This window comes from Eucyclogobius newberryi, unplaced genomic scaffold, assembly GCF_026437365.1.
Source record: "Eucyclogobius newberryi isolate DKJ021-1_F unplaced genomic scaffold, fEucNew1.0.hap1 SCAF_37, whole genome shotgun sequence".
Classification (NCBI taxonomy): Eukaryota; Metazoa; Chordata; class Actinopteri; order Gobiiformes; family Gobiidae; genus Eucyclogobius; species Eucyclogobius newberryi.
Genome location: NW_027316023.1, coordinates 568127 through 638193, shown reverse-complemented (window position 1 = coordinate 638193; position 70067 = coordinate 568127). Strand labels below are relative to the sequence as shown.

General features: G+C 42.3%; 12 protein-coding genes across 12 annotated transcripts in view; 10 read left to right on the top strand and 2 right to left on the bottom strand.

Annotated features, from left to right (window-relative positions):
• LOC140376593 (uncharacterized) overlaps positions 1-10267 on the top strand; it is a 25993-nt gene extending 15726 nt beyond the window's left edge. Inside the window, exon 2 of the mRNA XM_072462072.1 lies at positions 9788-10267. Within this exon, the coding sequence (XP_072318173.1) occupies positions 9788-10208 (421 nt within the window). The 3' untranslated portion in view covers positions 10209-10267. The remainder of the gene's footprint in view (positions 1-9787) is intronic.
• On the bottom strand, positions 1113-2715 carry LOC140376632 (uncharacterized). The gene is made up of 4 exons (XM_072462118.1): positions 2470-2715; positions 1980-2399; positions 1721-1875; positions 1113-1609 (listed from the first exon to the last, which is right to left on the bottom strand). The coding sequence occupies exons 2-4, from the start codon at positions 2397-2399 to the stop codon at positions 1345-1347; spliced, it is 840 nt and encodes a 279-aa protein (XP_072318219.1). The 5' UTR covers positions 2470-2715; the 3' UTR covers positions 1113-1344.
• On the top strand, positions 3051-3395 carry LOC140376618 (histone H4). Its single transcript, XM_072462103.1, has one exon. It carries the CDS (start codon positions 3059-3061, stop codon positions 3368-3370), a length of 312 nt encoding a protein of 103 aa, XP_072318204.1. The 5' UTR covers positions 3051-3058; the 3' UTR covers positions 3371-3395.
• On the top strand, positions 6234-6957 carry LOC140376588 (histone H1-like). The gene has a single exon (XM_072462067.1). The coding sequence runs from the start codon at positions 6328-6330 to the stop codon at positions 6940-6942; it is 615 nt and encodes a 204-aa protein (XP_072318168.1). The 5' UTR covers positions 6234-6327; the 3' UTR covers positions 6943-6957.
• Positions 8259-8706, top strand: LOC140376603 (histone H3). Its single transcript, XM_072462085.1, has one exon. The coding sequence runs from the start codon at positions 8280-8282 to the stop codon at positions 8688-8690; it is 411 nt and encodes a 136-aa protein (XP_072318186.1). The 5' UTR covers positions 8259-8279; the 3' UTR covers positions 8691-8706.
• Positions 10268-12772: 2505 nt separating the features above from the next.
• On the top strand, positions 12773-13215 carry LOC140376590 (histone H2B 1/2). Its single transcript, XM_072462068.1, has one exon. The coding sequence runs from the start codon at positions 12773-12775 to the stop codon at positions 13145-13147; it is 375 nt and encodes a 124-aa protein (XP_072318169.1). The 3' UTR covers positions 13148-13215.
• A 647-nt stretch (positions 13216-13862) lies between these two features.
• On the top strand, positions 13863-14195 carry LOC140376619 (histone H4). The gene has a single exon (XM_072462104.1). It carries the CDS (start codon positions 13867-13869, stop codon positions 14176-14178), a length of 312 nt encoding a protein of 103 aa, XP_072318205.1. The 5' UTR covers positions 13863-13866; the 3' UTR covers positions 14179-14195.
• A 24801-nt stretch (positions 14196-38996) lies between these two features.
• Positions 38997-42135, bottom strand: LOC140376622 (uncharacterized). The gene is made up of 6 exons (XM_072462108.1): positions 41321-42135; positions 40923-41206; positions 40499-40833; positions 39864-40283; positions 39605-39759; positions 38997-39493 (listed from the first exon to the last, which is right to left on the bottom strand). Exons 1-6 carry the CDS (start codon positions 41938-41940, stop codon positions 39229-39231), a joined length of 2079 nt encoding a protein of 692 aa, XP_072318209.1. The 5' UTR covers positions 41941-42135; the 3' UTR covers positions 38997-39228.
• An 8015-nt stretch (positions 42136-50150) lies between these two features.
• Positions 50151-50846, top strand: LOC140376554 (histone H1-like). Its single transcript, XM_072462031.1, has one exon. The coding sequence runs from the start codon at positions 50210-50212 to the stop codon at positions 50822-50824; it is 615 nt and encodes a 204-aa protein (XP_072318132.1). The 5' UTR covers positions 50151-50209; the 3' UTR covers positions 50825-50846.
• Positions 50847-52140: 1294 nt separating this feature from the next.
• LOC140376556 (histone H3) lies at positions 52141-52588 on the top strand. The gene has a single exon (XM_072462034.1). The coding sequence runs from the start codon at positions 52162-52164 to the stop codon at positions 52570-52572; it is 411 nt and encodes a 136-aa protein (XP_072318135.1). The 5' UTR covers positions 52141-52161; the 3' UTR covers positions 52573-52588.
• A 1206-nt stretch (positions 52589-53794) lies between these two features.
• On the top strand, positions 53795-54262 carry LOC140376558 (histone H2A-like). The gene has a single exon (XM_072462036.1). The coding sequence runs from the start codon at positions 53826-53828 to the stop codon at positions 54201-54203; it is 378 nt and encodes a 125-aa protein (XP_072318137.1). The 5' UTR covers positions 53795-53825; the 3' UTR covers positions 54204-54262.
• A 2084-nt stretch (positions 54263-56346) lies between these two features.
• Positions 56347-56915, top strand: LOC140376561 (histone H2B 1/2). Its single transcript, XM_072462039.1, has one exon. The coding sequence runs from the start codon at positions 56364-56366 to the stop codon at positions 56736-56738; it is 375 nt and encodes a 124-aa protein (XP_072318140.1). The 5' UTR covers positions 56347-56363; the 3' UTR covers positions 56739-56915.
• Positions 56916-70067: the final 13152 nt, after the last annotated feature.

Genomic DNA, 70067 nt, shown 5'->3' with positions numbered 1-70067 from the left:
CCTTTATTGGAGGGAAAAAGGGATATTTTTTGTCGACTTTGAATTTGCTGAATTCACTCACACATATAATTTAGAATATGTTTACAGCAGAAGAGACAGTTTAGGTCTAAAACATGAGATCTGGATCGTGCTCCTCAAAAACATCTTCACCTTCTGTCTGCGCCTCCTTGTGGTTTGAATCAGAAATGTCTGTTCTATTGTTGTTTCGCTGCAGTAAGTTAGATTCAGATTTGACTGTAGATTGAGACATTTTGTTGTTTGAAGATAAAATTCCATCTAAATAATGTCAGCCTTTGCGATTTGATAATTGTGCCGAATCAAATGGTGATTGTCATATTTTGTGGTCTTATTGAGGACATTTGCAGAGGGTCTGGTGGATGTCGCCCTCTTGTGGCAGAACAGAGTAAGTTTCACACACGCTGCAGACTTGAATGTATAAGATTGATAATGATGAAGGTAAACTTTTAAAAGTGATCTCAGAGGATTTGACTGACGTTTTTTTAGAGAACTGTTTAATTGATCAAAATAGCTAGAATTATTTTTTTTTCAATTCAAATTACTAAGTCTAGAATAAATAGAATATACAGGACTCTAAATATACTGCTCAGAATGGGCCACGTACACGTAACACAAAGCTTCTTATTCTATTTCTTCATCTTTATTTGAGGGGTCCCTTGGGATTACTTTAAATTAATAACTTGATCGATCACAGATTATTCATATTCTGGACATGATCGAGGCCGTCTCTAATGGACAGGAATACTGTCCATGTTCAGTTTTTCTGCAACATGTTCCAAGCAAAAGGCTCTGTGCAGGTGAAAGGACCAGGGCAGCAGTGATAGAGCCAGTGATTCTCTGGGTGATAAAGTACAAATACAGAGGCATTCATCCAAGCACAGTCACTACCAAAGACTCAAACTCCTAGTGGCCAGAGAAGTTTGTTCCACCTCTGAAGACCGTGAGTACATTATAGGTTTGAACAGTTAGTCAGTGTAAACTGTGACTACTGTCATTAGTCACACTGACATCTGGTATCTGTAGTTCTTCCCTCTACAGGTGTCACTGAAGACTCAAGAATTGTAGTGTTGTTAATATTGATGTAGTGTTATTTTCATTAGGACTTGAATCAGAATTACAAGGTACTTTATTAAAATGGAAATGCTTTGATTGAATAACATGCATTAATACACAGTGCAGTTTTAAGTCAGTAGACTTTGGAGGCAACACAATAAGTCAGAACTAGAGTAAAGTGAATTTAGTCCAGGCTGTTGGAGGGAGAGGCTGTGCATAAGGGCTAACATAGCAAGCAAGAGGTTGTGAAGGAGAGTCCAATTACATCAGAGATCACATCCGCATCCTCTTCCGCATATTCTTCTCTGTAGTGACTCTTGGAGCTGGGCATGTGATGTCTTTAGCCTGGTCAGCACAGAAAGGCCTGATTTTTTCATGCAGATAGGTCTGCCTGTCAAAGTTCAGTCCAGGTGGGACCAGGACAGGAAGACAGTCAACCGGAGGCAGATCAGCTGAATTGCGCAGTAGCTGAAATTCCACAGGTTCTGCTTCACAGTGACTTTTTGCAAGCACCACACCTGGTCTCTCGGCATCAAAGCTGTAAACAATTAACAGGACATTTAAGAAATAGCAAACTATTTATCATAAAACACCATCATTAACCAATTAATTTTATATGAACACAATATGAGAGTTTCAATATAAACACCTGAAGTGCTGATAACTCTTGATCTTTGGAAGCCGTCTGAAGAAGGGACTCAGATGCTTCTGCCAGTCCAAGTTCTTGACAAACACTTTGCCATCCGCCGTTCCAACAAGCTGTGGGATATTGAGGTGAGACTCAGGAGAGCTGTTTTCCACTACCTGATGACAAGAGCGACAAATGTAAAAAAAATGAGAACAGAAGAAAAATAAGTTTTGCCAGGCTAATGTTTACACATTATAGTAGTCAAATAATATAAACTAACCTGAGCGATGTCTTCCAGAGTGTCGACCCTGGTCTTCATGTATGCTCGCTTGATAAGTCCAAAGCCACAATCAGGGGAGAATTTGGTGTGTCCAGCAATGGGGAAGTGGATGTCCATTGTGTGGTGAAGCTTGTGTCCAACACGCCAGGCAGCATACCACAACATGAAACTGTTTTTGTTTTGGCCACTGCAGTTGTCACAATGAAGATCCACGTATTTTTCTCCAACACCAAAGTTGTTGAAGAAATGATGCATGTAGCTTATGACTTCATTGCTTCCCTTACTTGACGACATGCCTTCATCGATCAGGAAATTGACCTGCTTCTGCATCCCTTCACAGGAGACACCAAAAAGGCCACATTGTCGTGGAGACAGGAAATACATTGGCCCCGGCTGCAGAGGGTTTGAGGGAAAGTGCATCTGTAGAAGACAGAGAGAGATTAGATTAAGACATGTGACATTTGATTAAGACATTTGTGTTTATTCATACAGTAACTGTCTAATATAGTTGTGATTCTGCATTTGCACTATTATTCTGCGACTCGGTTCAATGCTTCTACAGTAGTGCTAAAGCCAGAGCGTGAGCCAGAATAAGTAGCCATGTGTATCGCTTTGTGCAGCTGATTGGTCGAAAAATAACAAAAGCGCTGCAGCAGTTCATATGGAAATTAGGTAACACGTTTATAATGAGGCGTACACTGTGATAGTAATACGCGCGCCGAAAAACACGACCAAAAACAACAGCACACTTCCGGTTACCCACAATGCCCCGCTCTCTCTTAAAGGGTCAGCCAGGCCGGTAACACAGTTCAGCATATTAATATTAATGTGGAGTATATTTATGCTGTGAACAGTGCATACTTAGATAAATACAGCTTTATTGTCATAAAAGTCATAAAAGCATTGTCGAAAAAAGCAAAAGTATTGTTTGTTCCGGGACATCTCCCCTTCGCCCGTTCCTATTGGTGGAAGAACTGCCCCGCCACAGACTGTCTTCACCTACGTCCGGAAAAGCAGTTTAAATTCCATGGAGCGGCCACTGGTGCCACATCCGACTCTTCTACTACGAAACAGTAAACATGAGTGGACGCGGCAAAGGAGGAAAAGGACTCGGTAAAGGAGGCGCCAAGCGCCACCGCAAAGTTCTCCGTGACAACATCCAGGGCATCACCAAGCCCGCTATCCGCCGTCTGGCTCGCCGCGGCGGCGTGAAGCGTATCTCCGGTCTGATCTACGAGGAGACCCGCGGAGTGCTCAAGGTTTTCCTGGAGAACGTGATCCGTGACGCCGTCACCTACACCGAGCACGCCAAGAGGAAGACCGTGACCGCCATGGACGTGGTGTACGCCCTGAAGAGACAGGGCCGCACTCTGTACGGCTTCGGAGGTTAAACGACACTTGACTGAACACGACAACAACAACAACGGCTCTTTTAAGAGCCACACACATGTGCAGAAGAGCAACTTCTAGACTTTCGCGTTTCCACCCGCAGAATTGTCACATCAATGTAAACGAATCTCTTAAAGCAAATCTAGAAATAATCGTGTCATTAAACCATTCTCTAAATCACGCGCGAGTCGTTTCTCACTTGACAAAAACTGAGTGTTTTGTGCTTAACAAAGCTACTTTACTGAATTCACTAAAACCGTCAGCAGACGATCTGGTTGATGTCGCCATCTTGTGTATGATGAAGGTAAACTTTGTAAGTCATCTCAGTTCTCTAACATCAAATGCAATGGTATTTATTTTTATCTTTATTTTTTCAGTGCTTTTCAAACTTCCTATGAGTGATCTGTTCTCTTCCTCTGTATCGTCCTGCGTTGCATCAATGAAATTTCCCCATGTGGGACAATAACGGAATATCTTATCTCATCTTAAATCTTCTGCTTATTAATGGATCTAAGAGCCACACACAGAACATGAAGAGAAACCTTCTGGTCCGAATGAGACACTAATCCTGCTTTACAGGGGAAACATAGTATATAATTCTTTATAAATTTAATGTCTTAAGTAAAATATTGCATTACCTCCAACAAGTCTATAATATGAATATTGTTGCTTATCTGCAGTTTATTTATGAAAATGCTTCAAATTCAAAACTGAAGCGTCTGGATCAGAGGAAAACAAAGACCTCAGGAACTGTAAATGACACAATACAACATTATTTAATAAATGGGAAAACGGACAAATAACTTTGCAATTAAGAATAATTATATTTTATTTTTGTTTTCAAAACTAATTTGTTATGTTCAATCTGTACATTTCATCAAAATCAGAAACATGTGGGTGTGTCCCTCATTCGTCCAGGAGTGTTCCATTGTAGTTCTGACTCTGATACGTTTCGACTCATCCGAGTCTAGATGACTACAACTGAATATTTTTCTACATTAATTAATTTAGACATGAAACTTTAAGAACTCCTTGGGTGGGGAACCTCAAACTCTGGAAAAAGATGGTGGGCAGGGACAAACTTATATATGGTGATTTTACTCATTAACATAAACTGGATTTACAGAGGCTTAACTTCTGAAATGCTATACAAACTAATAATAGAGGCAATTTATGGTGCTGAAAAATTCATCTATAAACGTTGTAACTGTCAGTAAATAGTTAATGCATTTTTGTTTCATAGATGGGATTGATTATCACGCACATGCAGGAAAGGCAGAACCAGTGCCACGCTGAAGGCAGCACAAGCAATAGCCCAGCCCAATGATCAAGGAACCTTTTGTATGAAAAAATGATGTGATTGCGAATTTGTGTCATGTTAACTATATCAAGTCATAAACAGCATGAAATGCACTTATATGGTACCAGCAAGTAAAAGACCTGAGCTGTTTGTATTATACTGTGTTTAACAATGATTATGGGGAGTGTCTAAATGTACTGTTTTTGTTCTGTCTGTAATTTTCACGGCGTTTTACTATCAAAAAGGCTAATAAATATCTCGAGATCCATGTGCAGCGTTGTTTCTGAGGAGCTACAAACGTAATCAAGCGTCTAAATACGTTTCCTGACCTTAGGCTGATGGCAGTGAACACATAAAGTTGTTGCTGCTTTTTTTAATATTGAGGAACTTAGTTTTTTAAAGTTTATATTCACTTTCAAGCGTCATCTAAGTTTTTCTTATGCCTTTGTCTTTTTGATGATAAACCAGAATTGGACAATTATAAAAGCCACGTTGGCTTCATTTGGATCATCATCAAAAACACCTTCAATCAATATTTAATACTTCTGTTTAAAAGGCCTCGATTGTTACAGCTGTCCTTAGACAATGGAGCGGTATATATTTTTAACACTTTTTGTTTTTTTTTATTTTGACAATTTGACACCAGGAAATGATCATTAACATATGATCACTTATGGTCGTATCATAACTGTTTGTAAAATATATGATCCTATTATATTATAGCACAATCTCCACTTATTTGTGTTGGTTTGGGTTTTAATCCAAAACTGAACATCTCACTTTACATCTTAATACTTAATTTGTCATGCACCGTTGGTAACTCATGTATAAAATGTGCCCGGGCATGGACGTATACTTTGACTGTCATCTGTTTTTAAGGCAAACGTTCCATTACTTAATGTATAACTGAGCCATCAGTGATTTACCTACAATATTGTGCTTGTACTTACAATGCCTGTGTACATCAAATACATTATATCCTTCTAACACAAATTCAGCAATTAACCAAGTCGCCATGGTTTGAAATGTACATGTTGATTTCTGATATTCCTTAATTTGTTCCAAAACCTTTCTCCACACAGTTTCCACACATCACACTCGTGTAAACACATATAGTTATGTACATGAACAGAATTATACTATTGCCCCAGCGCAGACTGACACAGAAAGGCTCCTCAGCTTTGTGTTTACTACCGCCACAAACTCGGTTAATTACAACTAAACACTGAAGCCACACTACAAGTTTAGTTTGTGTATTTACTCCTTGACATCTCTTTTGTTTGTCTAAATACAAATAGTTTCTTATGTATCAAAGTTTAGTCCACTTTAAAGCTAAATGTAGGAAAAAGTCGATGCCGAGTGTCTCGCTGGTGTGGACATGGCCAGGGTTTGATGGCTCGTTCTTAAAAACACAAGACTCTGTCAGTCTATGACTGCATTAGACAACTAGATGTGACTTTGTTCTAAAGATTCGTGTCAAATAGTTTGCAAAAAATTAGTCACGTTACTGTATTTTTAACTCTAAACTGCGAAGAGAAAACACAAAGCGGAGCCGGCGCCGCTCAGCAGAGAGGGTTGAGTCTCTACGGTTCTCATGTCCGTTATAAGGATCCTCCGCGCGCGCCCCGGCTCCAGACACAGATCTAACCGACACGAATCATGGCAGAGACCGCTCCCGCAGCAGCCCCGGCTCCGGCCAAAGCCAAGGCCCCCAAGAAGAAGGCCGCGGCCAAGAAGAAGGACGCGGGCCCCAGCCTCACGAAGCTGATCACCGACGCCATCGCCGAGTCCAAGGAGCGCAAGGGCACTTCCGTGGCCGCGGTGAAGAAGGCGCTGGCGGCAAAGGGCGTCGATGTGGCGAAAGCCAACAAGCGCATCAACACCACTCTGAAGAAGATGGTGGCCTCAGGCACCGTGAGCCAGACCAAGGGCACGGGGGCCTCCGGCTCCTTCAAACTGGCCACGAAGGAGACCAAGCCCAAGACCGCAGCGAAGAAGAAGAGCCCCGTTAAAGCCAAGAAGCCCGCGGCGGCGGCGAAGAAGGCAGCTTCCCCCAAGAAGAAGGTGGTGAAGAAGGCGCCCGCCAAGAAGGCCAAGTCCCCGGCCAAGAAAGCGGCGAAGAAGCCCGCCAAGAGCCCCAAGAAAGTGGCAGCCAAGAAGCCCGCCAAGAGCCCCAAGAAAGCTGCGCCCAAGAAGGCCGCCAAGGCAGTGAAGAAGAGCCCCGCGAAGAAGGCCCCCGCAAAGAAGGCCCCGGCAAGGAAGGCCAAGAAGTAAAGTCACAGCGACCACCACGACCCTCAAAAGGCTCTTTTAAGAGCCACCACTCTCTCTAAAGAGCAGCTCTTCCCTTGAATATCAATGTTGCAGAATCACAATCACAGTAATCATGAAACACATTATGTTTATTACTGGGAGAGTCAGTTTGGTTTCAGGAAAGAACGACCTACATCTTTAGCACTTCCACAGAAAACAGAACATATCACCACAGCAATTGAAAATAAACAGCGCTCTAGCAGTTTATATCGACCTCAAAAAGAACTTCCAAACCATAGACCATATTCATTGAAGACAATTACAGGGATTGCAGGGGGCGCCACAATGACAATATCTGTGGCTCGGGTAAAACTTTGGGACTCATTGGATTGTCACTCAAAAACATCACCTAAGCTCTCTATATTTATCAGTTTAAAGCAACAACAAAATCATATTAATTTGAAAAGGGAAAAAAAATGACTGAACCATTGAAGTGTGGCATGTCGTAAATGTGAAACGTTAAACAAGTTGTCTTAAACAAAATGTGTTCAAAACCATCTTGTTTTGTTGTTGTTTTTATATATTTGTTTTCTTCTCTGCTCCTTTTTGATTGTGCTGGTCATTTCTGTGAACGTAAATAGCACAACATTGACACAAAACGGTTCTTCTGTGAGACTCACCCACAGAAGAACAGAATTATAATACAATACTATAGTACTTTACAAGGCAGTGCAATAGGCACGTTGTCTTGCTTTATTTCATCAGTTTCACGTTTTTATACATTTATAAAAATAGTATATATTTTGTATTTTTTATTATTATGTTTTCAATATTCTCTGTCCATGAAACAGCTGTAAATAAGAGTGTCACTATTGTTATTATATAGTATGAGAGCTTTTTTTATAAGAGCTTTTCGAGTTGTTTTCATCCGTTATTTTTCACTTCTGTACCTACTTTGTGTTGCAACAGTGGAATTTCCACATTGTGGGACAAATAAAGGCTTGTGATCTTATATCACTACAATATATTATTCTATGTGATCCTGAAACATGGACGCATTGTGACGTTTTTGACGAACAAAGTGTTTAATATGTTTGATGAGGACAACTCAAAATGAACTGTTACAGTTTCAAAAGCCTTGAAGAAACTCAAACTAAAATCTGATCACGTTATTTATGAAGTTATAGAATGAAAGGGACAGAACACGGGGCGCGTGGGACAGAGGCGTGGTTAATGTTTGAATTCAGAGCGCGAGCCCAGCTCAGCCAATCGGCTTCGCCCTGGTTGTATAAAGCCCGCTGCCGCTGGCTGAGAGAGCAAAGAGTTTCAGGTTTGACACTGACCCAAGAGCAGAGAAAATGGCCAGAACGAAGCAGACAGCGCGTAAATCCACCGGAGGAAAGGCTCCCAGGAAGCAGCTCGCCACCAAGGCGGCCCGCAAGAGCGCCCCGGCCACCGGCGGCGTCAAGAAGCCTCACCGTTACAGGCCCGGCACCGTGGCCCTGAGGGAGATCCGCCGCTACCAGAAGTCCACCGAGCTGCTCATCCGCAAGCTGCCCTTCCAGCGCCTCGTCAGGGAGATCGCCCAGGACTTCAAGACCGACCTGCGCTTCCAGAGCTCTGCCGTCATGGCTCTGCAGGAGGCCAGCGAGGCCTACCTGGTGGGTCTGTTCGAGGACACCAACCTGTGCGCCATCCACGCCAAGAGAGTGACCATCATGCCCAAGGACATCCAGCTGGCCCGACGCATCCGCGGAGAGAGGGCTTAAACTGACCCCGAGTGAACCCAAAGCAACGGCTCTTTTAAGAGCCACCAACACATTCTAAGAGCCACACTTGACCAGAACATTGCTTGGAATCCTAAATAGGGCCACCTTTAAAAAAACATATTAAATACCAACTCAATTAGGTGAAACTGTCATGTTCATGTGCAATTATACTCTCAAGCAATTAAGGCCAAGTTCATGTGCCTATAACTGATGTAAGAGTGTACGTAACTGTATTAGTATTTAGTCTATAAGAAGTTTTTTTTCTCATACTTCCTAAAGTTAATTCAGCCTAACACGTATGTTATATCATATATTTATAAGACATTTTTTTTTTTTGCCATTGCCAATGAACTGAATTCACGAACATAAGATTAAGATAAACCTTTAATAATCCACACAGTGGGGAAATGTCAGTGTTACAACATAGGTACAGAAGTGAGACATCAGATAACTTACACTTTTAATAGTTAAGATATTCCTTTATTGTCCCACATGGGGAAATTTCATTGGTGCAACGTTGGTAGATACAGATCACTTATAGGAAGTCTGAAAAACACTTTCAGTAGAAGATCTCCTATAAATAAATAAAAACTCCCATAGACAAATAAATAAATACATAAATACCATTGCATGTGATCACGACAGTAATTGCACATGCATATGTGTCACGACAGCACATAGACTGCACATGCATTTCACAGTAATTGCAATTCATGTGCAAATAGAGGAGCCCTTACAAAAGGAAAAAAAGAAAAACCTTATATTCTTAACAAAAGTAAAAAAATAAATAAAACAAAAATGTACAATGATAAAACAACTTTTATAAACTCAAAACGAAAAACAATTCTAATCTGCTACAGGATACAATTATCAACATTACAATTTAGTAGTAGTGTTATAGCCACAGTGTTGTTCCCCATTGTAAGTTCTCTTGTCCTAAATGTACAGTCGTGAACTTGAATGTATTGTTTCATGTATTGTTACTTTGGTAAAGCGGAGAGGATGTCCGTGCTCTGATTGGAGAATCAAACTAACGCTCAGCCGACCAATCAGAAGTCAGCACTGCTGCTATATATACCGCCTGTGAGCGGCCACAGAGAACAGTTTCTCCCTCGTGTGAAATCATCTGATACTACAAACATGTCTGGAAGAGGAAAGGGCGCCGGTAAAGCCAGAGCAAAGGCAAAGAGCCGCTCCTCCAGAGCCGGGCTGCAGTTCCCCGTGGGCCGTGTGCACAGGCTGCTGAGGAAGGGTAACTACGCCCAGCGCGTCGGAGCCGGAGCTCCCGTCTACCTGGCCGCGGTGCTCGAGTACCTGACCGCTGAGATCCTGGAGTTGGCCGGTAACGCCGCCAGAGACAACAAGAAGACCAGGATCATCCCCCGCCACCTGCAGCTGGCCGTCCGCAACGACGAGGAGCTGAACAAGCTGCTGGGAGGAGTGACCATCGCCCAGGGAGGCGTGCTGCCCAACATCCAGGCCGTGCTCCTGCCCAAGAAGACCGAGAAGGCCAAGTAAAGCCAGACCCGGATAACAACACAACGGCTCTTTTAAGAGCCACCCACTCCAGAGAAGGAAACAAAACTGTTGCCTGATTTCTAACTGAAACTTGTTTGCAGGTCAACTTGTCCACATTTTAGTGACTTACAAATGGGTGAGAATATGTCAAACATGGCAAAGAAAATAATTGTCAAACGTCTCACTGGTCAAAACTAACAGTGATGAATTGGTCAAATCCCAAAACTAAAAGCCTGTTAAATATTCCAACAACCGAATTGAATTAAACCATATAAATTATAAAGTGCTGTGATTTCAGGTACTCTTGAGTCTTGTTTTGCTTTGTCTATCCAAAAGTTAAAACTTGTCTAAATCCAGTTAAATGCCATATTATCTTCGCTCTCTAGTGGTGGATTTGATCACTGACGGTCATTTAACTGTGTATTCAAGTCACAGACAAAGCTCCCATTTATATATATATATATATATTACATTTTTTTACGATTAAATAAACACAATTTTGATTGTTTTGTTTCATTTAGCAAAACCCTACACACAATTAGCACAACCACAAACCCAATTAGCAAAACACCTTAGCTCCTTTGCAAAATGAACCACTCTTGTAAAAACTCTTCACTAATTGATCAAAACCATATTTTTTTACCATATGAAACACACATGTTGCATATGACTTATCTATGTTTGCACCAGTTACACACCAGTTACACACCAGATACACACAAGTTACACACAAGTTACACACCAGATACACACCAGTTACACACCAGTTACACACCAGATACACACCAGTTACACACCAGTTACACACCAGATACACACCAGATACACACCAGTTACACACCAGTTACACACCAGATACACACCAGTTACACACCAGTTACACACCAGATACACACCAGATACACACCAGTTACACACCAGATACACACAAGTTACACACCAGTTACACACCAGATACACACCAGTTACACACCAGATACACACCAGATACACACCAGTTACACACCAGATACACACCAGATACACACCAGATACACACCAGATACACACCAGATACACACAAGTTACACACCAGTTACACACCAGATACACTCCAGTTACACACCAGTTACACACCAGTTACACACCAGATACACACCAGTTACACACCAGTTACACACCAGATACACTCCAGTTACACACCAGTTACACACCAGTTACACACCAGATACACACCAGTTACACACCAGATACACTCCAGTTACACACCAGTTACACACCAGATACACACCAGATACACACCAGTTACACTCCAGATACACACCAGTTACACACCAGATACACTCCAGTTACACACCAGTTACACACCAGATACACACCAGTTACACACCAGTTACACACCAGTTACACACCAGATACACACCAGTTACACACCAGTTACACACCAGATACACACCAGTTACACACCAGTTACACTCCAGATACACACCAGTTACACACCAGATACACTCCAGTTACACACCAGTTACACACCAGTTACACACCAGATACACACCAGTTACACACCAGTTACACACCAGATACACTCCAGTTACACACCAGTTACACACCAGATACACTCCAGTTACACACCAGTTACACACCAGTTACACACCAGATGGGTGTGGTCATTTGGCTCATGGGTGTGGTCATTTGGCACATGGGTGTGGTCATTTGGCACATGGGTGTGGTCATTTGACAGTCAGTGCTTTAGCATTGCAAAGAAGTGACATTTTGATAAACTTCTGTGTCTTAAATACATACAAGTGTGTTCAGTGTTGTAAATCACTGTGTGTGTTGTTTTGCACAAAGTGTGAACTGACTTATTGTGTTACAGTGGTGCAGATCTGAGGCCCAGTTTTGCTCCTTGACTGTAAGGTTTTGATAATTGGGCTAAACTTTAGATTTTAGTGTTTATTCAATAGTAAAAACAACTATAATATTAGTTAAAGTTTGTAGATCCCACAAGCACTTCTGTGAGAGTTGTTTAATACACAGTAAAGTACCATCAGTGATGAGATCAACTGCTTTGAAAATACATTTACTGTATCAGAAAACAAAATAAACACGTGTTCTAACTAAGAAAGGGTTAGGGTCAATTACAGAATTCACAGACTGGGAAATGCTTTGGCATCAAAGGTGCAACATACAATGTAAAATATATGAAAAAGGGAATGCATAATATTTTGTATTTACAAACAACTGGATTGAAGCTATGAATTTACCTTGTAATTATTTCTTGTGATTTAGTAAGAATTGAGCATTATTATCAATATGTGTACTTTTGGTTTTATTAAATGATAGTTCTGAATTTAGTAGTTTCATCTGAGATTTTCTTTTCTTTTTTTTTATTTAGATATTTTAGAAATCCTTTAGTTCTTTATTTCAATATTTCCCAGAGGAATTGTAAAATTGAAAACACCACTTCTTATAATCCACCAATCAGCTTCGAGGAACAGCACAGCTTATCTGCATGAGGCTTGCTTTAAACCGCGGGGCGGCGCGCTCTCAAGTCATTCGTCCGTCTGTCCTCAGAACAGCTCACGATGCCTGAACCCGCCAAGGCCGCGCCCAAGAAGGGCTCCAAGAAAGCCGTGACCAAGACCGCTGGAAAAGGCGGCAAGAAGAGGAGAAAGTCCAGGAAGGAGAGCTACGCCATCTACGTGTACAAGGTGCTGAAGCAGGTCCACCCCGACACCGGCATCTCCTCCAAGGCCATGGGCATCATGAACTCTTTCGTCAACGACATCTTCGAGAGGATCGGCGGAGAGGCCTCCCGCCTGGCGCACTACAACAAGCGCTCCACCATCACCTCCAGAGAGATCCAGACCGCCGTGCGCCTCCTGCTGCCCGGAGAGCTGGCCAAGCACGCCGTGTCCGAGGGCACCAAGGCCGTGACCAAGTACACCAGCTCCAAGTAAACCCCAGTGTGCTCCAACCTTTCAACAACGGCCCTTCTCAGGGCCACCCACATCTGACAAAGATGAACGTCTACCACTTGCTTTTATTTATTTATTTTTATATAATATTATATATATATATATAAAGGTCTCCACCCAGAGTAAAATTAGGTTGGTTAAACCGCTCTAAATTTGCAACGTCTGGTTAAATTCAAAGATTGTTTGACGGACTTGAAATGAATCATGCTCTGAATAAAGCAGTAAACTAAATATGTAAAGTTGGTTACTGGAGTGTTATACTCTATTGTAAATGGAAATGTTAAGTATTCATTCACAAATGTTACAACCTCGTAGATGAGCATATTTAATGTAGGCCCATATTATTAATAATGTATATACTTAGATTTTTGTGAAATGTTTCAAAAGTGGAAAGATGAGCACTTACGCACTTTATTGTGGAGTTAATTGTATGCTGTGAATGAACAGTATTTTCATTTAAGTGAAAGGGCATCGTTTTTCAGTTTGTTAATATCGTGAGAAATGTGTACGTTTTTTTCTTTTAAGACTAAAAAAAGCAAAAGTATTGTTCTGCGTAAACGACCTTTGGGAGGCACGTTCCTATTGGTGGAAGAACGGCCACGCCCACAGACTGTCTTCACCTGCGTCCGCAAAAGCAGGATAAACACCATTGGAGCGGCCGTTAGAGCCACATCTGACTCTTCCACCAAGAAACAGTAAACATGAGTGGACGCGGCAAAGGAGGAAAAGGACTCGGTAAAGGAGGCGCCAAGCGCCACCGCAAAGTTCTCCGTGACAACATCCAGGGCATCACCAAGCCCGCTATCCGCCGTCTGGCTCGCCGCGGCGGCGTGAAGCGTATCTCCGGTCTGATCTACGAGGAGACCCGCGGAGTGCTCAAGGTTTTCCTGGAGAACGTGATCCGTGACGCCGTCACCTACACCGAGCACGCCAAGAGGAAGACCGTGACCGCCATGGACGTGGTGTACGCCCTGAAGAGACAGGGCCGCACTCTGTACGGCTTCGGAGGTTAAACGACACTTGACTGAACACGACAACAACAACAACGGCTCTTTTAAGAGCCACACACATGTGCAGAAGAGCATTATCTTTTCTCATGGTTACACCTCGTTTGATCCTAAATTATTAAACCTGGAAAAAGTAGAATAAAACCTTAGATCTACAGCGTGGCTATGAACTGTCTCAGATATATATTGTATTTTATATATATATATATATAAATGGGAGCTCTATCTGTGACTTAAATTCACAGATAAATGACCAGTGATCACATCCACCACCAGAGAGTGAAGATAATATGGGATTTAACTGGATTTAGACAGTTTTAACTTCTGGATATAAAGACAAAACAAGACTCAAGAGTACCTGAAATCACAGCCCTTTATCATTTATATGGTGATTATATGGATGAAATGGACTGAACTGAAGTAACTGGACATTTACAAAATGAAAAGACCAACTTTAGCAGTGAACCTGAAAATGGGCACTTGGAGGTAATATTGAATGTACTGGTCAACTAAATGTATTAGAACAAAATCATAACTTCGTCCCTGGATGTCTTGGGCCCAAAATGAGTCCAAGACATTGTAACATCTTTCTGTTGTCTTTAGTCCACATCCAGAGCTGTCACAGCCCAGACAACCCCCTCTGCTCAAAACAATCTTCTGCTTCTTTATGCATTATCTCCCCCCGGGATGGTAAATAAGTTGGGAAGTATGAACCCGCCCAAACGTTATGAACCTGAGACTGGCCGTTGGATACGGGCCTGAGTCCGTCAATCGATCATGTTTATATGTTTGCAGACTGTGAGGATGCAGAGTTTACAACCGGCCACTAGAGGCCTGTATAGTCCAAGCTCAGGGAGCCGAGTAAAAGACCTGAGGACGGGCGAGCAGAGAGTGTGGAGCACGGGACGTAACATCGATTAGTTTATACCTGGCAAAACATTCCATTTCCATAGCATTTATTACACGGCCCTCAGACCCACGGCCCTCAGATCCACGGCCCTCAGAGGCCCTCAGAGGCCCTCAGACCCACGGCCCGCAGAGGCCCTCAGACCCACGGCCCTCAGATCCACGGCCCTCAGAGGCCCTCAGACCCACGGCCCTCAGATCCACGGCCCTCAGAGGCCCTCAGAGGCCCTCAGACCCACGGCCCTCAGAGGCCCTCAGACCCACGGCCCTCAGACCCACGGCCCTCAGAGGCCCTCAGAGGCCCTCAGACCCACGGCCCTCAGACCCACGGCCCTCAGACCCACGGCCCTCAGAGGCCCTCAGACCCACGGCCCTCAGACCCACGGCCCTCAGAGGCCCTCAGAGGCCCTCAGACCCACGGCCCTCAGGCCCGTGGTGGTCATCAGTTTGATGATATGTTCAGTTATTAAACTCATGGATCATAGTTTTACGCCTGTAGGTTATTCGAGGCATTTGGGCTCACCCACGGCACCTCGCCCGTTCACGTCACCTACACGCGCTCTGATTGGTCTAGACCAGGGGGGTCAAACTCAATTGGGTCGCGGGCCGAACACAACGTAAAAAATAAAACAATACAAAATATAAGAACTAAATAGCTTTATAAAGCCTACGCTGTTTTTCAAGCAATTACTGGCTCAATTAAAAGAAATTACAAACACGTTTGTTCTCATAAACTGAAATGTATTTAGAAAAACAAGTGTCATTTCACCAACTCTGAGCTTCAGTTTATGAGCATCACAACTTCAGAGTTGATCTACAGAGATAAACATTTAGTCTATTGTTAAATATAGTTAAATATTGTATTTGAATTAACAAAATAAACTTCTCAAGATCTAAAACAACCTTTTAAAAGTACTAAGTAACATTTCCACTTCTGTGTAGTCCTCTGTAGTCCTCTGTAGTTCTCTGTAGTTCTCTGTAGTTCTCTGTAGTCCTCTGTAGTTCTCTGTAGTTCTCTGTAGTTCTCTGTAGTTCTCTGTAGTCATCTGTAGTTCTCTGTAGTTCTCTGTAGTCATCTGTAGTCCTCTGTAGTCCTCTGTAGTCCTCTGTAGTCATCTGTAGTCCTCTGTAGTTCTCTGTAGTCATCTGTAGTTCTCTGTAGTTCTCTGTAGTCATCTGTAGTCCTCTGTAGTCCTCTGTAGTTCTCTGTAGTCATCTGTAGTCCTCTGTAGTCCTCTGTAGTTCTCTGTAGTTCTCTGTAGTCATCTGTAGTTCTCTGTAGTCATCTGTAGTCCTCTGTAGTTCTCTGTAGTCATCTGTAGTTCTCTGTAGTTCTCTGTAGTCCTCTGTAGTCATCTGTAGTCCTCTGTAGTCCTCTGTAGTTCTCTGTAGTTCTCTGTAGTCCTCTGTAGTTCTCTGTAGTCATCTGTAGTCCTCTGTAGTTCTCTGTAGTCATATGTAGTTCTCTGTAGTTATCTGTAGTCATCTGTAGTTCTCTGTAGTTCTCTGTAGTTCTCTGTAGTCCTCTGTAGTTCTCTGTAGTCCTCTGTAGTTCTCTGTAGTTCTCTGTATCATCTGTAGTCCTTTGTAGTTCTCTGTAGTCCTCTGTAGTTCTCTGTAGTTCTCTGTAGTCCTCTGTAGTTCTCTGTAGTCATCTGTAGTCCTCTGTAGTTCTCTGTAGTTCTCTGTAGTTCTCTGTAGTTCTCTGTAGTCATCTGTAGTCCTCTGTAGTCCTCTGTAGTTCTCTGTAGTTCTCCGTAGTTCTCTGTAGTTCTCTGTAGTTCTCTGTAGGTCTCTGTAGTCATCTGTAGTTCTCTGTAGTTTTCTGTAGTTCTCTGTAGTTCTCTGTAGTTCTCCGTAGTTCTCTGTAGTTCTCTGTAGGTCTCTGTAGGTCTCTGTAGTTCTCTGTAGTTCTCTGTAGTTCTCTGTAGTTTTCTGTAGTTCTCTGTAGTCATCTGTAGTTCTCTGTAGTTCTCTGTAGTCCTCTGTAGTTCTCTGTAGTTCTCTGTAGGTCTCTGTAGTTCTCTGTAGTTATCTGTAGTTCTCTGTAGTCATCTGTAGTCCTCTGTAGTCCTCTGTAGTTCTCTGTAGTCATCTGTAGTTCTCTGTAGTTCTCTGTAGTCCTCTGTAGTCCTCTGTAGTTCTCTGTAGTCCTCTGTAGTTCTCTGTAGTTATCTGTAGTTCTCTGTAGTCCTCTGTAGTTCTCTGTAGTTCTCTGTAGTTCTCTGTAGTTCTCTGTAGTTCTCTGTAGTTATCTGTAGTTCTCTGTAGTCCTCTGTAGTTCTCTGTAGTCCTCTGTAGTCCTCTGTAGTTCTCTGTAGTCATCTGTAGTTCTCTGTAGTTCTCTGTAGTTCTCTGTAGTTCTCTGTAGTCCTCTGTAGTCCTCTGTAGTTCTCTGTAGTCATCTGTAGTTCTCTGTAGTTCTCTGTAGTTCTCTGTAGTCCTCTGTAGTCCTCTGTAGTTCTCTGTAGTCATCTGTAGTTCTCTGTAGTTCTCTGTAGTTCTCTGTAGTTCTCTGTAGTCATCTGTAGTTCTCTGTAGTCATCTGTAGTTCTCTGTAGTTCTCTGTAGTTCTCTGTAGTCATCTGTAGTCCTCTGTAGTCATCTGTAGTTCTCTGTAGTTCTCTGTAGTTCTCTGTAGTCATCTGTAGTTCTCTGTAGTTCTCTGTAGTTCTCTTTACACCTGAACTGACTCACCATTAAACACAAACACACGTGGAGCGTTTAAGGAGGTTAAGTTTCGCCTCAGGCCTTGAAAATATAGAATAAGTTGCATGAGCCACAGTTTCCATCAAACCAAACTCTTTCTCAAATCGTGGGCCAAATATTATGTACAAAATAAAACAATACAAAATGGCCACTGGGGGAGTCTGCGACATGCTGCAGCGAGCCACGCCCTATCCAGATATTATAATAGATCCATGCATGATGATCTGGTGCCGACCATAACTTTATTCACACGTATTTACGACATAATAAGCATCATGTTTAGCATTTTGTGGCGCTGGCTACTTCCTGGTGTATTTGTCGATACACTTATGATGCTAATGTAGACTTATTTATGTTTGTTTTTCAGTTTCATTCGAACTTTTCACACCACAATTGTAAATCATTGTAAGCTGTCTTGATCTGCGTTTCAAATACACAACTATTCAACGCGTAGAGAGCAGATCTGAGAGCAGTACAGTATCTGTGTTAGAGATAATTGTGATGTAGAATGTACCAGCTTTAGCTCACACTTCCAGGTTTGTTCTCTACTGTTATTGTCTGTGTTAAGGATAACTGTTGTGTTATTTTAACATAACTGTTGTGTTATTTTAACATAACTGTTGTGTTATTTTAACATAACTGTTGTGTTATTTTAACATAACTGTTGTGTTATTTTAACATAACTGTTGTGTTATTTTAACATAACTGTTGTGTTATTTTAACATAACTGTTGTGTTATTTTAACATAACTGTTGTGTTATTTTAACTTAACTGTTGTGTTATTTTAACATAACTGTTGTGTTATTTTAACTTAACTGTTGTGTTATTTTAACATAACTGTTGTGTTATTTTAACATAACTGTTGTGTTGTTTTAACATAACTGTTGTGTTGTTTTAACATAACTGTTGTGTTATTTTAACATAACTGTTGTGTTATTTACCTGCCTTCTCTTACACGGTTTGTATGTCTGCAGTGCTTCTTCATTGTTGTCATTAAATAGTTTTCCTGACATTTAGTGTATTTTTTCAGTTACCGTTGCTAAATATACTTTAACCCTTCGGGGTCCGAAGCTTTTTTGGCCGTTCTTGGGTACCTTCAATTTTGCCCTGATATACTACATTAAGAAATGTTTACCAGACCAATGTTGGGTATCTTTTTTCCAGCACAACCTCATCAATATGTTCAGTTAGTTTTTCACTTTGACATACTATTTCAACATACTGGACCTAAACACACACAGAAAACACAAAGTCTAGAAAAATTATGTTTTTTTCATTATAAAACCCTCAAACATGCTCAACCAAGCGTTTAAAAAGGTTCAAAGTGAACCACAAGGTGCAAATATGAACATATAAAAGTATTCTTGTGATATATACAAGCAATAAACAACTATTTACAATAAAAAGTTGCTAAATCCACAGGCGTTTTTTCTATTTGTGCTACAACAGTTTCTGTCCAAAATGACAGAGAGCCACATCACAGGCCTTGTACTTCCATGTGAGTGATGTTCAGAAGGAGCTCTAAACCAGGTCTAAACCAGGACTAAACCAGGACTAAACCAGGACTAAACCAGGTCTAAACCAGGTCTAAACCAGGTCTAAACCAGGACTAAACCAGGACTAAACCAGGACTAAACCAGGTCTAAACCAGGACTAAACCAGGTCTAAACCAGGACTAAACCAGGACTAAACCAGGACTAAAGCAGGTCTAAACCAGGACTAAACCAGGACTAAACCAGAACTAAACCAGGACTAAACCAGGTCTAAACCAGGTCTAAACCAGGTCTAAACCAGGACTAAACCAGGACTAAAGCAGGTCTAAACCAGGACTAAACCAGGTCTAAACCAGGTCTAAACCAGGTCTAAACCAGGACTAAACCAGGACTAAAGCAGGTCTAAACCAGGACTAAACCAGGACTAAACCAGGTATAAACCAGGTCCAAACCAGGACTAAACCAGGTCTAAACCAGGACTAAACCAGGTCTAAACCAGGACTAAACCAGGACTAAACCAGGTCTAAACCAGGTCTAAACCAGGTCTAAACCAGGACTAAACCAGGACTAAACCAGGACTAAACCAGGTCAAAACCAGGTCTAAACCAGGTCTAAACCAGGTCTAAACCAGGACTAAACCAGGTCTAAACCAGGACTAAACCAGGACTAAACCAGGTCTAAACAAGGACTAAACCAGGTCTAAACCAGGACTAAACCAGTTCTAAACCAGGACTAAACCAGGTCTAAACCAGGACTAAACCATGTCAAAACCAGGTCTAAACCATGTCAAAACCAGGTCTAAACCAGGACTAAACCAGGTCTAAACCAGGACTAAACCAGGACTAAACCAGGACTAAAGCAGGTCTAAACCAGGACTAAACCAGGACTAAACCAGAACTAAACCAGGACTAAACCAGGTCTAAACCAGGTCTAAACCAGGTCTAAACCAGGACTAAACCAGGACTAAAGCAGGTCTAAACCAGGACTAAACCAGGTCTAAACCAGGTCTAAACCAGGTCTAAACCAGGACTAAACCAGGACTAAAGCAGGTCTAAACCAGGACTAAACCAGGACTAAACCAGGTATAAACCAGGTCCAAACCAGGACTAAACCAGGTCTAAACCAGGACTAAACCAGGTCTAAACCAGGACTAAACCAGGACTAAACCAGGACTAAACCAGGTCTAAACCAGGTCTAAACCAGGTCTAAACCAGGACTAAACCAGGACTAAACCAGGACTAAACCAGGTCAAAACCAGGTCTAAACCAGGTCTAAACCAGGTCTAAACCAGGACTAAACCAGGTCTAAACCAGGACTAAACCAGGACTAAACCAGGTCTAAACAAGGACTAAACCAGGTCTAAACCAGGACTAAACCAGTTCTAAACCAGGACTAAACCAGGTCTAAACCAGGACTAAACCATGTCAAAACCAGGTCTAAACCATGTCAAAACCAGGTCTAAACCAGGACTAAACCAGGACTAAACCAGGTCTAAACAAGGACTAAACCAGGTCTAAACCAGGACTAAACCAGTTCTAAACCAGGACTAAACCAGTTCTAAACCAGGACTAAACCAGGTCTAAACCAGGACTAAACCATGTCAAAACCAGGTCTAAACCAGGACTAAACCAGGACTAAACCAGGACTAAACCAGGACTAAACCAGTTCGAAACCAGGTCTAAACCAGGACTAAACCAGGTCTAAACCAGGACTAAACCAGGACTAAACCAGGTCTAAACAAGGACTAAACCAGGTCTAAACCAGGACTAAACCAGTTCTAAACCAGGACTAAACCAGGTCTAAACCAGGACTAAACCATGTCAAAACCAGGTCTAAACCAGGACTAAACCAGGACTAAACCAGGACTAAACCAGGACTAAACCAAGTCTAAACCAGGACTAAACCAGGACTAAACCAGGACTAAACCAGGACTAAACCAGTTCTAAACCAGGACTAAACCAGGACTAAACCACGTCTAAACCAGGACTAAACCAGGACTAAACCTGGTCTAAACAAGGACTAAACCAGGTCTAAACAGGACTAAACCAGGACTAAACCAGGACTAAACCAGGACTAAACCAGGTCTAAACCAGGTCTAAACCAGGACTAAACCAGGACTAAACCAGTTCGAAACCAGGACTAAACCAGGACTAAACCAGGTCCAAACCAGGACTAAACCAGGTCTAAACCAGGACTAAACCAGGACTAAACCAGGTCTAAACAAGGTCAAAACCAGGTCTAAACCAGGTCTAAACCAGGACTAAACCAGGTCTAAACCAGGACTAAACCAGGTCTAAACCAGGACTAAACCAGGTCTAAACCAGGACTAAACCAGGACTAAACCAGGACTAAACCAGGACTAAATCAGGACTAAACCAGGACTAAACCAGGTCTAAACAAGGACTAAACCAGGTCTAAACCAGGACTAAACCAGGAATAAACCAGGACTAAACCAGGTCTAAACCAGGTCTAAACCAGGACTAAACCAGGTCTAAACCAGGACTAAACCAGGACAAAACCAGTTCTAAACCAGGACTAAACCAGGTCTAAACCAGGACTAAACCAGGTCTAAACCAGGACTAAACCTGGACTAAACCAGGACTAAACCAGGTCTAAACCAGGACTAAACTAGGACTAAACCAGGACTAAACCAGGTATAAACCAGGTCTAAACCAGGACTAAACTAGGACTAAACCAGGACAAAACCAGGTCTAAACCAGGACTAAACCAGGACTAAACCAGGTCAAAACCAGGTCTAAACCAGCAATAAACCAGGACTAAACCAGGTCTAAACTAGGACTGAACCAGGACTAAAGCAGGTCTAAACCAGGTCTAAACCAGGTCTAAACCAGGAATAAATCAGGACTAAACCAGGTCTAAACCAGGACTAAATCAGGTCTAAACCAGGGCTAAACCAGGACTAAACCAGGACTAAACCAGGTCTAAACCAGGACTAAACCAGGACTATACCAGGTCTAAACAAGGACTAACAGGGACTAAACCAGGTCCAAACCAGGTCTAAACCAGGTCTAAACCAGGACTAAACCAGGTCTAAACCAGGACTAAACCAGGACTAAAACAGGACTAAACCAGGTCTAAACCAGGTCCAAACCAGGACTAAACCAGGACTAAACCAGGACTAAACCAGGTCTAAACCAGGACTAAACCAGGTCTAAACCAGGACTAAACCAGGACTAAACCAGGACTAAACCAGGTCTAAACCAGGACTAAACCAGGACTAAACCAGGACTAAATCAGGTATAAACCAGGTCTAAACCAGGACTAAACCAGGTCAAAACCAGGTCTAAACCAGCAATAAACCAGGACTAAACCAGGTCTAAACTAGGACTGAACCAGGACTAAAGCAGGTCTAAACCAGGTCTAAACCAGGTCTAAACCAGGAATAAATCAGGACTAAACCAGGTCTAAACCAGGACTAAATCAGGTCTAAACCAGGGCTAAACCAGGACTAAACCAGGACTAAACCAGGTCTAAACCAGGACTAAACCAGGACTATACCAGGTCTAAACAAGGACTAAACAGGGACTAAACCAGGTCCAAACCAGGTCTAAACCAGGTCTAAACCAGGACTAAACCAGGTCTAAACCAGGACTAAACCAGGACTAAAACAGGACTAAACCAGGTCTAAACCAGGTCCAAACCAGGACTAAACCAGGACTAAACCAGGACTAAACCAGGTCTAAACCAGGACTAAACCAGGTCTAAACCAGGACTAAACCAGGACTAAACCAGGACTAAACCAGGTCTAAACCAGGACTAAACCAGGACTAAACCAGGACTAAACCAGGTATAAACCAGGTCTAAACCAGGACTAAACCAGGTCAAAACCAGGTCTAAACCAGCAATAAACCAGGACTAAACCAGGACTAAACCAGGACTAAACCAGGACTAAACCAGGACTAAACAAGGAATAAACCAGGTCTAAACCAGGACTAAACCAGGACTAAACCAGGTCTAAACAAGGACTAAACAAGGACTAAACCAGGTTTAAACCAGGAATAAACCAGGACTAAACCAGGTCTAAACCAGGTCTAAACCAGGACTAAACCAGGTCTAAACCAGGACTAAACCAGGACTAAACCAGGACTAAACCAGGTATAAACCAGGTCTAAACCAGGACTAAACCAGGTCAAAACCAGGTCTAAACCAGCAATAAACCAGGACTAAACCAGGACTAAACCAGGACTGAACCAGGACTAAACCAGGTCTAAACCAGGACTAAACCAGGACTATACCAGGTCTAAACAAGGACTAAACAGGGACTAAACCAGGTCCAAACCAGGTCTAAACCAGGTCTAAACCAGGACTAAACCAGGTCTAAACCAGGACTAAACCAGGACTAAAACAGGACTAAACCAGGTCTAAACCAGGTCCAAACCAGGACTAAACCAGGACTAAACCAGGACTAAACCAGGTCTAAACCAGGACTAAACCAGGTCTAAACCAGGACTAAACCAGGACTAAACCAGGACTAAACCAGGTCTAAACCAGGACTAAACCAGGACTAAACCAGGACTAAACCAGGTATAAACCAGGTCTAAACCAGGACTAAACCAGGTCAAAACCAGGTCTAAACCAGCAATAAACCAGGACTAAACCAGGACTAAACCAGGACTAAACCAGGACTAAACCAGGACTAAACAAGGAATAAACCAGGTCTAAACCAGGACTAAACCAGGACTAAACCAGGTCTAAACAAGGACTAAACAAGGACTAAACCAGGTTTAAACCAGGAATAAACCAGGACTAAACCAGGTCTAAACCAGGTCTAAACCAGGACTAAACCAGGTCTAAACCAGGACTAAACCAGGACTAAACCAGGACTAAACCAGGTATAAACCAGGTCTAAACCAGGACTAAACCAGGTCAAAACCAGGTCTAAACCAGCAATAAACCAGGACTAAACCAGGACTAAACCAGGACTGAACCAGGACTAAACCAGGATTAAAGCAGGTCTAAACCAGGACTAAACCAGGACTAAACCAGGTCTAAACAAGGACTAAACCAGGTCTAAACCAGGACTAAACCAGGAATAAACCAGGACTAAACCAGGTCTAAACCAGGTCTAAACCAGGACTAAACCAGGTCTAAACCAGGACTAAACCAGGACTAAACCAGTTCTAAACCAGGACTAAACCAGGTCTAAACCAGGACTAAACCAGGACTAAACCAGGTCAAAACCAGGTCTAAACCAGCAATAAACCAGGACTAAACCAGGTCTAAACTAGGACTGAACCAGGACTAAAGCAGGTCTAAACCAGGTCTAAACCAGGACTAAACCAGGACTAAACCAGGACTAAACCAGGTCAAAACCAGGACTAAACCAGGACTAAACCAGGACTAAACCAGGACTAAACCAGGTCAAAACCAGGACTAAACCAGGACTAAACCAGGACTAAACCAGGTCTAAACCAGGTCTAAACCAGGACTAAACCAGGACTAAACCAGGAATAAACCAGGACTAAACCAGGTCTAAACCAGGACTAAACCAGGTCTAAACCAGGACTAAACCAGGACTAAACCAGGACTAAACCAGGACTAAATCAGGACTAAACCAGGACTAAACCAGGTCTAAACAAGGACTAAACCAGGTCTAAACCAGGACTAAACCAGGAATAAACCAGGACTAAACCAGGTCAAAACCAGGTCTAAACCAGCAATAAACCAGGACTAAACCAGGTCTAAACTAGGACTGAACCAGGACTAAAGCAGGTCTAAACCAGGTCTAAACCAGGTCTAAACCAGGAATAAATCAGGACTAAACCAGGTCTAAACCAGGACTAAATCAGGTCTAAACCAGGGCTAAACCAGGACTAAACCAGGACTAAACCAGGTCTAAACCAGGACTAAACCAGGACTATACCAGGTCTAAACAAGGACTAACAGGGACTAAACCAGGTCCAAACCAGGTCTAAACCAGGTCTAAACCAGGACTAAACCAGGTCTAAACCAGGACTAAACCAGGACTAAAACAGGACTAAACCAGGTCTAAACCAGGTCCAAACCAGGACTAAACCAGGACTAAACCAGGACTAAACCAGGTCTAAACCAGGACTAAACCAGGTCTAAACCAGGACTAAACCAGGACTAAACCAGGACTAAACCAGGTCTAAACCAGGACTAAACCAGGACTAAACCAGGACTAAATCAGGTATAAACCAGGTCTAAACCAGGACTAAACCAGGTCAAAACCAGGTCTAAACCAGCAATAAACCAGGACTAAACCAGGTCTAAACTAGGACTGAACCAGGACTAAAGCAGGTCTAAACCAGGTCTAAACCAGGTCTAAACCAGGAATAAATCAGGACTAAACCAGGTCTAAACCAGGACTAAATCAGGTCTAAACCAGGGCTAAACCAGGACTAAACCAGGACTAAACCAGGTCTAAACCAGGACTAAACCAGGACTATACCAGGTCTAAACAAGGACTAAACAGGGACTAAACCAGGTCCAAACCAGGTCTAAACCAGGTCTAAACCAGGACTAAACCAGGTCTAAACCAGGACTAAACCAGGACTAAAACAGGACTAAACCAGGTCTAAACCAGGTCCAAACCAGGACTAAACCAGGACTAAACCAGGACTAAACCAGGTCTAAACCAGGACTAAACCAGGTCTAAACCAGGACTAAACCAGGACTAAACCAGGACTAAACCAGGTCTAAACCAGGACTAAACCAGGACTAAACCAGGACTAAACCAGGTATAAACCAGGTCTAAACCAGGACTAAACCAGGTCAAAACCAGGTCTAAACCAGCAATAAACCAGGACTAAACCAGGACTAAACCAGGACTAAACCAGGACTAAACCAGGACTAAACAAGGAATAAACCAGGTCTAAACCAGGACTAAACCAGGACTAAACCAGGTCTAAACAAGGACTAAACAAGGACTAAACCAGGTTTAAACCAGGAATAAACCAGGACTAAACCAGGTCTAAACCAGGTCTAAACCAGGACTAAACCAGGTCTAAACCAGGACTAAACCAGGACTAAACCAGGACTAAACCAGGTATAAACCAGGTCTAAACCAGGACTAAACCAGGTCAAAACCAGGTCTAAACCAGCAATAAACCAGGACTAAACCAGGACTAAACCAGGACTGAACCAGGACTAAACCAGGTCTAAACCAGGACTAAACCAGGACTATACCAGGTCTAAACAAGGACTAAACAGGGACTAAACCAGGTCCAAACCAGGTCTAAACCAGGTCTAAACCAGGACTAAACCAGGTCTAAACCAGGACTAAACCAGGACTAAAACAGGACTAAACCAGGTCTAAACCAGGTCCAAACCAGGACTAAACCAGGACTAAACCAGGACTAAACCAGGTCTAAACCAGGACTAAACCAGGTCTAAACCAGGACTAAACCAGGACTAAACCAGGACTAAACCAGGTCTAAACCAGGACTAAACCAGGACTAAACCAGGACTAAACCAGGTATAAACCAGGTCTAAACCAGGACTAAACCAGGTCAAAACCAGGTCTAAACCAGCAATAAACCAGGACTAAACCAGGACTAAACCAGGACTAAACCAGGACTAAACCAGGACTAAACAAGGAATAAACCAGGTCTAAACCAGGACTAAACCAGGACTAAACCAGGTCTAAACAAGGACTAAACAAGGACTAAACCAGGTTTAAACCAGGAATAAACCAGGACTAAACCAGGTCTAAACCAGGTCTAAACCAGGACTAAACCAGGTCTAAACCAGGACTAAACCAGGACTAAACCAGGACTAAACCAGGTATAAACCAGGTCTAAACCAGGACTAAACCAGGTCAAAACCAGGTCTAAACCAGCAATAAACCAGGACTAAACCAGGACTAAACCAGGACTGAACCAGGACTAAACCAGGATTAAAGCAGGTCTAAACCAGGACTAAACCAGGACTAAACCAGGTCTAAACAAGGACTAAACCAGGTCTAAACCAGGACTAAACCAGGAATAAACCAGGACTAAACCAGGTCTAAACCAGGTCTAAACCAGGACTAAACCAGGTCTAAACCAGGACTAAACCAGGACTAAACCAGTTCTAAACCAGGACTAAACCAGGTCTAAACCAGGACTAAACCAGGACTAAACCAGGTCAAAACCAGGTCTAAACCAGCAATAAACCAGGACTAAACCAGGTCTAAACTAGGACTGAACCAGGACTAAAGCAGGTCTAAACCAGGTCTAAACCAGGACTAAACCAGGACTAAACCAGGACTAAACCAGGTCAAAACCAGGACTAAACCAGGACTAAACCAGGACTAAACCAGGACTAAACCAGGTCAAAACCAGGACTAAACCAGGACTAAACCAGGACTAAACCAGGTCTAAACCAGGTCTAAACCAGGACTAAACCAGGACTAAACCAGGAATAAACCAGGACTAAACCAGGTCTAAACCAGGACTAAACCAGGTCTAAACCAGGACTAAACCAGGACTAAACCAGGACTAAACCAGGACTAAATCAGGACTAAACCAGGACTAAACCAGGTCTAAACAAGGACTAAACCAGGTCTAAACCAGGACTAAACCAGGAATAAACCAGGACTAAACCAGGTCTAAACCAGGTCTAAACCAGGACTAAACCAGGTCTAAACCAGGACTAAACCAGGACTAAACCAGTTCTAAACCAGGACTAAACCAGGTCTAAACCAGGACTAAACCAGGTCTAAACCAGGACTAAACCTGGACTAAACCAGGACTAAACCAGGTCTAAACCAGGACTAAACTAGGACTAAACCAGGACTAAACCAGGTATAAACCAGGTCTAAACCAGGTCTAAACCAGGACTAAACTAGGACTAAACCAGGACTAAACCAGGTCTAAACCAGGACTAAACCAGGACTAAACCAGGTCAAAACCAGGTCTAAACCAGCAATAAACCAGGACTAAACCAGGTCTAAACTAGGACTGAACCAGGACTAAAGCAGGTCTAAACCAGGTCTAAACCAGGTCTAAACCAGGAATAAATCAGGACTAAACCAGGTCTAAACCAGGACTAAATCAGGTCTAAACCAGGGCTAAACCAGGACTAAACCAGGACTAAACCAGGTCTAAACCAGGACTAAACCAGGACTATACCAGGTCTAAACAAGGACTAAACAGGGACTAAACCAGGTCCAAACCAGGTCTAAACCAGGTCTAAACCAGGACTAAACCAGGTCTAAACCAGGACTAAACCAGGACTAAAACAGGACTAAACCAGGTCTAAACCAGGTCCAAACCAGGACTAAACCAGGACTAAACCAGGACTAAACCAGGTCTAAACCAGGACTAAACCAGGTCTAAACCAGGACTAAACCAGGACTAAACCAGGACTAAACCAGGTCTAAACCAGGACTAAACCAGGACTAAACCAGGACTAAACCAGGTATAAACCAGGTCTAAACCAGGACTAAACCAGGTCAAAACCAGGTCTAAACCAGCAATAAACCAGGACTAAACCAGGACTAAACCAGGACTAAACCAGGACTAAACCAGGACTAAACAAGGAATAAACCAGGTCTAAACCAGGACTAAACCAGGACTAAACCAGGTCTAAACAAGGACTAAACAAGGACTAAACCAGGTTTAAACCAGGAATAAACCAGGACTAAACCAGGTCTAAACCAGGTCTAAACCAGGACTAAACCAGGTCTAAACCAGGACTAAACCAGGACTAAACCAGGACTAAACCAGGTATAAACCAGGTCTAAACCAGGACTAAACCAGGTCAAAACCAGGTCTAAACCAGCAATAAACCAGGACTAAACCAGGACTAAACCAGGACTGAACCAGGACTAAACCAGGATTAAAGCAGGTCTAAACCAGGACTAAACCAGGACTAAACCAGGTCTAAACAAGGACTAAACCAGGTCTAAACCAGGACTAAACCAGGAATAAACCAGGACTAAACCAGGTCTAAACCAGGTCTAAACCAGGACTAAACCAGGTCTAAACCAGGACTAAACCAGGACTAAACCAGTTCTAAACCAGGACTAAACCAGGTCTAAACCAGGACTAAACCAGGTCTAAACCAGGACTAAACCTGGACTAAACCAGGACTAAACCAGGTCTAAACCAGGACTAAACTAGGACTAAACCAGGACTAAACCAGGTATAAACCAGGTCTAAACCAGGTCTAAACCAGGACTAAACTAGGACTAAACCAGGACTAAACCAGGTCTAAACCAGGACTAAACCAGGACTAAACCAGGTCAAAACCAGGTCTAAACCAGCAATAAACCAGGACTAAACCAGGTCTAAACTAGGACTGAACCAGGACTAAAGCAGGTCTAAACCAGGTCTAAACCAGGTCTAAACCAGGAATAAATCAGGACTAAACCAGGTCTAAACCAGGACTAAATCAGGTCTAAACCAGGGCTAAACCAGGACTAAACCAGGACTAAACCAGGTCTAAACCAGGACTAAACCAGGACTATACCAGGTCTAAACAAGGACTAAACAGGGACTAAATCAGGTCCAAACCAGGTCTAAACCAGGTCTAAACCAGGACTAAACCAGGTCTAAACCAGGACTAAACCAGGACTAAAACAGGACTAAACCAGGTCTAAACCAGGTCCAAACCAGGACTAAACCAGGACTAAACCAGGACTAAACAAGGTCTAAACCAGGACTAAACCAGGTCTAAACCAGGACTAAACCAGGACTAAACCAGGACTAAACCAGGTCTAAACCAGGACTAAACCAGGACTAAACCAGGACTAAACCAGGTATAAACCAGGTCTAAACCAGGACTAAACCAGGTCAAAACCAGGTCTAAACCAGCAATAAACCAGGACTAAACCAGGTCTAAACCAGGACTAAACCAGGACTAAACCAGGACTAAACAAGGACTAAACCAGGTCTAAACCAGGACTAAACCAGGACTAAACCAGGTCTAAACAAGGACTAAACAAGGACTAAACCAGGTCTAAACCAGGAATAAACCAGGACTAAACCAGGTCTAAACCAGGACTAAACCAGGACTAAACCAGGACTAAACCAGGTCTAAACCAGGACTAAACCAGGTCAAAACCAGGTCTAAACCAGGACTAAACCAGGACTAAACCAGGTCTAAACCAGGACTAAACCAGGACTAAACCAGGTCTAAACCAGGACTAAACCAGGACTAAACCAGGTCTAAACCAGGACTAAACCAGGACTAAACCAGGACTAAACCAGGTCAAAACCAGGACTAAACCAGGACTAAACCAGGACTAAACCAGGTCTAAACCAGGTCTAAACCAGGACTAAACCAGGACTAAACCAGGACTAAACCAGGTCAAAACCAGGTCTAAACCAGGACTAAACCAGGTCAAAACCAGGACTAAACAAGGACTAAACCAGGACTAAACCAGGACTAAACCAGGACTAAACCAGTTCTAAACCAGGACTAAACCAGGACTAAACCAGGTCAAAACCAGGACTAAACAAGGACTAAACCAGGACTAAACCAGGTCAAAACCAGGTCTAAACCAGCAATAAACCAGGACTAAACCAGGTCTAAACTAGGACTGAACCAGGACTAAAGCAGGTCTAAACCAGGTCTAAACCAGGACTAAACCAGGACTAAACCAGGACTAAACCAGGTCAAAACCAGGACTAAACCAGGACTAAACCAGGACTAAACCAGGTCTAAACCAGGTCTAAACCAGGACTAAACCAGGACTAAACCAGGACTAAACCAGGTCAAAACCAGGTCTAAACCAGGACTAAACCAGGTCAAAACCAGGACTAAACAAGGACTAAACCAGGACTAAACCAGGACTAAACCAGGACTAAACCAGTTCTAAACCAGGACTAAACCAGGACTAAACCAGGTCAAAACCAGGACTAAACAAGGACTAAACCAGGACTAAACCAGGTCAAAACCAGGTCTAAACCAGCAATAAACCAGGACTAAACCAGGTCTAAACTAGGACTGAACCAGGACTAAAGCAGGTCTAAACCAGGTCTAAACCAGGTCTAAACCAGGACTAAATCAGGACTAAACCAGGTCTAAACCAGGACTAAACCAGGTCTAAACCAGGACTAAACCAGGACTAAACCAGGACTAAACCAGGTCTAAACCAGGACTAAACCAGGACTATACCAGGTCTAAACCAGGACTAAACAGGGACTAAACCAGGTCCAAACCAGGTCTAAACCAGGACTAAACCAGGTCTAAACCAGGTCTAAACCAGGACTAAACCAGGTCTAAACCAGGACTAAACCAGGACTAAACCAGGACTAAACCAGGACTAAACCAGGTCTAAACCAGGACTAAACCAGGACTATACCAGGTCTAAACCAGGACTAAACAGGGACTAAACCAGGTCCAAACCAGGTCTAAACCAGGACTAAACCAGGACTAAACCAGGTCTAAATCAGGACAAAACCAGCACTAAAACAGGACTAAACCAGGTCTAAACCAGGTCTAAACCAGGACTAAACCAGGACTAAACCAGGTCTAAACCAGGTCTAAACCAGGACTAAACCAGGTCTAAACCAGGACTAAACCAGGACTAAACCAGGACTAAACCAGGTCTAAACCAGGTCTAAACAAGGACTAAACCAGGTCTAAACCAGGACTAAACCAGGACTGAACCAGGACTAAACCAGGATTAAAGCAGGTCTAAACCAGGACTAAACCAGGACTAAACCAGGACTAAAGCAGGTCTAAACCAGGACTAAACCAGGACTAAACCAGGCCTGAACCAGGACTAAACCAGGATTAAAGCAGGTCTAAACCAGGACTAAACCAGGACTAAACCAGGACTAAAGCAGGTCTAAACCAGGACTAAACCAGGACTAAACCAGGACTAAACCAGGACTAAAGCAGGTCTAAACCAGGACTAAACAAGGACTAAACCAGGACTAAACCAGGACTAAACCAGGTCTAAACCAGGTCTAAACCAGGACTAAACCAGGACTAAACCAGGTCTAAACCAGGACTAAACCAGGTCTAAACCAGGACTAAACCAGGACTAAACCAGGTCTAAACCAGGTCTAAACCAGGACTAAACCAGGACTAAACCAGGAAAAAACCAGGTCTAAACCAGGTCTAAACCAGGTCTAAACCAGGACTAAACCAGGACTAAACCAGGACTAAACCAGGTCAAAACCAGGTCTAAACCAGGTCTAAACCAGGTCTAAACCAGGACTAAACCAGGTCTAAACCAGGACTAAACCAGGACTAAACCAGGTCTAAACAAGGACTAAACCAGGTCTAAACCAGGACTAAACCAGTTCTAAACCAGGACTAAACCAGGTCTATACCAGGACTAAACCAGGTCTAAACCAGGACTAAACCAGGACTAAACCAGGTCTAAACAAGGACTAAACCAGGTCTAAACAAGGACTAAACCCGGTCTAAACCAGGACTAAACCAGGTCTAAACCAGGTCTAAACCAGGACTAAACCATGACTAAACCAGGACTAAACCAGGTATAAACCAGGTCTAAACCAGGAATAAACCAGGACTAAACCAGGTCAAAACCAGGTCTAAACCAGCAATAAACCAGGACTAAACCAGGTCCAAACTAGGACTGAACCAGGACTAAAGCAGGTCTAAACCAGGTCTAAACCAGGTCTAAACCAGGAATAAATCAGGACTAAACCAGGTCTAAACCAGGACTAAACCAGGTCTAAACCAGGGCTAAACCAGGACTAAACCAGGACTAAACCAGGTCTAAACCAGGACTATACCAGGACTATACCAGGTCTAAACCAGGACTAAACAGGGACTAAACCAGGTCCAAACCAAGTCTAAACCAGGTCTAAACCAGGACTAAACCAGGTCTAAACCAGGACTAAACCAGGACTAAAACAGGACTAAACCAGGTCTAAACCAGGTCCAAACCAGGACTAAACCAGGACTAAACCAGGTCTAAACCAGGACTAAACCAGGTCCAAACCAGGACTAAACCAGGACTAAACCAGGACTAAACCAGGTCTAAACCAGGACTAAACCAGGACTAAACCGGGTATAAACCAGGTCTAAACCAGGACTAAACCAGGTCAAAACCAGGTCTAAACCAGCAATAAACCAGGACTAAACCAGGTCTAAACCAGGACTAAACCAGGACTAAACCAGGACTAAACCAGGACTAAACAAGGACTAAACCAGGTCTAAACCAGGACTAAACCAGGACTAAACCAGGTCTAAACAAGGACTAAACAAGGACTAAACCAGGTCTAAACCAGGAATAAACCAGGACTAAACCAGGACTAAACCAGGTCTAAACCAGGTCTTAACAAGGACTAAACCCGGTCTAAACCAGGACTAAACCAGGACTAAACCAGGACTAAACCAGGACTAAACCAGGACTAAACCAGGTCTAAACCAGGACTAAACCAGGACTAAACCAGGACTAAACCAGGTCAAAACCAGGTCTAAACCAGGACTAAACCAGGACTAAACCAGGTCTAAACCAGGTCTAAACCAGGACTAAACCAGGTCTAAACCAGGACTAAACCAGGACTAAACCAGGACTAAACCAGGTCTAAACCAGGACTAAACCAGGTCTAAACCAGGACTAAACCAGGACTAAACCAGGACTAAACCAGGTCAAAACCAGGACTAAACCAGGACTAAACCAGGACTAAACCAGGTCTAAACCAGGTCTAAACCAGGACTAAACCAGGACTAAACCAGGACTAAACCAGGTCAAAACCAGGTCTAAACCAGGACTAAACCAGGTCAAAACCAGGACTAAACAAGGACTAAACCAGGACTAAACCAGGACTAAACCAGGACTAAACCAGTTCTAAACCAGGACTAAACCAGGACTAAACCAGGTCAAAACCAGGACTAAACAAGGACTAAACCAGGACTAAACCAGGACTAAACCAGGACCAAACCAGGTCTAAACCAGGACTAAACCAGGACTAAACCAGGACTAAACCAAGACTAAACCAGTTCTAAACCAGGACTAAACCAGGTCTAAACCAGGACTAAACCAGGTCTAAACCAGGTCAAAACCAGGACTAAACCAGGACTAAACCAGGACTAAACCAGGACTAAACCAGGTCTAAACCAGGTCTAAACCAGGACTAAACCAGGTCTAAACCAGGTCTAAACCAGGACTAAACCAGGACTAAACCAGGTCAAAACCAGGTCTAAACCAGGTCTAAACCAGGACTAAACCAGGTCTAAACCAGGACTAAACCAGGACTAAACCAGGTCTAAACAAGGACTAAACCAGGTCTAAACAAGGACTAAACCAGGACTAAACCAGGAATAAACCAGGACTAAACCAGGTCTAAACCAGGACTAAACCAGGACTAAACCAGGACTAAACCAGGTCAAAACCAGGTCAAAAACCAGGACTAAACCAGGACTAAACCAGGTCTAAACCAGGTCTAAACCAGGACTAAACCTGGACTAAACCAGGACTAAACCAGTTCTAAACCAGGACTAAACCAGGACTAAACCAGGTCAAAACCAGGACTAAACCAGGACTAAACCAGGACTAAACCAGGACTAAACCAGGACCAAACCAGGTCTAAACCAGGACTAAACCAGGACTAAACCAGGACTAAACCAGGTCTAAACCAGGTCTAAACCAGGACTAAACCAGGTCTAAACCAGGACTAAACCAGGTCTAAACCAGGACTAAACCAGGTCTAAACAAGGACTAAACCAAGTCCAAACCAGGACTAAACCAGGTCTAAACCAGGACTAAACCAGGACTAAACCAGGACTAAACCAGGACTAAACCAGGTCTAAACCAGGTCTAAACCAGGACTAAACCAGGACTAAACCAGGACTAAACCAGGTCAAAACCAGGTCTAAACCAGGACTAAACCAGGACTAAACCAGGACTAAACCAGGTCTAAACCAGGTCTAAACCAGGACTAAACCAGGACTAAACCAGGTCTAAACAAGGACTAAACCAGGACTAAACCAGGTCTAAACCAGGATTAAACCAGGACTAAACCAGGTCTAAACCAGGTCTAAACCAGGACTAAACCAGGTCTAAACCAGGACTAAACCAGGACTAAACCAGGTCCAAACCAGGTCTAAACCAGGACTAAACCAGGTCTAAACCAGGACTAAACCAGGTCTAAACCAGGACTAAACCAGGACTAAACCAGGTCTAAACCAGGACTAAACCAGGTCTAAACCAGGTCTAAACCAGGACTAAACCAGGACTAAACCAGGTCAAAACCAGGTCTAAACCAAGTCTAAACCAGGACTAAACCAGGTCTAAACCAGGACTAAACCAGGACTAAACCAGGTCTAAACAAGGACTAAACCAGGTCTAAACCAGGACTAAACCAGGTCTAAACCAGGACTAAACCATGACTAAACCAGGACTAAACCAGGACTAAACCAGGTCTAAACCAGGTCTAAACCAGGACTAAACCAGGACTAAACCAGGACTAAACCAGGTCAAAACCAGGTCTAAACCAGGACTAAACCAGGACTAAACCAGGACTAAACCAGGACTAAACCAGGTCCAAACCAGGTCTAAACCAGGACTAAACCAGGACTAAACCAGTTCTAAACCAGGACTAAACCAGGACTAAACCAGGTCAAAACCAGGTCAAAACCAGGACTAAACCAGGACTAAACCAGGACTAAACCAGGACTAAACCAGGACCAAACCAGGTCTAAACCAGGACTAAACCAGGACTAAACCAGTTCTAAACCAGGACTAAACCAGGTCTAAACCAGGACTAAACCAGAACTAAACCAGTTCTAAACCAGGACTAAACCAGGTCTAAACCAGGACTAAACCTGGACTAAACCAGGACTAAACCAGGTCTAAACCAGGACTAAACCAGGACTATACCAGGTCTAAACCAGGACTAAACAGGGACTAAACCAGGTCCAAACCAGGTCTAAACCAGGACTAAACCAGGACTAAACCAGGTCTAAACCAGGACTAAACCAGGACTAAAACAGGACTAAACCAGGTCTAAACCAGGTCTAAACCAGGACTAAACCAGGACTAAACCAGGTCTAAACCAGGACTAAACCAGGTCTAAACCAGGACTAAACCAGGACTAAACCAGGACTAAACCAGGTCTAAACCAGGTCTAAACCAGGTCTAAACCAGGACTAAACCAGGACTAAACAAGGACTAAACCAGGACTAAACCAGGACTAAACCAGGTCTAAACAAGGACTAAACCAGGAATAAACCAGGTCTAAACCAGGAATAAACCAGGACTAAACCAGGTCTAAACCAGGTCTAAACCAGGACTAAACCAGGTCTAAACCCGGACTAAACCAGGTCTAAACCAGGACTAAACCAGGACTAAACCAGGTCTAAACCAGGTCTAAACCAGGACTAAACCAGGTCTAAACCAGGACTAAACCAGGACTAAACCAGGTCTAAACCAGGACTAAACCAGGTCTAAACCAGGTCTAAACCAGGTCTAAACCAGGTCTAAACCAGGACTAAACCAGGTCTAAACCAGGACTAAACCAGGTCTAAACCAGGACTAGACCAGGACTAAACCAGGACATTTTTTACATACCAGAATATTTTTCAGTATTTGCAAAAGTAAATTGCTAATGCTAAGCGTCTCTACAGGGAGGAGGGGGTGCAGCCGGGTCACAGAGGCTCTCTCTTTCTCCCTGCTCAGGTCTGCGTTCAGCACGATCTTGCAATTTGTCAGGACAAACTACTATTTGAGTCGCAAACTACGCAATCTGTGAATTACTGAGCGTCGTTTGGTATGTCACAAAACGCAGCAGAAAACATGGACGGGCGGCAGGCTGAATATATATCAGCAAATATTGAAAATGTTCAACAACTCATGTAGTACTCTGACACACGTGTCACAACTAAACTACATGTTGTTGTTGTTGTTGTTTTTATGGCGGTTGGTATCCAAGTGTTGCATCACCGCCAGACTTTATTCTTTCGACTTCATTTGTCAGAGTCCGACCGGCTTTATTCCAGGACTGACTCCTTCATCTTCCTCTCCTTTGACGTTCGGTGCTTCTGCCACAGCTTTATTCTTTAGGCTTTGATATTTCCACTGATGTCGTTGCTTGGCAGCCGTGCATCTACGAGACTGGGCGAGGACAGGAGACCACGCCCACCTCCAGTTCTTCACTCTGATCACTCTGACTCCCCAAAAGTAGAACCTCCATCACTCCGACTCCCATTTAGCACCTTTAGCCTGTTTTTTATTTCTGCCCAATCCAGCTCTTTTGTTCCAAGGAATCTTCCTGTAGCTTTAGCAATGATCCTGATCCTTTCAGTTTTGTTGTTGTTGTTGTTTTATGGCGGTTGGTTTCCAAGCGTTACATCGCCTTCCATTACTTTGGTGTTTCAAAGCCCATGAGTTCAAAGCACGTTATAACATCCTCTTCCTCCTCATCCTCAATGCTCATTCCATGGCTCGAGCCGAACAAGAATAAAGTCTTTACTACACATGTAGTACTTTTATGCAAGAATGCAGACACTCTCAATGGCTTCAACCATTGCACAATATCTAGTTTATATATATTTTTGTAAAGGTGGATTTATTGGTAGGAGCTGTACGCCAAAAAGTTTTTTTTTTTCTTATGCCATGTGTTTATTTCTATACTGCACATTTTCAGTGATTCAATAGTGTCACTCAAATCCGAAACAATTAAAATGTATTTAATGAAGTTGATTGTTTTATCCCTTTATTGGAGGGAAAAAGGGATATTTTTTGTCGACTTTGAATTTGCTGAATTCACTCACACATATAATTTAGAATATGTTTACAGCAGAAGAGACAGTTTAGGTCTAAAACATGAGATCTGGATCGTGCTCCTCAAAAACATCTTCACCTTCTGTCTGCGCCTCCTTGTGGTTTGAATCAGAAATGTCTGTTCTATTGTTGTTTCGCTGCAGTAAGTTAGATTCAGATTTGACTGTAGATTGAGACATTTTGTTGTTTGAAGATAAAATTCCATCTAAATAATGTCAGCCTTTGCGATTTGATAATTGTGCCGAATCAAATGGTGATTGTCATATTTTGTGGTCTTATTGAGGACATTTGCAGAGGGTCTGGTGGATGTCGCCCTCTTGTGGCAGAACAGAGTAAGTTTCACACACGCTGCAGACTTGAATGTATAAGATTGATAATGATGAAGGTAAACTTTTAAAAGTGATCTCAGAGGATTTGACTGACGTTTTTTTAGAGAACTGTTTAATTGATCAAAATAGCTAGAATTATTTTTTTTCAATTCAAATTACTAAGTCTAGAATACATAGAATATACAGGACTCTAAATATACTGCTCAGAATGGGCCACGTACACGTAACACAAAGCTTCTTATTCTATTTCTTCATCTTTATTTGAGGGGTCCCTTGGGATTACTTTAAATTAATAACTTGATCGATCACAGATTATTCATATTCTGGACATGATCGAGGCCGTCTCTAATGGACAGGAATACTGTCCATGTTCAGTTTTTCTGCAACATGTTCCAAGCAAAAGGCTCTGTGCAGGTGAAAGGACCAGGGCAGCAGTGATAGAGCCAGTGATTCTCTGGGTGATAAAGTACAAATACAGAGGCATTCATCCAAGCACAGTCACTACCAAAGACTCAAACTCCTAGTGGCCAGAGAAGTCTGTTCCACCTCTGAAGACCGTGAGTACATTATAGGTTTGAACAGTTAGTCAGTGTAAACTGTGACTACTGTCATTAGTCACACTGACATCTGGTATCTGTAGTTCTTCCCTCTACAGGTGTCACTGAAGACTCAAGAATTGTAGTGTTGTTAATATTGATGTAGTGTTATTTTCATTAGGACTTGAATCAGAATTACAAGGTACTTTATTAAAATGGAAATGCTTTGATTGAATAACATGCATTAATACACAGTGCAGTTTTAAGTCAGTAGACTTTGGAGGCAACACAATAAGTCAGAACTAGAGTAAAGTGAATTTAGTCCAGGCTGTTGGAGGGAGAGGCTGTGCATAAGGGCTAACATAGCAAGCAAGAGGTTGTGAAGGAGAGTCCAATTACATCAGAGATCACATCCGCATCCTCTTCCGCATATTCTTCTCTGTAGTGACTCTTGGAGCTGGGCATGTGATGTCTTTAGCCTGGTCAGCACAGAAAGGCCTGATTTTTTCATGCAGATAGGTCTGCCTGTCAAAGTTCAGTCCAGGTGGGACCAGGACAGGAAGACAGTCAACCGGAGGCAGATCAGCTGAATTGCGCAGTAGCTGAAATTCCACAGGTTCTGCTTCACAGTGACTTTTTGCAAGCACCACACCTGGTCTCTCGGCATCAAAGCTGTAAACAATTAACAGGACATTTAAGAAATAGCAAACTATTTATCATAAAACACCATCATTAACCAATTAATTTTATATGAACACAATATGAGAGTTTCAATATAAACACCTGAAGTGCTGATAACTCTTGATCTTTGGAAGCCGTCTGAAGAAGGGACTCAGATGCTTCTGCCAGTCCAAGTTCTTGACAAACACTTTGCCATCCGCCGTTCCAACAAGCTGTGGGATATTGAGGTGAGACTCAGGAGAGCTGTTTTCCACTACCTGATGACAAGAGCGACAAATGTAAAAAAAATGAGAACAGAAGAAAAATAAGTTTTGCCAGGCTAATGTTTACACATTATAGTAGTCAAATAATATAAACTAACCTGAGCGATGTCTTCCAGAGTGTCGACCCTGGTCTTCATGTATGCTCGCTTGATAAGTCCAAAGCCACAATCAGGGGAGAATTTGGTGTGTCCAGCAATGGGGAAGTGGATGTCCATTGTGTGGTGAAGCTTGTGTCCAACACGCCAGGCAGCATACCACAACATGAAACTGTTTTTGTTTTGGCCACTGCAGTTGTCACAATGAAGATCCACGTATTTTTCTCCAACACCAAAGTTGTTGAAGAAATGATGCATGTAGCTTATGACTTCATTGCTTCCCTTACTTGACGACATGCCTTCATCGATCAGGAAATTGACCTGCTTCTGCATCCCTTCACAGGAGACACCAAAAAGGCCACATTGTCGTGGAGACAGGAAATACATTGGCCCCGGCTGCAGAGGGTTTGAGGGAAAGTGCATCTGTAGAAGACAGAGAGAGATTAGATTAAGACATGTGACATTTGATTAAGACATTTGTGTTTATTCATACAGTAACTGTCTAATATAGTTGTGATTCTGCATTTGCACTATTATTCTGCGACTTATTCTCTGAGCACTTTTATTGTACAGTGACAAAATCACCCTTCTAGGGGACATTTAATAAAGTGAAGTAAATGATGTGTGATAAATAGTACCTGCTGTGCAAAGTCGAAGCTGTAATGCATCCTGATGTCTTTGCTTGCTGGCGGTGAGGGTCCGAAAGACAGCACATTAGATTCTGTTGTCTGTCTGCAGGCAGCAATCAAAGAGTTGTAGAAAGTCCTCTCATTTTGCACAAGGGCAAGATGATGCACTTGCTTCTGGACCACTTCAGATTTTCTTTCATCTGGAAAGTTTGCACTTTGTATCAGCTGCTCGTTGTTGCTCTGACACCGCCAACAGAGATCTGCACGTGGCCTGCAGCTTCTGATGTGTGGGAGAAGCTGGTTCCACAGTGATCTGAAGCTTGATTTACAAACTACAGGCTCACCTGAAAAACAGATGTTGCTTATGGTTAATTAAACTGTAATTGCTAATCATTAAATCATGAAAATCACTGAAATAATGTTTTACACTTACCAAGCTCCTTAGCAGACTTCATGTAGAGACGCCAAACTGAGGCCTTAGTCACATGGGTTGGGAGCAACTTCACATGCCAGTCCTTATGGCCCGGATGTCGGCCCGGCAACATGATGGAATGGACTTCTGCATAGTTTTTGATGAAATCCACAACTGTGTGGATTACTTTGCGGCTGATGAACCTGGCTTTATGTGGCTGAGAGCGCTTCTTCCTCAAAAACCGTGGTCTCGCCCCATTGTCCTCATAGTGTTTAGTTATATCAGTCAGGGTGTCTTTGCCAATTCTGAAAAGGAAAACAAAGAAGTTTCACATAATGAGTCATGCCAACAGCATAGTTTAGATGTGCATATCATTTTAGCATGTAGCAGGGATTGCAATGTATCTTATGACTACTTACGCCATGAGGAACAGGAAAGTATTTCTGCAGACTTCATTGCCTCCGATGAAATACGTGGTCCGGGGGCACTTTCTTTTCACCTGAGGCTTGTTGGTGGATGTGGTCATCTCCGAAGTAGCTACTGTACGTCTGTTTGCCTCAAGATGTCCAATGATTCGCATGTCCTGCCACTCTTTTGCGGCTGCTAAAGAATCACTCCTTAGGTTGTACATAAGCTCTGGGGAAAGTCTGTCGCTACACGAATGTCTCCCGAGGAGAGACTCCTCCTTTCTTCTTGCGTAGCATTTGCAGTCAAAGTTACGGATTTTCTCCATTTCGTCTTTCTCCCCTTCAAATGTTACAGTAGAGATAGCGTCTGATATGTCACGCTCCAGCTCCTCTGCTGCGAGGCCGAAAGTTTCTTCCTCGTCTTCGTCGTCGTCTAAGGTCAGCTGTAGATTAGGGATGTTCTCCAGTTTGATGAAATCGCTCTCATCATCCGTGCACTCATCTTCAGATTCAGAAGTTAGATTACCATCTGGATAACCTGAAGCATCCGGCTTGTCGCAGAAGTACTCCCACAGAGTTGTGCTGTGAGAACCACGTTTGAGCTCCTCTGCAATACAGCTTGCTTGATCCATCTCGGTTCAATGCTTCTATAGTAGTGCTAAAGCCAGAGCGTGAGCCAGAATAAGTAGCCATGTGTATCGCTTTGTGCAGCTGATTGGTCGAAAAATAACAAAAGCGCTGCAGCAGTTCATATGGAAATTAGGTAACACGTTTATAATGAGGCGTACACTGTGATAGTAATACGCGCGCCGAAAAACACGACCAAAAACAACAGCACACTTCCGGTTACCCACAATGCCCCGCTCTCTCTTAAAGGGTCAGCCAGGCCGGTAACACAGTTCAGCATATTAATATTAATGTGAAGTTAATTTATGCTGTGAACAGTGCATACATAGATAAATACAGCTTTATTGTCATAAAAGTCATAAAAGCATTGTCGAAAAAAGCAAAAGTATTGTTTGTTCCGGGACATCTCCCCTTCGCCCGTTCCTATTGGTGGAAGAACTGCCCCGCCACAGACTGTCTTCACCTACGTTCGGAAAAGCAGTTTAAATCCCATAGAGCGGCCACTGGTGCCACATCCGACTCTTCTACTACGAAACAGTAAACATGAGTGGACGCGGCAAAGGAGGAAATGTTCAGTCAGAACCCTGGACAGTTCTGGGTGCGCCCAAAATTCTGTGGATAAATTTGGCATATGGTACGGAATACGTAAATATAAAGTTGAACTGTTGAAAGACTAATGGACAGTATGTTAATATTCCTAACTCCATCTCACTCAGTCCCTACAACGGCCGCATCATCTACCCCGGACAGATCAACTCCTGCTTCATCTGTCAGTCCCTCGACCATCAGGTGAGACAATGTCCACTGGTGAAGTGCTGGAGATGTGGGAATAATGGACACAAGGCCAAGGACTGTGAGTCTGAAGCTCTGTGCTCCCTGTGTGGGGAACATGGTCACACATATTTCACCTGCCCCAGCTCACACTACAATAAGTCCAGAGCACCGTCCACAAATACACAAGCAGACACTGATAACACCCGGATGTCTTATGCACAAGCCGCAACAGTCCAGCCATCCAATCTGACCACAGAGCAGCCTGTTACAAAGCCACTCCACAGCAAACAACCCAGACCTAAGCCCAGCTCCACATCTGAGCACCCTGACCCCCGCCCGCCTCTGCCGCCCTCTAGAGGCTCGGAGGTGCAGCGCCAGCCAGGGCTCTCTCGAGGCGCCTCCACTGTGCGCAGTAACCGGTCCGAACAGCCGCCGACTGCGACCAGTGGCACCGTGAATTCGCCTGAACGCAGTGCCCGGCCTAAAAAACCGCCGCCTGTGATCGGTGCGCAGCCTGGTAAAACCAAGCCGCCGGAGACCAGCTCCCGACCCGCTTCTACTAAGCTCCCTCCTGGAGCCAACGTAAATACAACCATCTCCAAGCCGGCCTCCTGACCCGCCCTCCAACTGTCCGGAGCAGGATTTACACTCTGAACCACTAATAATTGATGACTCCGACTCTACGCACTCAAATATGCCCCCGTTACCATCCTCAGACGACTCCCACGACCCCCAGGGTGAAGGTGAGGAGTCTTCACTAAGTATTTCTGAAAGTGATCATGAGCAGCAATACGAGAGTGCGAGTGAGAGCCCGAGTTCTGAGATCAGCTCCGCCTCAGAGGCCACATGGAACCTGAGAGGGATCCAGTCGACCAAATACAGACAACCTAAAATAGACTTCCTGTTAAAAACAAACTATGATGTATTGTGTTTACAAGAGTTGCGCCTAAAAACTCCAAATGACGTGGAAGATGTCAATAATCTTTGGAAAAAAGGGAAATCTGTTGTGTCCATTGGGGAGGAAAGTGCTGATGGTGTTGGGATATTTTTTAAAAATGATGATGTTGAAATGATAAAACAAAGGGTCCTAATGCCTGGAAGGCTCCTGTTGGTAGACTGTTTTTATAGAAATAACAAATATAGAATTATCAATGTTTACACTGCACAGGCAAGAAATAGCAAATGTACATTATTCCGGAAGTTAAAAGAATGTTTACTTGTTAGTTATAATATCATTTTATGTGGTGATTTTAATACTGTGACAGACTTGAAAGACAGAATAGCAAACACTCCAACACAAATGACCAAAGAGGGAAAACTTTTAAAAGATGTCACTGAAGATTTAATTGATGTTTACAGAGCACTGTACCCCAATAATATTGATTTTACACGTTTCGACACCAAAACCAAAACTCGAATTGATCGTATTTATACTTCTTCAAATATTAAAGCCTTTAACTACAAAACAATATTAACTGAATTCTCTGACCACTTGATCGTCCAGACGTCACTCACTCACGGCCCGTCTGAACAGAAAGGATACTGGAAAGTTAATAATCAATGTTTTCAAAATCTACATGCAATAAATGAAATAAAACTAGAAATCCATAGAATAATCTCTTTAAAATGTTTAACCAACTCTTACATCTCTCTCTGGGAAATGTTTAAATCAAGAATTAAACGTTTTCTTAAAAATCAAAGTAAAGAATTAAACAAAATAAAAAATGCATATTATGAAAATTTAATTACTGAGTACATAAATCTGAAACACAATCCTGATAATAATGATGATGATATAACTAAGATCAAAGAAATAAAATCTCAGATTAAACATATTAATTCTGAATTATTATTTAACATAACTAAAACAACAAATATTGTCAATAACGGAAATATTGATCAAGCTGTTTTAAATTACACCAAAGAATTAAAAGATAAATTTATTGCTTCTGTCCAAGCCCCAAATGGCTCCATTATTTCTGAAGAGAAAGGAAAAACGTGAAACAATAAAACTAATATGTGCAGAAAACTACAAAAGAATAAACCCAAATGATTTCGATGTTCAAACAATATTAAGAGACGTCCCCACGTACAGCCACCTGGACGTCAACCCGCTCACTCAAGAAATACAAGAGTCAGAAGTCAAACAGGCAATTTTACAACTAAATCGAGGAAAATGTCCTGGTCCAGATGGACTTTCCTCCGAATTTTATCAATTATTTGTAAATGATATAAGTGAACTTTTAACTCGTGTGTATAATGAGGGTCTGTCCCGGGGCTGTTTGGGGGACACTCTCTACGAAGGGGTCATGAATTTACTGTATAAAAAAGGAGATAAATGTGACATCAATAACTACAGGCACTTAACAATCATGAATACTGATTATAAAATACTGGCAAAAATTATTGTAAATAGAATGAACGATTTACTCGAAGAAATAATTGAAAAGGAACAAACGTGTGCGATTAAAGGGCGGGTCATGTGGGACAATCTATGCACTTTAAGAGAAGTTTTGAATTTAAATAAGGAAGACCAGAATTTTTATGTTTTAGGCCTAGACCAAAAAAAAGCCTTTGATTTTGTGTCACAGGAATATTTATGGCACGTATTGTCTAGATATGGTTTTCCTACAGAATTTATTAATATGATCAAATGTTTGTACTTTAAATCCACTGTATGTGTTAATGTAAATGGTGTTTTAACTAAATCGTTCAATGTGTGTCGTGGGGTAAAACAAGGATGTCCTCTGAGTGCAGCACTTTACGTTATAGCCATTAATCCACTAATATCCACTATCAATAAATGTACAAATATCGAAGGAATAGATCTTCATGACTCGTTTAAAGTTAAAGCCATGGCCTATGCAGATGACATCACTGTGATTATTCAAAACCAAACGGAAGTAGAAAACTTAAACTCAATTCTTAAAATCTATGAAAATGCTTCAGGCGCAAAACTAAATCTCAATAAAACTGAAGCCGTCTGGATCGGAGAGGAAAACAGAAAAGTCATTATAAACATAAACCCTCAAGAAGAAATCAGAGTATTAGGATTAATCATATGCAACAACAGCTCTGACAGAAACTGGAAACTAAAAACTGATCAAACGAAAGAAGAATTTAAAAAATGGGAAAACAAAAAGACGACTTACCAACTAAGAATAAATATAATTAAAATGTTTATTCTCTCAAAACTAATATTCCTAGCTACAATCTTTCCTCCTCCAAAACAAACTGTACAACATCTAACTAAACTGTGTGTAAACTTCATCTGGGGCACGACTCGTGAAGTGACAAAACGACATTTAATATTTAAAGATAAAAGTGTCGGCGGTTTAGGAGCAACTAATTTGGAAGTTAAATTTACAATAACCTTCATAAAAAACACTTCCCTGGCCATTGCCCGAGGTGCTCCTTGGGTGGGGGACCTCAAACTGTGGAAAAGGCGGTTTGGGAGGGCACTTAAAGGCCCCGCTTACAAACTTCTATACGGTGATTTTACTGACAAACATAAACTGGATTTTAATGGATTAACTTCTAAAATGCTGTACAATTTAATAATAGAAACACTTTATGGGGACATGCTGATTTTTAAACAATTAACAGAAAATCAATCTATAAATGTAATAAAACGATTAAATAAATGCTCTGAACAAAGCATCAGAGACAAAAGGTGGCTAATGGCAGTGAACAGACTCCCTGTGCGAGCTGTTGTGTCGTGGAGCTGTTATGTGACAACTAAAATATGTCCCATGCCCAATTGTGAAGAGGAAGAGACTCTGGAGCACCTTCTCATGGACTGTTATAGAACTAAGGAAATATGGGACCGTCTAAAAACAATAGGACTCAATTTCCACTTGAATTACTGCTCCGTGGTGTACGGTCACTTACAGGAATCCTTCACCCCAAAGCGAACAGAACTCTTTCAGCTCATCATCTCCATCTGTACAATTCAGATCTGGAAAACACGGACAAAGTGTATCTTTCAACAAACTTTTATTAACAGTTCAACTGTATTCAGACAGATAATCACTGAACTCAAGAGACGAAGGACACTCAACACGTCCTTTTCCTGGGACATCTTGAATTTATAATTGTATTTGTATATAGATATGTACTTCTGAAATTTTGTATACACTGTAAATTTATGTAAACATGTGAAACTTTAATAAAGTTGTTTAAAAACGCAAAGGAGGAAAAGGACTCGGTAAAGGAGGCGCCAAGCGCCACCGCAAAGTTCTCCGTGACAACATCCAGGGCATCACCAAGCCCGCTATCCGCCGTCTGGCTCGCCGCGGCGGCGTGAAGCGTATCTCCGGTCTGATCTACGAGGAGACCCGCGGAGTGCTCAAGGTTTTCCTGGAGAACGTGATCCGTGACGCCGTCACCTACACCGAGCACGCCAAGAGGAAGACCGTGACCGCCATGGACGTGGTGTACGCCCTGAAGAGACAGGGCCGCACTCTGTACGGCTTCGGAGGTTAAACGACACTTGACTGAACACGACAACAACAGCAACAACGGCTCTTTTAAGAGCCACACACATGTGCAGAAGAGCAACTTCTAGACTTTCGCGTTTCCACCCGCAGAATTGTCACATCAATGTAACCGAATCTCTTAAAAGCAAATCTAGAAATAATCGTGTCATTAAACCATTCTCTAAATCACGCGCGAGTCGTTTCTCACTTGACAAAAACTGAATGTTTTGTGCTTAACAAAGCTACTTTACTGAATTCACTAAAACCGTCAGCAGACGATCTGGTTGATGTCGCCATCTTGTGTATGATGAAGGTAAACTTTAAAAGTCATCTCAGTTCTCTAACATCAAATGCAATAATATTTATTTTTATCTTTATTTTTTCAGTGCTTTTCAATCTTCCTATAAGTGATCTGTTCTCTTCCTCTGTATCTTCCTGCGTTGCATCAATGAAATTTCCCCATGTGGGACAATAACGGAATATCTTATCTCATCTTAAATCTTCTGCTTATTAATGGATCTAAGAGCCACACACAGAACATGAAGAGAAACCTTCTGGTCCGAATGAGACACTAATCCTGCTTTACAGGGGAAACATAGTATATAATTCTTTATAAATTTAATGTCTTAAGTAAAATATTGCATTACCTCCAACAAGTCTATAATATGAATATTGTTGCTTATCTGCAGTTTATTTATGAAAATGCTTCAAATTCAAAACTGAAGCGTCTGGATCAGAGGAAAACAAAGACCTCAGGAACTGTAAATGACACGATACAAAATTATTTAATAAATGGGAAAACGGACAAATAACTTTGCAATTAAGAATAATTATATTTTATTTTTGTTTTCAAAACTAATTTGTTATGTTCAATCCGTCCTCTGCCAAAACAAGCAAAATGTGGCTGTACATTTCATCAAAATCAGAAACATGTGGGTGTGTCCCTCATTCGTCCAGGAGTGTTCCATTGTAGTTCTGACTCTGATACGTTTCGACTCATCCGAGTCTAGATGACTACAACTGAATATTTTTCTACATTAATTAATTTAGACATGAAACTTTAAGAGCTCCTTGGGTGGGGAACCTCAAACTCTGGAAAAAAGATGGTGGGCAGGGACAAACTTATATATGGTGATTTTACTCATTAACATAAACTGGATTTACAGAGGCTTAACTTCTGAAATGCTATACAAACTAATAATAGAGGCAATTTATGGTGCTGAAAAATTCATCTATAAACGTTGTAACTGTCAGTAAATAGTTAATGCATTTTTGTTTCATAGATGGGATTGATTATCACGCACATGCAGGAAAGGCAGAACCAGTGCCACGCTGAAGGCAGCACAAGCAATAGCCCAGCCCAATGATCAAGGAACCTTTTGTATGAAAAAATGATGTGATTGCGAATTTGTGTCATGTTAACTATATCAAGTCATAAACAGCATGAAATGCACTTATATGGTACCAGCACGTAAAAGACCTCCGCAGTGACAGGCGGCCACGAGGTAGCTGTTTGTATTATACTGTGTTTAACAATGATTATGGGGAGTGTCTAAATGTACTGTTTTTGTTCTGTCTGTAATTTTCACGGCGTTTTACTATCAAAAAGGCTAATAAATATCTCGAGATCCATGTGCAGCGTTGTTTCTGAGGAGCTACAAACGTAATCAAGCGTCTAAATACGTTTCCTGACCTTAGGCTGATGGCAGTGAACACATAAAGTTGTTGCTGCTTTTTTAATATTGAGGAACTTAGTTTTTTTAAAGTTTATATTCACTTTCAAGCGTCATCTAAGTTTTTCTTATGCCTTTGTCTTTTTGATGATAAACCAGAATTGGACAATTATAAAAGCCACGTTGGCTTCATTTGGATCATCATCAAAAACACCTTCAATCAATATTTAATACTTCTGTTTAAAAGGCCTCGATTGTTACAGCTGTCCTTAGACAATGGAGCGGTATATATTTTTAACACTTTTTGTTTTTTTTATTTTGACAATTTGACACCAGGAAATGATCATTAACATATGATCACTTATGGTCGTATCATAACTGTTTGTAAAATATATGATCCTATTATATTATAGCACAATCTCCACTTATTTGTGTTGGTTTGGGTTTTAATCCAAAACTGAACATCTCACTTTACATCTTAATACTTAATTTGTCATGCACCGTTGGTAACTCATGTATAAAATGTGCCCGGGCATGGACGAATACTTTGACTGTCATCTGTTTTTAAGGCAAACGTTCCATTACTTAATGTATAACTGAGCCATCAGTGATTTACCTACAATATTGTGCTTGTACTTACAATGCCTGTGTACATCAAATACATTATATCCTTCTAACACAAATTCAGCAATTAACCAAGTCGCCATGGTTTGAAATGTACATGTTGATTTCTGATTTTCCTTAATTTGTTCCAAAACCTTTCTCCACACAGTTTCCACACATCACACTCGTGTAAACACATATAGTTATGTACATGAACAGAATTATACCATTGCCCCAGCGCAGACTGACACAGAAAGGCTCCTCAGCTTTGTGTTTACTACCGCCACAAACTCGGTTAATTACAACTAAACACTGAAGCCACACTACAAGTTTAGTTTGTGTATTTACTCCTTGACATCTCTTTTGTTTGTCTAAATACAAATAGTTTCTTATGTATCAAAGTTTAGTCCACTTTAAAGCTAAATGTAGGAAAAAGTCGATGCCGAGTGTCTCGCTGGTGTGGACATGGCCAGGGTTTGATGGCTCGTTCTTAAAAACACAAGACTCTGTCAGTCTATGACTGCATTAGACAACTAGATGTGACTTTGTTCTAAAGATTCGTGTCAAATAGTTTGCAAAAAATTAGTCACGTTACTGTATTTTTAACTCTAAACTGCGAAGAGAAAACACAAAGCGGAGCCGGCGCCGCTCAGCAGAGAGGGTTGAGTCTCTACGGTTCTCATGTCCGTTATAAGGATCCTCCGCGCGCGCCCCGGCTCCAGACACAGATCTAACCGACACGAATCATGGCAGAGACCGCTCCCGCAGCAGCCCCGGCTCCGGCCAAAGCCAAGGCCCCCAAGAAGAAGGCCGCGGCCAAGAAGAAGGACGCGGGCCCCAGCCTCACGAAGCTGATCACCGACGCCATCGCCGAGTCCAAGGAGCGCAAGGGCACTTCCGTGGCCGCGGTGAAGAAGGCGCTGGCGGCAAAGGGCGTCGATGTGGCGAAAGCCAACAAGCGCATCAACACCACTCTGAAGAAGATGGTGGCCTCAGGCACCGTGAGCCAGACCAAGGGCACGGGGGCCTCCGGCTCCTTCAAACTGGCCACGAAGGAGGCCAAGCCCAAGACCGCAGCGAAGAAGAAGAGCCCCGTTAAAGCCAAGAAGCCCGCGGCGGCGGCGAAGAAGGCAGCTTCCCCCAAGAAGAAGGTGGTGAAGAAGGCGCCCGCCAAGAAGGCCAAGTCCCCGGCCAAGAAAGCGGCGAAGAAGCCCGCCAAGAGCCCCAAGAAAGTGGCAGCCAAGAAGCCCGCCAAGAGCCCCAAGAAAGCTGCGCCCAAGAAGGCCGCCAAGGCAGTGAAGAAGAGCCCCGCGAAGAAGGCCCCCGCAAAGAAGGCCCCGGCAAGGAAGGCCAAGAAGTAAAGTCACAGCGACCACCACGACCCTCAAAAGGCTCTTTTAAGAGCCACCACTCTCTCTAAAGAGCAGCTCTTCCCTTGAATATCAATGTTGCAGAATCACAATCACAGTAATCATGAAACACATTTTGTTTATTACTGGGAGAGTCAGTTTGGTTTCAGGAAAGAACGACCTACATCTTTAGCACTTCCACAGAAAACAGAACATATCACCACAGCAATTGAAAATAAACAGCGCTCTAGCACTTTATATCGACCTCAAAAAGAACTTCCAAACCATAGACCATATTCATTGAAGACAATTACAGGGATTGCAGGGGGCGCCACAATGACAATATCTGTGGCTCGGGTAAAACTTTGGGACTCATTGGATTGTCACTCAAAAACATCACCTAAGCTCTCTATATTTATCAGTTTAAAGCAACAACAAAATCATATTAATTTGAAAAGGGAAAAAAAATGACTGAACCATTGAAGTGTGGCATGTCGTAAATGAGAAACGTTAAACAAGTTGTCTTAAACAAAATGTGTTCAAAACCATCTTGTTTTGTTGTTGTTTTTATATATTTGTTTTCTTCTCTGCTCCTTTTTGATTGTGCTGGTCATTTCTGTGAACGTAAATAGCACAACATTGACACAAAACGGTTCTTCTGTGAGACTCACCCACAGAAGAACAGAATTATAATACAATACTATAGTACTTTACAAGGCAGTGCAATAGGCACGTTGTCTTGCTTTATTTCATCAGTTTCACGTTTTTATACATTTATAAAAATAGTATATATTTTGTATTTTTTATTATTATGTTTTCAATATTCTCTGTCCATGAAACAGCTGTAAATAAGAGTGTCACTATTGTTATTATATAGTATAAGAGCTTTTTTTATAAGAGCTTTTCGAGTTGTTTTCATCCGTTATTTTTCACTTCTGTACCTACTTTGTGTTGCAACAGTGGAATTTCCACATTGTGGGACAAATAAAGGCTTGTGATCTTATATCACTACAATATATTATTCTATGTGATCCTGAAACATGGACGCATTGTGACGTTTTTGACGAACAAAGTGTTTAATATGTTTGATGAGGACAACTCAAAATGAACTGTTACAGTTTCAAAAGCCTTGAAGAAACTCAAACTAAAATCTGATCACGTTATTTATGAAGTTATAGAATGAAAGGGACAGAACACGGGGCGCGTGGGACAGAGGCGTGGTTAATGTTTGAATTCAGAGCGCGAGCCCAGCTCAGCCAATCGGCTTCGCCCTGGTTGTATAAAGCCCGCTGCCGCTGGCTGAGAGAGCAAAGAGTTTCAGGTTTGACACTGACCCAAGAGCAGAGAAAATGGCCAGAACGAAGCAGACAGCGCGTAAATCCACCGGAGGAAAGGCTCCCAGGAAGCAGCTCGCCACCAAGGCGGCCCGCAAGAGCGCCCCGGCCACCGGCGGCGTCAAGAAGCCTCACCGTTACAGGCCCGGCACCGTGGCCCTGAGGGAGATCCGCCGCTACCAGAAGTCCACCGAGCTGCTCATCCGCAAGCTGCCCTTCCAGCGCCTCGTCAGGGAGATCGCCCAGGACTTCAAGACCGACCTGCGCTTCCAGAGCTCTGCCGTCATGGCTCTGCAGGAGGCCAGCGAGGCCTACCTGGTGGGTCTGTTCGAGGACACCAACCTGTGCGCCATCCACGCCAAGAGAGTGACCATCATGCCCAAGGACATCCAGCTGGCCCGACGCATCCGCGGAGAGAGGGCTTAAACTGACCCCGAGTGAACCCAAAGCAACGGCTCTTTTAAGAGCCACCAACACATTCTAAGAGCCACACTTGACCAGAACATTGCTTGGAATCCTAAATAGGGCCACCTTTAAAAAACATATTAAATACCAACTCAATTATGTGAAACTGTCATGTTCATGTGCAATTATACTCTCAAGCAATTAAGGCCAAGTTCATGTGCCTATAACTGATGTAAATAAGAGTGTACGTAACTGTATTAGTATTTAGTCTTATTCTAGCTAGTTTTACTTTACTTTTATTTATGGTTTTCCTCCATTCCCTATTAAGATATGAGAGGAGTTTTGTTCTATAAGAAGTTTTTTTTCTCATACTTCCTAAAGTTAATTCAGCCTAACACGTATGTTATATCATATATTTATAAGACATGTCACTTGCTGTAGAACCGGAGTCAAAAGTGTTTTTTTTTTTTGCCATTGCCAATGAACTGAATTCACGAACATAAGATTAAGATAAACCTTTAATAATCCACACAGTGGGGAAATGTCAGTGTTACAACATAGGTACAGAAGTGAGACATCAGATAACTTACACTTTTAATAGTTAAGATATTCCTTTATTGTCCCACATGGGGAAATTTCATTGGTGCAACGTTGGTAGATACAGATCACTTATAGGAAGTCTGAAAAACACTTTCAGTAGAAGATCTCCTATAAATAAATAAAAACTCCCATAGACAAATAAATAAATACATAAATACCATTGCATGTGATCACGACAGTAATTGCACATGCATATGTGTCACGACAGCACATAGACTGCACATGCATTTCACAGTAATTGCAATTCATGTGCAAATAGAGGAGCCCTTACAAAAGGAAAAAAAGAAAAACCTTATATTCTTAACAAAAGTAAAAAAATAAATGAAACAAAAATGTACAATGATAAAACAACTTTTATAAACTCAAAACGAAAAACAATTCTAATCTGCTACAGGATACAATTATCAACATTACAATTTAGTAGTAGTGTTATAGCCACAGTGTTGTTCCCCATTGTAAGTTCTCTTGTCCTAAATGTACAGTCGTGAACTTGAATGTATTGTTTCATGTATTGTTACTTTGGTAAAGCGGAGAGGATGTCCGTGCTCTGATTGGAGAATCAAACTAACGCTCAGCCGACCAATCAGAAGTCAGCACTGCTGCTATATATACCGCCTGTGAGCGGCCACAGAGAACAGTTTCTCCCTCGTGTGAAATCATCTGATACTACAAACATGTCTGGAAGAGGAAAGGGCGCCGGTAAAGCCAGAGCAAAGGCAAAGAGCCGCTCCTCCAGAGCCGGGCTGCAGTTCCCCGTGGGCCGTGTGCACAGGCTGCTGAGGAAGGGTAACTACGCCCAGCGCGTCGGAGCCGGAGCTCCCGTCTACCTGGCCGCGGTGCTCGAGTACCTGACCGCTGAGATCCTGGAGTTGGCCGGTAACGCCGCCAGAGACAACAAGAAGACCAGGATCATCCCCCGCCACCTGCAGCTGGCCGTCCGCAACGACGAGGAGCTGAACAAGCTGCTGGGAGGAGTGACCATCGCCCAGGGAGGCGTGCTGCCCAACATCCAGGCCGTGCTCCTGCCCAAGAAGACCGAGAAGGCCAAGTAAAGCCAGACCCGGATAACAACACAACGGCTCTTTTAAGAGCCACCCACTCCAGAGAAGGAAACAAAACTGTTGCCTGATTTCTAACTGAAACTTGTTTGCAGGTCAACTTGTCCACATTTTAGTGACTTACAAATGGGTGAGAATATGTCAAACATGGCAAAGAAAATAATTGTCAAACGTCTCACTGGTCAAAACTAACAGTGATGAATTGGTCAAATCCCAAAACTAAAAGCCTGTTAAATATTCCAACAACCGAATTGAATTAAACCATATAAATTATAAAGTGCTGTGATTTCAGGTACTCTTGAGTCTTGTTTTGCTTTGTCTATCCAAAAGTTAAAACTTGTCTAAATCCAGTTAAATGCCATATTATCTTCGCTCTCTAGTGGTGGATTTGATCACTGACGGTCATTTAACTGTGAATTCAAGTCACAGACAAAGCTCCCATTTATATATATATATATATATATTACATTTTTTTACGATTAAATAAACACAATTTTGATTGTTTTGTTTCATTTAGCAAAACCCTACACACAATTAGCACAACCACAAACCCAATTAGCAAAACACCTTAGCTCCTTTGCAAAATGAACCACTCTTGTAAAAACTCTTCACTAATTGATCAAAACCATATTTTTTTACCATATGAAACACACATGTTGCATATGACTTATCTATGTTTGCACCAGTTACACACCAGTTACACACCAGATACACACAAGTTACACACCAGATACACACAAGTTACACACCAGTTACACACCAGATACACTCCAGTTACACACCAGATACACACCAGATACACACAAGTTACACACCAGTTACACACCAGATACACTCCAGTTACACACCAGTTACACACCAGATACACACCAGTTACACACCAGATACACACAAGTTACACACCAGTTACACACCAGATACACTCCAGTTACACACCAGTTACACACCAGATACACACCAGTTACACACCAGATACACACAAGTTACACACCAGTTACACACCAGATACACTCCAGTTACACACCAGTTACACACCAGTTACACACCAGATACACACCAGTTACACACCAGTTACACACCAGATACACACCAGTTACACACCAGTTACACTCCAGATACACACCAGTTACACACCAGATACACTCCAGTTACACACCAGTTACACACCAGATACACACCAGTTACACACCAGTTACACACCAGATGGGTGTGGTCATTTGGCTCATGGGTGTGGTCATTTGGCACATGGGTGTGGTCATTTGACAGTCAGTGCTTTAGCATTGCAAAGAAGTGACATTTTGATAAACTTCTGTGTCTTAAATACATACAAGTGTGTTCAGTGTTGTAAATCACTGTGTGTGTTGTTTTGCACAAAGTGTGAACTGACTTATTGTGTTACAGTGGTGCAGATCTGAGGCCCAGTTTTGCTCCTTGACTGTAAGGTTTTGATAATTGGGCTAAACTTTAGATTTTAGTGTTTATTCAATAGTAAAAACAACTATAATATTAGTTAAAGTTTGTAGATCCCACAGGCACTTCTGTGAAAGAACTGTGTTTGTTAATTGTGTGGTTTGCAGTTATTTTTGTTGAGTTGTTTAATACACAGTAAAGTACCATCAGTGATGAGATCAACTGCTTTGAAAATACATTTACTGTATCAGAAAACAAAATAAACACGTGTTCTAACTAAGAAAGGGTTAGGGTCAATTACAGAATTCACAGACTGGGAAATGCTTTGGCATCAAAGGTGCAACATACAATGTAAAATATATGAAAAAGGGAATGCATAATATTTTGTATTTACAAACAACTGGATTGAAGCTATGAATTTACCTTGTAATTATTTCTTGTGATTTAGTAAGAATTGAGCATTATTATCAATATGTGTACTTTTGGTTTTATTAAATGATAGTTCTGAATTTAGTAGTTTCATCTGAGATTTTCTTTTCTTTTTTTTTATTTAGATATTTTAGAAATCCTTTAGTTCTTTATTTCAATATTTCCCAGAGGAATTGTAAAAGAGAAAACACCACTTCTTATAATCCACCAATCAGCTTCGAGGAACAGCACAGCTTATCTGCATGAGGCTTGCTTTAAACCGCGGGGCGGCGCGCTCTCAAGTCATTCGTCCGTCTGTCCTCAGAACAGCTCACGATGCCTGAACCCGCCAAGGCCGCGCCCAAGAAGGGCTCCAAGAAAGCCGTGACCAAGACCGCTGGGAAAGGCGGCAAGAAGAGGAGAAAGTCCAGGAAGGAGAGCTACGCCATCTACGTGTACAAGGTGCTGAAGCAGGTCCACCCCGACACCGGCATCTCCTCCAAGGCCATGGGCATCATGAACTCTTTCGTCAACGACATCTTCGAGAGGATCGGCGGAGAGGCCTCCCGCCTGGCGCACTACAACAAGCGCTCCACCATCACCTCCAGAGAGATCCAGACCGCCGTGCGCCTCCTGCTGCCCGGAGAGCTGGCCAAGCACGCCGTGTCCGAGGGCACCAAGGCCGTGACCAAGTACACCAGCTCCAAGTAAACCCCAGTGTGCTCCAACCTTTCAACAACGGCCCTTCTCAGGGCCACCCACATCTGACAAAGATGAACGTCTACCACTTGCTTTTATATATGTGTATATATATATAATTAGATAAGAGGTCTCCACCCAGAGTAAAATTAGGTTGGTTAAACCGCTCTAAATTTGCAACGTCTGGTTAAATTCAAAGATTGTTTGACGGACTTGAAATGAATCATGCTCTGAATAAAGCAGTAAACTAAATATGTAAAGTTAGTTACTGGAGTGTTATACTCTATTGTAAATGGAAATGTTAAGTATTCATTCACAAATGTTACAACCTCGTAGATGAGCATATTTAATGTAGGCCCATATTATTAATAATGTATATACTTAGATTTTTGTGAAATGTTTCAAAAGTGGAAAGATGAGCACTTACGCACTTTATTGTGGAGTTAATTGTATGCTGTGAATGAACAGTATTTTCATTTAAGTGAAAGGGCATCGTTTTTCAGTTTGTTAATATCGTGAGAAATGTGTACGTTTTTTTCTTTTAAGACTAAAAAAAGCAAAAGTATTGTTCTGCGTAAACGACCTTTGGGAGGCACGTTCCTATTGGTGGAAGAACGGCCACGCCCACAGACTGTCTTCACCTGCGTCCGCAAAAGCAGGATAAACACCATTGGAGCGGCCGTTAGAGCCACATCTGACTCTTCCACCAAGAAACAGTAAACATGAGTGGACGCGGCAAAGGAGGAAATGTTTAGTCTGAACCCTGGACAGCTCTGGGTGCGCTTAAAATTCTGCGGCGGAGGGGCTCCTCCAAGCCGCGATTATGTAGGAGAGACGCTGTTGCTCGAATCCTGCTGGATCAATGCAGCAAACGTTTATTCTTTCATTGCTCTTCCCAACAAAAAGGACTTTGAAATCTGCTTCTACGATGAGACGCCGCTCAGGCGATTCCTGGAAATATACACCGCTAAACATAAAGAACAAAAATGGAAAGACTGGACTGTGGAGTCCTCAATTCAGATTGACACAACTAACATTATAGTGAAATTCTGGACCGGCCGCATCGCGGATCAGGACATCGCGCTGTACCTGCGCAGATTCTGCAATATAATCCAAATGTCCAAACCAGTGGATAAATTTGGCATTTGGTACGGAATACGGAAATATAAAGTTAAACTGTTGAAAGACTCTAATGGACATTATGTTAATATTCCTAACTCCATCTCACTCGGTCCCTACAACGGCCGCATCATCTACCCCGGACAGATCAACTCCTGCTTCATCTGTCAGTCCCTCGACCATCAGGTGAGACAATGTCCACTGGTGAAGTGCTGGAGATGTGGGAATAATGGACACAAGGCCAAGGACTGTGAGTCTGAAGCTCTGTGCTCCCTGTGTGGGGAACATGGTCACACATATTTCACCTGCCCCAGCTCACACTACAATAAGTCCAAAGCACCTCCCACAAATACACAAGCAGACACTGATAACACCCGGATGTCTTATGCACAAGCCGCAACAGTCCAGCCATCCAATCTGACCACAGAGCAGCCTGTTACAAAGCCACTCCACAGCAAACAACCCAGACCTAGGCCCAGCTCCACATCTGAGCATCCTGACCCCCGCCCGCCTCTGCCGCCCTCTAGAGGCTCGGAGGTGCAGCGCCAGCCAGGGATCTCTCGAGGCGCCTCCACTGAGCACAGTGACCGGTCCGAACAGCCGCCGACTGCGACCAGTGGCACCGGGAATTCGCCTGAACGCAGTGCCCGGCCTAAAAAACCGCCGCCTGTGATCAGTGCGCAGCCTGGTAAAACCAAGCCGCCGGAGACCAGCTCTCGACCCGCTTCTACTAAGCTCCCTCCTGGAGCCAACGTAAATATAACCATCTCCAAGCCGACACCAGAGATCTGTGCCCGGCCTCCTGACCCGCCCTCCAACTGTCCGGAGCAGGATTTACACTCCGAACCACTAATAATTGATGAGTCCGACTCTACGCACTCAAATATGCCCCCGTTACCATCCTCAGACGACTCCCACGACCCCCAGGGTGAAGGTGAGGAGTCTTCACTAAGTATCTCTGAAAGTGATCATGAGCAGCAATACGAGAGTGCGAGTGAGAGCCCGAGCTCTGAGATTAGCTCTGCCTCAGAGATCCAGAGCAGCAGCTCTCCTCTGCCCCCTGAGAGGGTTCAATCCGACTCCTCTGTCACCCCAGAAGGTATTTATCCCCCCACTGATTTTATCCTGGTGAACGGGAAACGTAAGAAGAAAAGATCCAGAAACAGTAACAATAAGAAAGTTGATAATAAAGTCTCCCCTGACATTAAACCCCAATGACAACTCTAACTGTGGCCACATGGAACCTGAGAGGGATCCAGTCGACCAAATGTAGACAACCCAAAATAGACTTCCTGTTAAAAACAAACTATGATGTATTGTGTTTACAAGAGTTGCGCCTAAAAACTCCAAATGACGTGGAAGATGTCAATAATCTTTGGAAAAAAGGGAAATCTGTTGTGTCCATTGGGGAGGAAAGTGCTGATGGTGTTGGGATATTTTTTAAAAATGATGATGTTGAAATGATAAAACAAAGGGTCCTAATGCCTGGAAGGCTCCTGTTGGTAGACTGTTTTTATAGAAATAACAAATATAGAATTATCAATGTTTACACTGCACAGGCAAGACATAGCAAATGTACATTATTCCGGAAGTTAAAAGAATGTTTACTTGTTAGTTATAATGTAATTTTATGTGGTGATTTTAATACTGTGACAGACGTGAAAGACAGAATAGCAAACACTCCAACACAAATGACCAAAGAGGGAAAACTTTTAAAAGATGTCACTGAAGATTTAATTGATGTTTACAGAGCACTGTACCCCAATAATATTGATTTTACACGTTTCGACACCAAAACCAAAACTCGAATTGATCGTATTTATACTTCTTCAAATATTAAAGCCTTTAACTACAAAACAATATTAACTGAATTCTCTGACCACTTGATCGTCCAGACGTCACTCACTCACGGCCCGTCTGAACAGAAAGGATACTGGAAAGTTAATCAATGTTTTCAAAATCTACATGCAATAAATGAAATAAAACTAGAAATCCATAGAATAATCTCTTTAAAATGTTTAACCAACTCTTACATCTCTCTCTGGGAAATGTTTAAATCAAGAATTAAACGTTTTCTTAAAAATCAAAGTAAAGAATTAAACAAAATAAAAAATGCATATTATGAAAATTTAATTACTGAGTACATAAATCTGAAACACAATCCTGATAATAATGATGATGATATAACTAAGATCAAAGAAATAAAATCTCAGATTAAACATATTAATTCTGAATTATTATTTAACATAACTAAAACAACAAATATTGACAATAACGGAAATATTGATCAAGCTGTTTTAAATTACACCAAAGAATTAAAAGATAAATTTATTGCTTCTGTCCAAGCCCCAAATGGCTCCATTATTTCTGAAGAGAAAGAAAAACGTGAAACAATAAAACTAATATGTGCAGAAAACTACAAAAGAATAAACCCAAAATATTTCGATGTTCAAACAATATTAAGAGACGTCCCCACGTACAGCCACCTGGACTTCAACCCGCTCACTCAAGAAATACAAGAGTCAGAAGTCAAACAGGCAATTTTACAACTAAATCGAGGAAAATGTCCTGGTCCAGATGGACTTTCCTCTGAATTATATCAATTATTTGTAAATGATATAAGTGAACTTTTAACTCGTGTGTATAATGAGGGTCTGTCCCGGGACTGTTTGGGGGACACTCTCTACGAAGGGGTCATGAATTTACTGTATAAAAAAGGAGACAAATGTGACATCAATAACTACAGGCACTTAACAATCATGAATACTGATTATAAAATACTGGCAAAAATTATTGTAAATAGAATGAACGATTTACTCGAAGAAATAATTGAAAAGGAACAAACGTGTGCGATTAAAGGGCGGGTCATGTGGGACAATCTATGCACTTTAAGAGAAGTTTTGAATTTAAATAAGGAAGACCAGAATTTTTATGTTTTAGGCCTAGACCAAAAAAAAGCCTTTGATTTTGTGTCACAGGAATATTTATGGCACGTATTGTCTAGATATGGTTTTCCTACAGAATTTATTAATATGATCAAATGTTTGTACTTTAAATCCACTGTATGTGTTAATGTAAATGGTGTTTTAACTAAATCGTTCAATGTGTGTCGTGGGGTAAAACAAGGATGTCCTCTGAGTGCAGCACTTTACGTTATAGCCATTAATCCACTAATATCCACTATCAATAAATGTACAAATATCGAAGGAATAGATCTTCATGACTCGTTTAAAGTTAAAGCCATGGCCTATGCAGATGACATCACTGTGATTATTCAAAACCAAACGGAAGTAGAACACTTAAACTCAATTCTTAAAATCTATGAAAATGCTTCAGGCGCGAAACTAAATCTCAATAAAACTGAAGCCGTCTGGATCGGAGAGGAAAACAGAAAAGTCATTATAAACATAAACCCTCAAGAAGAAATCAGAGTATTAGGACTAATCATATGCAACAACAGCTCTGACAGAAACTGGAAACTAAAAACTGATCAAACGAAAGAAGAATTTAAAAAATGGGAAAACAAAAAGACGACTTACCAACTAAGAATAAATATAATTAAAATGTTTATTCTCTCAAAACTAATATTCCTAGCTACAATCTTTCCTCCTCCAAAACAAACTGTACAACATCTAACTAAACTGTGTGTAAACTTCATCTGGGGCATGACTCGTGAAGTGACAAAACGACATTTATTATTTAAAGATAAAAGTGTCGGCGGTTTAGGAGCAACTAATTTGGAAGTTAAATTTACAATAACCTTCATAAAAAACACTTCCCTGGCCATTGCCCGAGGTGCTCCTTGGGTGGGGGACCTCAAACTGTGGAAAAGGCGGTTTGGGAGGGCACGTAAAGGCCCCGCTTACAAACTTCTATACGGTGATTTTACTGACAAACATAAACTGGATTTTAATGGATTAACTTCTAAAATGCTGTACAATTTAATAATAGAAACACTTTATGGGGACATGCTGATTTTTAAACAATTAACAGAAAATCAATCTATAAATGTAATAAAACGATTAAATAAATGCTCTGAACAAAGCATCAGAGACAAAAGGTGGCTAATGGCAGTGAACAGACTCCCTGTGCGAGCTGTTGTGTCGTGGAGCTGTTATGTGACAACTAAATTATGTCCCATGCCCAATTGTGAAGAGGAAGAGACTCTGGAGCACCTTCTCATGGACTGTTATAGAACTAAGGAAATATGGGACCGTCTAAAAACAATAGGACTCAATTTCCACTTGAATTACTGCTCCGTGGTGTACGCTCACTTACAGGAATCCTTCACCCCAAAGCGAACAGAACTTTTTCAGCTCATCATCTCCATCTGTACAATTCAGATCTGGAAAACACGGACAAAGTGTATCTTTCAACAAACTTTTATTAACAGTTCAACTGTATTCAGACAGATAATCACTGAACTCAAGAGACGAAGGACACTCAACACGTCCTTTTCCTGGGACATCTTGAATTTATAATTGTATTTGTATTTGTACATAGATATGTACTTCTGAAATTTTGTATACACTGTAAATTTATGTAAACATGTGAAACTTTAATAAAGTTGTTTAAAAACGCAAAGGAGGAAAAGGACTCGGTAAAGGAGGCGCCAAGCGCCACCGCAAAGTTCTCCGTGACAACATCCAGGGCATCACCAAGCCCGCTATCCGCCGTCTGGCTCGCCGCGGCGGCGTGAAGCGTATCTCCGGTCTGATCTACGAGGAGACCCGCGGAGTGCTCAAGGTTTTCCTGGAGAACGTGATCCGTGACGCCGTCACCTACACCGAGCACGCCAAGAGGAAGACCGTGACCGCCATGGACGTGGTGTACGCCCTGAAGAGACAGGGCCGCACTCTGTACGGCTTCGGAGGTTAAACGACACTTGACTGAACACGACAACAACAACAACGGCTCTTTTAAGAGCCACACACATGTGCAGAAGAGCATTATCTTTTCTCATGGTTACACCTCGTTTGATCCTAAATTATTAAAACTGGAAAAAGTAGAATAAAACCTTAGATCTACAGCGTGGCTATGAACTGTCTCAGATATATATTGTATTTTATATATATATATATATATATATATATATAAATGGGAGCTCTATCTGTGACTTAAATTCACAGATAAATGACCAGTGATCACATCCACCACCAGAGAGTGAAGATAATATGGGATTTAACTGGATTTAGACAGTTTTAACTTCTGGATATAAAGACAAAACAAGACTCAAGAGTACCTGAAATCACAGCCCTTTATCATTTATATGGTGATTATATGGATGAAATGGACTGAACTGAAGTAACTGGACATTTACAAAATGAAAAGACCAACTTTAGCAGTGAACCTGAAAATGGGCACTTGGAGGTAATATTGAATGTACTGGTCAACTAAATGTATTAGAACAAAATCATAACTTGATTTTGGGCCCAAAATGAGTCCAAGACATTGTAACATCTTTCTGTTGTCTTTAGTCCACATCCAGAGCTGTCACAGCCCAGACAACCCCCTCTGCTCAAAACAATCTTCTGCTTCTTTATGCATTATCTCCCCCCGGGATGGTAAATAAGTTGGGAAGTATGAACCCGCCCAAACGTTATGAACCTGAGACTGGCCGTTGGATATGGGCCTGAGTCCGTCAATCGATCATGTTTATATGTTTGCAGACTGTGAGGATGCAGAGTTTACAACCGGCCACTAGAGGCCTGTATAGTCCAAGCTCAGGGAGCCGAGTAAAAGACCTGAGGACGGGCGAGCAGAGAGTGTGGAGCACGGGACGTAACATCGATTAGTTTATACCTGGCAAAACATTCCATTTCCATAGCATTTATTACACGGCCCTCAGACCCACGGCCCTCAGATCCACGGCCCTCAGACCCACGGCCCTCAGAGGCCCTCAGACCCACGGCCCTCAGATCCACGGCCCTCAGAGGCCCTCAGAGGCCCTCAGACCCACGGCCCTCAGAGGCCCTCAGACCCACGGCCCTCAGACCCACGGCCCTCAGACCCACGGCCCTCAGAGGCCCTCAGACCCACGGCCCTCAGGCCCGTGGTGGTCATCAGTTTGATGATATGTTCAGTTATTAAACTCATGGATCATAGTTTTACGCCTGTAGGTTATTCGAGGCATTTGGGCTCACCCACGGCACCTCGCCCGTTCACGTCACCTACACGCGCTCTGATTGGTCTAGACCAGGGGGGTCAAACTCAATTGGGTCGCGGGCCGAACACAACGTAAAAAATAAAACAATACAAAATATAAGAAATAAATAGCTTTATAAAGCCTACGCTGTTTTTCAAGCAATTACTGGATCAATTAAAAGAAATTACAAACACGTTTGTTCTCATAAACTGAAATGTATTTAGAAAAACAAGTGTCATTTCACCAACTCTGAGCTTCAGTTTATGAGCATCACAACTTCAGAGTTGATCTACAGAGATAAACATTTAGTCTATTGTTAAATATAGTTAAATATTGTATTTGAATTAACAAAATAAACTTCTCAAGATCTAAAAAAACCTTTTAAAAGTACTAAGTAACATTTCCACTTCTGTGTAGTTCTCTGTAGTTCTCTGTAGTTCTCTGTAGTCATCTGTAGTTCTCTGTAGTTCTCTGTAGTCCTCTGTAGTTCTCTGTAGTTCTCTGTAGTCATCTGTAGTCCTCTGTAGTCCTCTGTAGTTCTCTGTAGTTCTCTGTAGTTCTCTGTAGTCATCTGTAGTTCTCTGTAGTTCTCTGTAGTCATCTGTAGTTCTCTGTAGTCATCTGTAGTCCTCTGTAGTTCTCTGTAGTCATCTGTAGTTCTCTGTAGTTCTCTGTAGTCATCTGTAGTCCTCTCTAGTCCTCTGTAGTTCTCTGTAGTCATCTGTAGTCCTCTGTAGTTCTCTGTAGTCATCTGTAGTCCTCTGTAGTCCTCTGTAGTTCTCTGTAGTTCTCTGTAGTCATCTGTAGTTCTCTGTAGTCATCTGTAGTCCTCTGTAGTTCTCTGTAGTCATCTGTAGTTCTCTGTAGTTCTCTGTAGTCCTCTGTAGTCATCTGTAGTCCTCTGTAGTTCTCTGTAGTCCTCTGTAGTTCTCTGTAGTTCTCTGTAGTCCTCTGTAGTTCTCTGTAGTCATCTGTAGTCCTCTGTAGTTCTCTGTAGTCATATGTAGTTCTCTGTAGTTATCTGTAGTCATCTGTAGTTCTCTGTAGTTCTCTGTAGTTCTCTGTAGTCCTCTGTAGTTCTCTGTAGTCCTCTGTAGTTCGCTGTAGTCATCTGTAGTCCTATGTAGTTCTCTGTAGTCCTCTGTAGTTCTCTGTAGTCCTCTGTAGTCCTCTGTAGTTCTCTGTAGTCCTCTGTAGTTCTCTGTAGTCATATGTAGTTCTCTGTAGTTCTCTGTAGTTCTCTGTAGTCATCTGTAGTTCTCTGTAGTTCTCTGTAGTCCTCTGTAGTTCTCTGTAGTTCTCTGTAGTTCTCTGTAGTCCTCTGTAGTTCTCTGTAGTTCTCTGTAGTTCTCTGTAGTCCTCTGTAGTTCTCTGTAGTCCTCTGTAGTTCTCTGTAGTTCTCTGTAGTCATCTGTAGTCCTCTGTAGTTCTCTGTAGTTATCTGTATCATCTGTAGTCCTTTGTAGTTCTCTGTAGTCCTCTGTAGTTCTCTGTAGTTCTCTGTAGTCCTCTGTAGTTCTCTGTAGTCATCTGTAGTCCTCTGTAGTTCTCTGTAGTTCTCTGTAGTTCTCTGTAGTTCTCTGTAGTCATCTGTAGTCCTCTGTAGTCCTCTGTAGTTCTCTGTAGTTCTCCGTAGTTCTCTGTAGTTCTCTGTAGTTCTCTGTAGGTCTCTGTAGTTCTCTGTAGTTCTCTGTAGTTCTCTGTAGTTTTCTGTAGTTCTCTGTAGTCATCTGTAGTCCTCTGTAGTTCTCTGTAGTCATCTGTAGTTCTCTGTAGTTCTCTGTAGTCATCTGTAGTTCTCTGTAGTTCTCTGTAGTTCTCTGTAGTCATCTGTAGTCCTCTGTAGTTCTCTGTAGTCATCTGTAGTTCTCTGTAGTTCTCTGTAGTCATCTGTAGTTCTCTGTAGTCATCTGTAGTCCTCTGTAGTTCTCTGTAGTCATCTGTAGTTCTCTGTAGTTCTCTGTAGTCCTCTGTAGTCCTCTGTAGTCCTCTGTAGTCCTCTGTAGTCCTCTGTAGTTCTCTGTAGTCATCTGTAGTCCTCTGTAGTTCTCTGTAGTCATCTGTAGTCCTCTGTAGTCCTCTGTAGTTCTCTGTAGTTCTCTGTAGTCATCTGTAGTTCTCTGTAGTCATCTGTAGTCCTCTGTAGTTCTCTGTAGTCATCTGTAGTTCTCTGTAGTTCTCTGTAGTTCTCTGTAGTCCTCTGTAGTCATCTGTAGTCCTCTGTAGTTCTCTGTAGTCCTCTGTAGTTCTCTGTAGTTCTCTCTAGTCCTCTGTAGTTCTCTGTAGTCATCTGTAGTCCTCTGTAGTTCTCTGTAGTCATATGTAGTTCTCTGTAGTTCTCTGTAGTCATCTGTAGTTCTCTGTAGTTCTCTGTAGTTCTCTGTAGTCCTCTGTAGTTCTCTGTAGTCCTCTGTAGTTCTCTGTAGTCATCTGTAGTCCTATGTAGTTCTCTGTAGTTCTCTGTAGTCCTCTGTAGTTCTCTGTAGTCCTCTGTAGTCCTCTGTAGTTCTCTGTAGTCCTCTGTAGTTCTCTGTAGTCATATGTAGTTCTCTGTAGTTCTCTGTAGTTCTCTGTAGTCATCTGTAGTTCTCTGTAGTTCTCTGTAGTTCTCTGTAGTCCTCTGTAGTTCTCTGTAGTTCTCTGTAGTTCTCTGTAGTCCTCTGTAGTTATCTGTAGTTCTCTGTAGTTCTCTGTAGTCCTCTGTAGTTCTCTGTAGTCCTCTGTAGTTCTCTGTAGTTCTCTGTAGTCATCTGTAGTCCTCTGTAGTTCTCTGTAGTTCTCTGTATCATCTATAGTTCTCTGTAGTCATCTGTAGTCCTCTGTAGTTCTCTGTAGTTCTCTGTAGTTCTCTGTAGTCCTCTGTAGTCCTCTGTAGTTCTCTGTAGTTCTCTGTAGTTCTCTGTAGTTCTCTGTAGTTCTCTGTAGGTCTCAGTAGTTCTCTGTAGTTCTCTGTAGTTCTCTGTAGTTCTCTGTAGTTTTCTGTAGTTCTCTGTAGTCATCTGTAGTCCTCTGTAGTTCTCTGTAGTTCTCTGTAGGTCTCTGTAGTTCTCTGTAGTCCTCTGTAGTTCTCTGTAGTTCTCTGTAGTTATCTGTAGGTCTCTGTAGTCCTCTGTAGTTCTCTGTAGTTCTCTGTAGTCCTCTGTAGTTCTCTGTAGTCCTCTGTAGTTCTCTGTAGTTCTCTGTATTCCTCTGTAGTTCTCTGTAGTTCTCTGTAGTTCTCTGTAGTTCTCTGTAGTCATCTGTAGTCCTCTGTAGTCCTCTGTAGTTCTCTGTAGTCATCTGTAGTTCTCTGTAGTTCTCTGTAGTCCTCTGTAGTTCTCTGTAGTCCTCTGTAGTTCTCTGTAGTTATCTGTAGTTCTCTGTAGTCCTCTGTAGTTCTCTGTAGTCATCTGTAGTCCTCTGTAGTTCTCTGTAGTCATCTGTAGTTCTCTGTAGTTCTCTGTAGTTCTCTGTAGTTCTCTGTAGTCATCTGTAGTTCTCTGTAGTTCTCTGTAGTCCTCTGTAGTTCTCTGTAGTTCTCTGTAGTTCTCTGTAGTTCTCTGTAGTTCTCTGTAGTCATCTGTAGTCCTCTGTAGTCCTCTGTAGTTCTCTGTAGTTCTCTGTAGTTCTCTGTAGTCATCTGTAGTCCTCTGTAGTTCTCTGTAGTCATCTGTAGTTCTCTGTAGTTCTCTGTAGTCATCTGTAGTTCTCTGTAGTCATCTGTAGTCCTCTGTAGTTCTCTGTAGTCATCTGTAGTTCTCTGTAGTTCTCTGTAGTCATCTGTAGTCCTCTGTAGTCCTCTGTAGTTCTCTGTAGTCATCTGTAGTCCTCTGTAGTTCTCTGTAGTCATCTGTAGTCCTCTGTAGTCCTCTGTAGTTCTCTGTAGTTCTCTGTAGTCATCTGTAGTTCTCTGTAGTCATCTGTAGTCCTCTGTAGTTCTCTGTAGTCATCTGTAGTTCTCTGTAGTTCTCTGTAGTCCTCTGTAGTCATCTGTAGTCCTCTGTAGTTCTCTGTAGTCCTCTGTAGTTCACTGTAGTTCTCTGTAGTCCTCTGTAGTTCTCTGTAGTCATCTGTAGTCCTCTGTAGTTCTCTGTAGTCATATGTAGTTCTCTGTAGTTATCTGTAGTCATCTGTAGTTCTCTGTAGTTCTCTGTAGTTCTCTGTAGTCCTCTGTAGTTCTCTGTAGTTCTCTGTAGTTCTCTGTAGTTCTCTCTAGTCCTCTGTAGTTCTCTGTAGTCATCTGTAGTCCTCTGTAGTTCTCTGTAGTCATATGTAGTTCTCTGTAGTTCTCTGTAGTCATCTGTAGTTCTCTGTAGTTCTCTGTAGTTCTCTGTAGTCCTCTGTAGTTCTCTGTAGTCATCTGTAGTTCTCTGTAGTCATCTGTAGTCCTATGTAGTTCTCTGTAGTTCTCTGTAGTCCTCTGTAGTTCTCTGTAGTCCTCTGTAGTCCTCTGTAGTTCTCTGTAGTCCTCTGTAGTTCTCTGTAGTCATATTTAGTTCTCTGTAGTTCTCTGTAGTCCTCTGTAGTTCTCTGTAGTTCTCTGTAGTTCTCTGTAGTTCTCTGTAGTTCTCTGTAGTTCTCTGTAGTCCTCTGTAGTTCTCTGTAGTCCTCTGTAGTTCTCTGTAGTTCTCTGTAGTCATCTGTAGTCCTCTGTAGTTCTCTGTAGTTCTCTGTATCATCTGTAGTCCTTTGTAGTTCTCTGTAGTCCTCTGTAGTTCTCTGTAGTTCTCTGTAGTCCTCTGTAGTTCTCTGTAGTCATCTGTAGTCCTCTGTAGTTCTCTGTAGTTCTCTGTAGTTCTCTCTAGTTCTCTGTAGTCATCTGTAGTCCTCTGTAGTCCTCTGTAGTTCTCTGTAGTTCTCTGTAGGTCTCTGTAGTTCTCTGTAGTTCTCTGTAGGTCTCTGTAGTTCTCTGTAGTTCTCTGTAGTTTTCTGTAGTCATCTGTAGTCCTCTGTAGTTCTCTGTAGTTCTCTGTAGGTCTCTGTAGTTCTCTGTAGTCCTCTGTAGTTCTCTGTAGTTATCTGTAGGTCTCTGTAGTCCTCTGTTGTTCTCTGTAGTTCTCTGTAGTCCTCTGTAGTTCTCTGTAGTTCTCTGTATTCCTCTGTAGTTCTCTGTAGTTCTCTGTAGTTCTCTGTAGTTCTCTGTAGTCATCTGTAGTCCTCTGTAGTCCTCTGTAGTTCTCTGTAGTCATCTGTAGTTCTCTGTAGTTCTCTGTAGTCCTCTGTAGTCCTCTGTAGTTCTCTGTAGTCCTCTGTAGTTCTCTGTAGTTATCTGTAGTTCTCTGTAGTCCTCTGTAGTTCTCTGTAGTCCTCTGTAGTCCTCTGTAGTTCTCTGTAGTCATCTGTAGTTCTCTGTAGTTCTCTGTAGTTCTCTGTAGTCATCTGTAGTTCTCTGTAGTTCTCTGTAGTCCTCTGTAGTCATCTGTAGTCCTCTGTAGTTCTCTGTAGTCCTCTGTAGTTCTCTGTAGTTCTCTGTAGTCCTCTGTAGTTCTCTGTAGTCATCTGTAGTCCTCTGTAGTTCTCTGTAGTCATATGTAGTTCTCTGTAGTTATCTGTAGTCATCTGTAGTTCTCTGTAGTCATCTGTAGTTCTCTGTAGTCATCTGTAGTCCTCTGTAGTTCTCTGTAGTCATCTGTAGTTCTCTGTAGTTCTCTGTAGTCCTCTGTAGTCATCTGTAGTCCTCTGTAGTTCTCTGTAGTCCTCTGTAGTTCACTGTAGTTCTCTGTAGTCCTCTGTAGTTCTCTGTAGTCATCTGTAGTCCTCTGTAGTTCTCTGTAGTCATATGTAGTTCTCTGTAGTTATCTGTAGTCATCTGTAGTTCTCTGTAGTTCTCTGTAGTTCTCTGTAGTCCTCTGTAGTTCTCTGTAGTTCTCTGTAGTTCTCTGTAGTTCTCTCTAGTCCTCTGTAGTTCTCTGTAGTCATCTGTAGTCCTCTGTAGTTCTCTGTAGTCATATGTAGTTCTCTGTAGTTCTCTGTAGTCATCTGTAGTTCTCTGTAGTTCTCTGTAGTTCTCTGTAGTCCTCTGTAGTTCTCTGTAGTCATCTGTAGTTCTCTGTAGTCATCTGTAGTCCTATGTAGTTCTCTGTAGTTCTCTGTAGTCC

Bases quoted from the DNA above. Each gene is read 5' to 3' on its own strand.
- LOC140376561 (XM_072462039.1), top strand. From the start codon at position 56,364: ATGCCTGAACCCGCCAAGGCCGCGCCCAAGAAGGGCTCCAAGAAAGCC.
- LOC140376588 (XM_072462067.1), top strand. From the start codon at position 6,328: ATGGCAGAGACCGCTCCCGCAGCAGCCCCGGCTCCGGCCAAAGCCAAG.
- LOC140376558 (XM_072462036.1), top strand. From the start codon at position 53,826: ATGTCTGGAAGAGGAAAGGGCGCCGGTAAAGCCAGAGCAAAGGCAAAG.
- LOC140376556 (XM_072462034.1), top strand. From the start codon at position 52,162: ATGGCCAGAACGAAGCAGACAGCGCGTAAATCCACCGGAGGAAAGGCT.
- LOC140376632 (XM_072462118.1), bottom strand. From the start codon at position 2,399: ATGCACTTTCCCTCAAACCCTCTGCAGCCGGGGCCAATGTATTTCCTG. The intron at 1,876-1,979 runs GTTAGTTTATAT...TCTTGTCATCAG, and splicing joins CTCTGGAAGACATCGCTCAG to GTAGTGGAAAACAGCTCTCC. The intron at 1,610-1,720 runs GTGTTTATATTG...AATTGTTTACAG, and splicing joins AAGAGTTATCAGCACTTCAG to CTTTGATGCCGAGAGACCAG.
- LOC140376590 (XM_072462068.1), top strand. From the start codon at position 12,773: ATGCCTGAACCCGCCAAGGCCGCGCCCAAGAAGGGCTCCAAGAAAGCC.
- LOC140376622 (XM_072462108.1), bottom strand. From the start codon at position 41,940: ATGGATCAAGCAAGCTGTATTGCAGAGGAGCTCAAACGTGGTTCTCAC. The intron at 41,207-41,320 runs GTAAGTAGTCAT...TTTCCTTTTCAG, and splicing joins ACTTTCCTGTTCCTCATGGC to AATTGGCAAAGACACCCTGA. The intron at 39,760-39,863 runs GTTAGTTTATAT...TCTTGTCATCAG, and splicing joins CTCTGGAAGACATCGCTCAG to GTAGTGGAAAACAGCTCTCC.
- LOC140376554 (XM_072462031.1), top strand. From the start codon at position 50,210: ATGGCAGAGACCGCTCCCGCAGCAGCCCCGGCTCCGGCCAAAGCCAAG.
- LOC140376619 (XM_072462104.1), top strand. From the start codon at position 13,867: ATGAGTGGACGCGGCAAAGGAGGAAAAGGACTCGGTAAAGGAGGCGCC.
- LOC140376618 (XM_072462103.1), top strand. From the start codon at position 3,059: ATGAGTGGACGCGGCAAAGGAGGAAAAGGACTCGGTAAAGGAGGCGCC.
- LOC140376603 (XM_072462085.1), top strand. From the start codon at position 8,280: ATGGCCAGAACGAAGCAGACAGCGCGTAAATCCACCGGAGGAAAGGCT.